The 72089-nt window shown below is 35.1% G+C and overlaps 5 protein-coding genes and 2 pseudogenes across 7 annotated transcripts; 3 read left to right on the top strand and 4 right to left on the bottom strand.

The window, feature by feature from the left end:
* Positions 1-10664: 10664 nt before the first annotated feature.
* Positions 10665-11251, top strand: LOC132634168 (uncharacterized). Its single transcript, XM_060350460.1, has one exon. It carries the CDS (start codon positions 10896-10898, stop codon positions 11103-11105), a length of 210 nt encoding a protein of 69 aa, XP_060206443.1. The 5' UTR covers positions 10665-10895; the 3' UTR covers positions 11106-11251.
* A 6708-nt stretch (positions 11252-17959) lies between these two features.
* Positions 17960-23151, top strand: LOC132631340 (MADS-box transcription factor 14-like; annotated as a pseudogene).
* A 220-nt stretch (positions 23152-23371) lies between these two features.
* Positions 23372-23821, bottom strand: LOC132631339 (uncharacterized). Its single transcript, XM_060346925.1, has one exon. It carries the CDS (start codon positions 23819-23821, stop codon positions 23372-23374), a length of 450 nt encoding a protein of 149 aa, XP_060202908.1.
* A 6796-nt stretch (positions 23822-30617) lies between these two features.
* On the top strand, positions 30618-39079 carry LOC132632461 (gamma carbonic anhydrase-like 2, mitochondrial). The gene is made up of 2 exons (XM_060348402.1): positions 30618-31118; positions 38433-39079. The coding sequence occupies exons 1-2, from the start codon at positions 30734-30736 to the stop codon at positions 38807-38809; spliced, it is 762 nt and encodes a 253-aa protein (XP_060204385.1). The 5' UTR covers positions 30618-30733; the 3' UTR covers positions 38810-39079.
* A 7796-nt stretch (positions 39080-46875) lies between these two features.
* On the bottom strand, positions 46876-56677 carry LOC132632460 (SUMO-activating enzyme subunit 1B-1-like). 3 transcript variants are annotated; one of them, XM_060348399.1, is made up of 12 exons: positions 56465-56677; positions 56239-56329; positions 51421-51516; positions 51276-51327; positions 50540-50738; positions 49473-49552; positions 49221-49337; positions 48960-49010; positions 48361-48427; positions 47459-47562; positions 47271-47375; positions 46876-47197 (listed from the first exon to the last, which is right to left on the bottom strand). In XM_060348399.1, exons 1-12 carry the CDS (start codon positions 56502-56504, stop codon positions 47087-47089), a joined length of 1113 nt encoding a protein of 370 aa, XP_060204382.1. In that variant the 5' UTR covers positions 56505-56677; the 3' UTR covers positions 46876-47086. The 3 variants fall into 3 exon arrangements, with proteins under 3 accessions (XP_060204382.1, XP_060204383.1, XP_060204384.1); XM_060348400.1 differs by lacking the exons at positions 56239-56329; positions 56465-56677 and adding an exon at positions 51598-51746; XM_060348401.1 differs by lacking the exons at positions 56239-56329; positions 56465-56677 and adding an exon at positions 51628-51730.
* A 6349-nt stretch (positions 56678-63026) lies between these two features.
* On the bottom strand, positions 63027-64686 carry LOC132634167 (probable UDP-arabinopyranose mutase 1). Its single transcript, XM_060350459.1, has 4 exons — positions 64271-64686; positions 63940-64190; positions 63678-63846; positions 63027-63588 (listed from the first exon to the last, which is right to left on the bottom strand). The coding sequence occupies exons 1-4, from the start codon at positions 64571-64573 to the stop codon at positions 63253-63255; spliced, it is 1059 nt and encodes a 352-aa protein (XP_060206442.1). The 5' UTR covers positions 64574-64686; the 3' UTR covers positions 63027-63252.
* Positions 64687-67401: 2715 nt separating this feature from the next.
* LOC132634166 (septin and tuftelin-interacting protein 1 homolog 1-like) lies at positions 67402-70911 on the bottom strand (annotated as a pseudogene).
* Positions 70912-72089: the final 1178 nt, after the last annotated feature.

Here is a 72089-nt window from a genome sequence, read left to right as displayed (position 1 = left end):
GCAAAGACAGAACATATGAAACCTACCACAGGGGCATTCTAGCAAGGCAATGCCAAAGCCTTGACGTCGTCTCAGCAGCACCGTTAAAGCTAAGCCTCCAAAGCCATGGACATAAGATCATGCCATGAGTCCTGGGACTATCATTAGGCTGGCTCGTAGTCCGCCTGGACTACGGGCGCCGCACGGGCCATTAGTGTACCACAAACACTATAAAGGAGGCGGCCCGTGACAGTTGGTATCAGAGCACAGAGCTCATATCATTAGCGCATTATTAAATGTCAGTGCAGAGTTCCAATCAGGGCAGGAAGAGATGTTCCTAATGCCAATCAAGTCAGCGAACCAGATGCCACTGACTAGAGGGGATTGGTTGTATTCAGTTTTCATGAAATTTTTTCTTGATCAACCATGAACCACATTTTTCAGAATCATGTCATGCCACAACCGTTGTCTCCGCCATCGGTTGCAGAAGGTGAATTCATGTCAAGGCATCCGATTTTCATCGACATACCGTCAAGGATGTCTTCCATAACAAGGAACAAGCCCCAGCTTGTGATCATCAGGGTTGCGCGCTATGAGAGGCGTGCTATCTCCAGTAACCCATCATCATACCTATCATTATAGGGGGAGAACAATCTCCAAGTTTGAGCTCTAGACAACGGGTGATACCGAGCTAGGGCGAGGCGCGCCATCGAGCCGCGACAACGTGAAGAAGGACCATGAGCAGGCTTCTTTGCGGGGAGTTATATGTCACAATCAGGAGGTGGAACCATCCACCACATTTGCAATGGAATGTCAAACCAGTTAAATGGGGAGACAGAGTTAGGGAGAAAGTCGAACTACCACGTAGGGAGGCAATGTCATAAAAGAGCCGAAACCACACCAAGATCAGGATGACCGCATGGCGGGAGACATTGCGGAAAGTCACCGATCCACGATGTGTGGGTTAGCCATTTCATCATGCTGAATCACCGAGGTGAGGAGGCAAGAATCAGGGAACAACATAAAAGTGGGGAATAGCTATGCTTCAAGTTGAGAATGTGATCTACCCAAAGGATAACCAAGGGATACCGAACAACCAGGACGGTTACACAGGTACCACACTGGAGAATCGAGCACCAAGCCTAGGAGGATCAATGTGAGAATGAAGGCCTATGGTCACGTATGCGTGAAGCTATTTCCCCGTGAGCAGAGAAAAATTAAGTACTCACCAGGAGTACGTCCCAAGAGTTCTTCTCAGTACCACATGGTACCAAACATATGAGTTGCCGAAGATGCCTTGGTGCAGCAGGGTCTTTCCAGGGTCTTTCCAGAGTTGAGCTTCAAGCAGCCACCAAGGTCAGGGAATAAGTAAGTCGTTATGTCAGTCACAATTTGTCCACCAGGACACTGGCTCAAATTGCAAGTCACTCCGAGTCATGCTATCAGTACGTGACCTTGCTTATACCCCCAACAAGGTGAGTTGCCCACAAGAGAAAAGGGGTCCCCAACAGCATGGTTAGCGAAAGCGTTACACCAAGGGATGCCCACAATAGCCATCAGGCTATCATCACGATATTGGTGCCATACCAAGGGATGCGCATATGAGTCATCATATCATCAGATCATCGCCAGACATATGGTCATCAAGTCATTCACAGACATAGGGCCAGCAGGCATGCGCCCTCAACATCGGCCACCAAGCCGCCATCATCGGCTATTGCCCGCCAAGGGCTTGCCCACCGCTCTCCTAGAGCGTCATCGCCCGCCAAGGGCTCAGACATCATCCGCCGAGAGCTGTATCGCCCGCCGAGGGATCAGCCATTGCCGCCAAGGACTCGGTCATCGCTCTCCTAGAGCGTCATCAGCCCGCCAAGGGCTCATTGCTAGCCTAGAGTGCCAGTGCTCACCAAAAGGCTCAGCCATCATCCGCCGAGAGCTGCTTCGCCCGCCGAGGGATCAGTCATTGCCGCTAAGGGCTCGACCATTGCTCTCCTAGAGCGTCATCGCCCGCCAAGGGCTCATCCAGCATACGCCGATGGCTGCATCGCTCGCCAAGGGCTCAGCTATCGCCCGCCAAGGGCTCGGACATTGCTCTCTCCAGCATACGCCGAGGGATGCATCGCTCGCCAAGAGCTCAGCTATCGCCCGCCAAGGGCTCGGACATTGCTCATCCGGCATACGCCGAGGGCTGCATCGCCCACCAAGGGCTCAGCTATCGCCCGCCAAGGGCTCGGACATTGCTCTCATGGAGCACCATTGCTCGCCAAGGGCTCCATCGCTAATGTTTCACCAAGAGATGAGGACATCTTGGAACATAGGCATTATCATTTCAGTACTGCCGCCATCCATGTGGGGGGAGTATTCGTCCATTACAACAACATTGGGTCAGTGCATTTCCAATTAGAGTAAAATCTTCCACAAGCAAAGCAAAGAGACCGCACCAAACATAATGGGGGTTGCGTGTGCCACATCAACATGTGCCAATCCTCAACTGGACTAAAGATACAAAGGGAGCAGTACATCAATTGGCTGTAAACTAAGTGCCTTAGTCGGGAAAGGTCTCAGATGTAAACTATAAGATGGAAGCAGACTTCCAAAACGGATTTGCCACTTTGTTACAATCATCATATGCCTAGCAAGAGTGCCGCCACTCAAAGTTAGGTCACCAGAGGATACATCAGTTGCCGTGAGGATCATGGCGTGGTTGACAGCAAGGTCACCACGAAGTTAGCCACCAGAGGGTGCAAGTGCGGAGGCGCTTTCCAAGTGAACACCGGGAGGTGAAGTGCAGAGGCACGCTTGGGAGAAACTTGGGGGAGCAGTGCATGGGCACGACTCCATTTTCAAGAAGAACACACAAGGGTTGCAAACCCACAGGATTTGGGGCCGCGATGTAAATCCCCGAGGGGTCAAACTCCGGGTTGTCGTTGGCGTTATGAGGCATCGAGGACGATGCCTAGCTCGAGTGGGGGAGAATGTTACGGGTTGCCTTCATTGTGCCTTGGCGCCCGTAACCCTGCATGCCCCGAGCGGGCCAAACGAGTGTCAGCCGCGCTGGCAGTGCCAACCGCACAGGCAGTGTCAGTCGCACAAGCAGTGTCAGCCCCGCAGGCAGTGTCAGCCGTGCGGGCGACGTGCACCAACATGGGTCCCGACGGACCATAGTCTACAATCATCATAGATATGCCCCATTGCATATCCTAAGAGGAGCGAGGAAGTTCAGCAAGGATCTGAGATAAGCCCATGGGTCGTCGACGCATGAGCGGCCCCGTGCGAGCCTGAGTGTCAGTCCCGAGCATTTCCGAGCCACGGATGGAATCTTGGGATTTCGGGTGAACACACCCTTCCTAGGATGTTATTGAATATGCTTACCAAGTTTGGCGTCATTTGAACATCATTTACCTAAGGGCTTGACTTAGCCAAGGAGCAGTGTCAGTGTCAAAGCTCCTAAGGCCATATCGCGTTCCACGAGCATGGGAATGAGATGAAACTTCATGGAGGAGTGAAGGAAGTCAAGAGAAAGAGTTAGGAACAGACGGCGCCTCATTTGGAGTTCGAATCATCGAGAAAGGCCAAGGGTGATTCTCGGGCAGAATCATGTCTAGTGCTAAACCTTGGGCTTTTATTTTTAAAGCATATATAAGGGGGACAGAGGTGTCTCAGCTCAGCCAGCCTCCCCCGTACGTGCCACCATCAAGCCGTACTAAGTGAGAATCCTTGGGGGACAACCTCAAGGTCCTGCCTAGGCATCCCCAATGGATCCTAGGTACCCATACGATTCATGCAACTCTATGGGCGGCGCTCGGCCACAGGCCAGCGTTGGGCGCCCAACGAGGGCCGGAGGCTTGACGTATGGACCGACTATGCCCTGCGGGCTATCCTTGACAATAAGAAATCCCTCCGTGCCGATTGAACACTCGATGCATCTATCCTAAGAGCCTCGTGTGTTGACTTGTGAGCTTGGCTCAGGTTCAGCCTAGCGAGCAAGGGTCCGTTGGCCAAGACGTGCAGTCGTAGGGCGACGCTGCACCGTGCAAGATGGAAGTATGTCGCGACGGATACATTTAGCAAAGCCGCATCATAGGCATACTACAAAGAACACCCATGACATAGGCCAAGGGTTCAAGAGTTGCCCTACTCAGGTGTCGCACCGCTCGGGCGTACAGGCACCCGACCAGTGTCAAGCCAGAGGATTGGACTGTGCGCGCACCCGCGACGCTCAGCTCCTGGCGAGGGACTGTCATGTCCATAGCCAACTCCAAGTGTGAGTGCAGGCAAAGACAGAACATATGAAACCTACCACAGGGGCATTCTAGCAAGGCAATGCCAAAGCCTTGACACCGTCTCAGTAGCACCGTTGAAGCTAAGCCTCCAAAGCCATGGACATAAGATCATGCCATGAGTCCTGGGACTATCATTAGGCTGGCTCGTAGTCCGCCTGGACTACGGGCGCCGCACGGGCCATTAGTGTACCACAGACACTATAAAGGAGGCGGCCCGTGACATATCACATGGAAAATCCAATTACACTTCTTTTTTCTTCTTATCCGAAGATACTTTTAACAAGAAACAAAATGCTCACCGTACATTAATTAACAATATAAGAAACGGACTAACGAACAATGTGGCGACCTTTGCATAATGCCCTTTTAAAATAAAATAGAGTTCGATTGCTTATACATACACACCACTATTTGTCTATTTCCCGATGACATATTGAAGCAGAAATATTATTCCTTGCCCTTACATATCTACAAGGGGACAGCATTTTCTTTCTTTTTGCAATCTTTAGATGAAGTGCCTTTTGTTCAATTCCTTTTTTAAATATTATGACACGTTTGATGTCTCCACCAGTGTTCATATTTCTTTTAGCAAGTATACTTTTTTTGAGCTTCACTACTTTTATTTTTGTGATTTTCCTATTGAGCCAGAGCCAGATACGTAAAGTCTAAACGTCCATCTTTCTTCACATAAAAGCCAATTATAAAAATTCCTTTCATTGTAAAGTCCAATGGCACTTGAAGACCGAATACTTCTTGAATAAACCATTTAAAGAGGAGTTGTTGAAAGAGAGAGGCGTGCTCCTTGCAATATTCCAAGTCGTAAGTTAGAGATGCTCAAAACCTTAAGAGAGAGACTTTTCCTTCTTTAATTATATGGATTATGGACTATGGTTCTTGTAGAAAACTAGAGGAGCCTCTAGGTCCTAGGATGTTCCAATTCACAGCGAATTTAAGTAGGTGTTTGGATATGAAATTGAGTGATATTTGGAAAAAAAAAATACATAGTTAAAGTTAAGTTGAACAAGAGTATTTGAAAGAAGAAGTTGTTGGACATACATGAGAAAATGTTGAAATTTTATGAGGGAGATTTTTGTTTTTAACTTGAAAAACTTTTTTTCAAGTTTGAAATGAAAAATTGACACAATGTATAACTAAACAAGTTTTTGAAGAAAAAAAAATTGATTAAAAGCAAAAAATACAATTTACAGCCCGTTGAGAAAGGGAAAAAAAGTAGAGAATAAATCTCATTTGCGTTTTAATATTCTAATCTTTTTATCTATTGGCCATTGAGGCAGAGACCGTTTAAACGCCTTTTTGGTATTATGTCTTTAGATTTCTAATTTTTTCCATTATCACTAATTCACTATTAGTTAGTTTCAATTTTTGAACACTAAACTTATCATCAATTATGTCCAAACATGCCCCAAGTAAGAGTAGCATCTAGCTATACCTTTTTTCTTAATTTCAATAATGCGGTAATAAGTATGAAAAAATATTGTTCCAAGGTTATTTATATAGTATAATTTAGGCAAATACTATAGAGGTAGGGGTGAGGGTGAGGGTGAGGTGTTGGAAGGCGGAGATAATACAATCACCATGGAATACCACTTGTATAAATAGTTTTCCCTGCTCCAATCAAGAAAATCATTACTTTGATATTTAGGAAACTCGATTTCATAAAATAAAATAAAATAAAAACTAAAATATTTCTAACCAACCAAACAGGAAAAAATTGGAAGTACTCGCCACCTCGGTGCCAACCACAACCTAAATCCTCATGTTTCTCGAGGTTCTTGGTAGAATTTTCTATTTCTGTTGCCACTTCAAATCCCTAAAACGAGAGTAACATAAACTAACTTGTTTGTAATATTGTATTACTATATGGTAAAAAATAAGAAAGATCCGAAAGGGAAGATGCTTTCCCCTCAATCCCAAGGCTCTGCCATGTTTATTTACGCAGTAACGCAATCCTTACCTTGAGGTAAAAGCATGGAATTTTGACACAGTGCAAAACAATTTAAGTAGCAGAGCGTAAATTGAACTTTTTCACAAGCCTGCAAGTTCAACAACATAATCCAAAGAAGTTGAAAAGCCATATAACTAAAGAAAGAAAAATGATTGATTGGGCACCAATTCTGATAGGTTATATTCTTTTCATCTTGCTCTCGCCTGGACTGCTGTTTCAGCTGCCGGGGAATCAGCGTTATGTGGAACTCGGAAGCTTCACTACTAATGGCAAAGCCGTTCTAATGCACACTCTGATTTTCTTCGTCTTTTTTACCATTCTTATCTTAGCTGTTCGTATTCGCATTTACTTTCACTAGCTTCTTGTTGGCTTCTTCTAGTAGTTTGGGTTTTTCGGGAAAAAAAAAATGAATAGTTGTTCTGATTATTTTATTTACTTATTCTTGATTTGTTTTCACTCTGCTCAAGCTTTGTAAAATGTAATGAAATTCTGTTGGTTTTGACCAGTTCGATGGAGTTCCTGATGACAGTGTAATAATCTAATTTGACTAATTATTGAAGAACAAATCAAACACAAGTTTGCAGGGTCATTAAATTGGTTTTACTCGTCAAATAGTGCAATCACACAATTACACTATATAAAATAATAGTCTATAATCATACATGCCACAGAAAATTGTTTCTAATGTTTCGTGGAGGATCCTTGACGAGAATTCTTTTCAGAAAAATTTCATTTTTGCATTTATGGAGAAAATTACCGAGGAGTTTCTTTCAGACTCTTTTTTTAACACGTTAAGCGATGCAGGTATTTATGAAAGTTCTAACTATTGTGTCAATTCTTCTATTACTCCCTCCGTCACATATTAGTTGTCCACATTATTAAAAATATTTTGTTTATTCACAAAATCAAGATAGAATTAATTACAATTTTCCTATTTTGACCTTAACATTAATTGCTTTTTAAAATAACCAATATTGATTAAATTACACTTAATTCGAGAGATAAGGGTAAAATAGTAAAAATACATTTTTATTTATGATTTTTTAAGGGGGCATGAAAAGGGAAAATTGACTAGTAATATGGGACGGAGGGAGTAATTTTGAAAGATTTTTTTTTAACTATCAAAGTATATAAATTAAATTCATGAAGAAACTGTGACAATAACGTTTGGGATGCAATTTTTGGACTGTAACCCCTCGCTCTTTTCAACCTTTTATCTTCATAATTTAAAAAGGATAAATTGTACTTCATCCGTCTCAAAAAAATTATCATAGTTTGACTTAGCACTGAGCTTAACGAATAAAGGAAGACTTTTGAAATGTGTGGTCCAAAACAAGCCTTAGAAATTCGTATAGTTGTAAATCATCTCATAAAGTTAAATTATTTCTAACTAATGAAATGCGTTAATTATTTTTTGACAAACTAATAAGAAAAGTAAGACAATATTTTAGGATGAAGGGAGTATAAACTTTGCTAAAATGTTGTAATTCGAAGATCATCAATGTACAGAATGCTAAAGTTAACAATTTCAACGTACTCGTACTTTGTGACAATTTTCTAAGGTACCATAGGACTGATCACTCATGTGTTATTATCGTATCAATTACTTATCTTATCATATTTTTTTATACCATTGGAATTCAGTAGATCCATCCGTAGATATTCCATATATAAAATTTGCACATAACCCTAAACCTATTCAAATGTATACTTTGTTCAGATTTCCTCTGTAATTCAAAATCACCCTTTGTTCCGCTCATGGAAACTATCCATTTGAAACGGTTATGAGAAGTGAGTAGAGGGCAGTGCGAACGCAAGCTAGCGTGGTCCATGGTATTGGACTTTTGGGCCTAATTGCTCCCTACCACAGATCCAATTGGTATTGGACTTTGGGCTGGGAATTGCCCCACTGTACCAAAATGAACAATTTACTGGGGGCTATTCGCAGGAATGGCCCTCATTCGGTGTGGTCTTTAATTTTGTTCCTCCCAAATTGCTGCTCTTTAATTTTTGTCCTTCACGTAGAAACCCTGAGGTTCTGGATTCGAATTCTGGCTTTGGTATAAAAATAAAAAATAATTTCGCAAGGCAAGACTTGGAAAAGTTATGCTGGATCCAGCATAAGCGCCTTAAGGCATAACTAAAGTTATGTCGGATCCGGCATAAATTTTATGCCTTAAGGCAACCTCTGCCGGAGAAAGCATAAGTACTCTTAAGGCATAACTAAAGTTATGCCGGATCCAGCATAGGTTGCCTTATAAGGCAAACTTTTCGTTATGCCTTAAGGCAACTTATGTCGCATAAGGTAGACTTTTTTCAAAGTTTGACCTTGCGAAATTATTTTTATTTTTATGTCTGAACGGGAATCAAACCCAAAACCTCAGTATTTTCGGTCACCTTTTCAAGCGAAGGGCAAAACTTAAAGACCAACAATTTGAGCGGCAAAATTTAAAAACCACCCCAAAAGAAGGGTAATCCGCGCAAAAAAATGATTTACTGAAAGTTCGCTAATCGATGAAGGAAGTAGCTACTCTCCACATCCCATTTTTTTGTTGTACTTGATTTAACATAAAATTTAACATTTTAATCTAAGGTATGTATTATATTAATGCAATAAAATGTTCAAATAAAATATATATAAAATAATATCACAAAACACAATAATAACATACCCTTGTAATCTCACACAAATGAGGTATGAGAAGGATAGGATGTACCCAGACCTTACCCCTACATTTGTGGGGTGAAGGTTGTTTTCGATAGATAAAATATAATATAGAATATATGATGTAACAAGTATATTTCAATCGAATAAATAATCATAAAAAATAAAATATATAAGTAGACACTTAAATTTGTGAGTGACAATAACAACATATCCAGTGAAATCCCACAAAGTGGGGTCAGAAGAAGGTAGAACCTACGCAAATCTTATCCCTACCTCCCGAGGTAGGGAGGCTGTTTCCGATAGACCCTCAGCACAAGGACAAACAATTTAAAGCGGTATAAAAAGTCATGACGAAATAATAAAGGCATGAAAAAGATGTCTGAAAAAGAAAAAAAATAGAGGAAAAAAAGCAATACAATAATCAAAGTCCAAAAAACAACAATTAGTATCAGAATTCGAATGACAAGAGACAACAAGAATAATACTACGACTACTAGTATGACACACTCAACTAACTATTAACCTTCTACCCTAATCTGTGTCCTCCATAACCTCCTAACTAAGGTCATGTTCTCGGTGAGTCGGACCTGCGCCATGTCTTGTCTAATTATCTCACCCCAATACTTCTTTGGCCTACCTCTACCCCTTCTAAAAGATTCCATAGCCAGTCTATCATACCTTCGAACTGGGGCATCCGTGCATCTCTTCTACACATGCCTAAACTATCTCAGTCTTGCTTCCAGCATCTTATCCTCCACAGAGGCCACTCCCACCTCGTTCCGAATGTCTTCATTTCTTATTATATCTCTCCTAGTATAGCCATACATCCATTGCAGCATCTGAACAGGGACGGCTTAATGATAGCTGTGGCCTAAAGCCAAACTCCCATGAGAGGCCTTGAAAATTATATATATATAGGTTTTCCTATTTTTTTTTTTTTTTTTGAGATGTAAAGTTATTAGTTTCTTCTATAATCAATTTCTTCTAATAATTTTTTTTTTCAATTAATAATATCACTAAGCAAGTCAATTAATCTTTCTAGAGACATTGTTAATGTTTAGGTAAGCTTTTATCAATTTTGATTTTGATAAAGCTTATTTCCACAAAAGATAGTTGTTACAAAAACTACTAACATTATTATCTAAGCAATATCGACCTTTTAGACAAAAACACTAAGCTGACATTGACATGGATTTGGTTGAAACTTGAAAAAAAAGTTTGAAAATTGTGTTGAAAAATGGTTTTTGAAAGTTAAAGTTGTGTTTGGACATGCATTTTACTTGAAAAAAGTTGAAATCGTAATTCACTCAAAAACTGACCCAAAATTTTTAAAACTTCAAATGTTTTCTTCAACATTACTATATAATCAATACAGGCCTTTAGAAAAAAAAAATACTATTTCCATTTAAAATACTCAAATTTTTAAGGAGAATTAATTTTTTATTAGTTAAAAAATGGGGCCTTCACAATTGTGGGGCCTCAAGCAAAGACTTTAACCGCCTTATGCTCTAGCCGGCCTTGCTTCGAATGTGAGAGTTCTTGAATGACCAACGCTTCATTCCACGCAAGAAAATTTGAGTGACCAGATCATTATTTTTATTGACACAGAAGCGTGTCTCTGTCTCAAATTTGAGTGTAAAAGACTTCGTCCATAAGACACGTTAATATGATTTAAAAGAAGTCTATTTTCATGGTTAGCTTTTAACTTTCTTATCTACTTATGTCACCAAAGTTAAAGGACGAAAAATGTGTTGGGAGGATGAGAAGCCACCGTCCAAAACCAAAGCCCAATACAGAAATGCGAGAATGACGAGGCACGTGAACCATATGCAAATGACGTTAACATCCATCAAATTCAAATCTGTCCCTTTCATTTCAGTTTTAGCCACATCTGCTTCACCACTAAGGCACTAACAATACTTCCGTGTGTGATTCTCAATTCCTTCCTCTCTCTCTCTCTCTCTCTCTTAATCAACCAAGTTCCTCCCATTTTAATCAAATGGCTGATTGGGGACCAGTGTTAATAGCGGTGGTTCTGTTCGTGCTCTTATCTCCAGGACTTCTGTTCCAGTTACCTGGCAGTGGAAAAGTGGTGGAGTTTGGTAGTATGCGCACCAGCGGCCTCGCCATTTTGGTGCATGCCGTCATTTACTTTGGACTCATCACCATCTTACTCATTGTAGTTGGCGTCCATGTTTATACCGGTTAAGTATATCAGGATCTGTACTTTCTACTTATTGCTCTTTGGTTATTGTTCTACTTTTTGTTTGGTTACGAATTGTTAAATTAACAGGGGCGGATCTTTGCTTTTCTGATATTCAAATATGCTGAACAGATTGTACTAGTTAAAGCTAATTTGGCTGTTGCTTTACTTCAATTAATTACTGGTATAGTATATAGCATCGGTTTAGCTTCTTCTTTTTTTAAAATTAAAAAAAAAAAAAATACTCTCTCAGTTCCAATTTAAATGTCTTATTTTTTTTTTTTTGATCTATCCCAAAAAAAAGTGTGTTTTTCTATATTTAGTAATTTTTCCATTCCCAAATGCAAGTTTAAGATCATAAGACTACCTATATTTTTTTATTAAATTTGGGACGGAGGGGAGTAACCATGTGTTTGGAACTTACTAATCGTTGACTAATAAGCCTCGTAGAGTGTACTAGGAGAACGCTCCCAATTAGGAATTTGTTTATTCTTAAGGCTCAAATTCAAAAATTTTGATATAGGATAGAGTGATTCTAAAAATTCAAACTGGACGGAGGCCCTGAGATGTTCTAAGAGGGCGGAGGCACTTCATAGTCCATTAACCTACAAAAAGAAAAAGCACATCTGGCTGCATGGCCTCAAATGAAGTAGCTTTCCCTGCCCCATTTCCTAGATCACTGGGGACGACAATGTAGGAAGCATTCAACCGAGTTTGAGGAGAAAAATTCCTACTCTCGCCGAAACCATACATCATACAACAGGTTATTCAAAAATTAATTTCATATCCTTTTATCCATCCCACTACATTTCATGATACATATAACTTTAGGTAACTGCTTTTTTAGCTAGCTACTTCATTATGCAATATTCACTATCTATAATCTTGGAATATTCCAACATCACTAGTATGGATTTTACATATTCTTCCCCCTTCCCCAAAGAAAAAAAGCGAAACAACGATTCTGAGACTTAGTTTTCAACAGACCGCACTGGAAAAGATTATTAGTTGAAGATTGAATATAAAGTAGAGAATAGAGATCGATGCATGTGTGGGAAGTGGTTTATTTGCTTGAAAATAAGATCTAATTCATAAGAGTACGGGCAAAAGGGAAAAAAAATTTAGCAAGACTGATCCAAACTTCTATTTTGGTGAAGAAAACTGTGTTGTCATTGAGAAAAACGTTTAAAACTTAGTTGTATTATCCCTTGATACGTTTAAGTGGAGGAAAATGTTTTATATTGAAAAAATTACTCTTTAGTGTTTGGTTGTGATTTAATATATGTGACATGTTTCAATCATACAAAGTGGATGATAAAGTAGGAAGATAGTGTTTTGGTGATATTCTTGCGTATATGCAAGGTTGACACATCTAAGTCTTTGGTCGAAACAAGTGAAAAGAGAGTTTGGATTTTTTTAAAAGAATAATAAAGGTATATGCACCATTTTGTGGAAAATACTTTAATTTCCACCATTTTGTGGAAAATACTTTTGTTGGACAAACAGTTTGGGGTTCATGATAACCAAGTATCTTAAAGCAAGTAGGAATATCAAAGGTTTGTGGTGGGACGGTAGTACCCTTCCATCTTTAATAGGAGTTTTAAATTTGAACTGGGAATAAAACCACCTTTGATGGAGAGCGTTTTATTTCATTTGGTGCGAATGTTAAACAGTTAGGCTTCAAAGTGAATACCGGACTTTGTAACAAACTAATATATATTCGAACAAAATGACGGTCTTTCTATGACACGAAAACAAGAGCTTTCAAGGTTTATAGATAATAATAGTACTTAGAAGGATGAATACAGAGGTAACACTTGAGTAACTAAAATATGGAAGATTTATCAAACACCTTTTCAGTTTTCACTGCGCAAAGAGGCTCTTGTATCGTTCTTTCTCAACCTCCTCGAAAATATACTTGTCGATTTACTCCTGGTTTTGGAGAGATATCCAACTCCAAGATTTCTAGGATCTTGATTATTGAACTTTTGCCACTTCACAAAATCCTTACGTGGACGAAATTTGTGAATGTTTAAATAGATATTTATCTTAGCCAAAGTAAGTCTGCAATTAATTGTATGGATGAGTTAAGAGTAAACATATCATACTACCGACGTACTAATCCCTCCTTCTCAAATTATCCGTCTATCCGTCAGCTTTTTTGTCTTACACGCTCCTTAAGAAATATTAATTAGGAGGGGTATTTGACTAACTTTACCTTTATTTATATCTAAATTTTTATCTCTCTCCATTAAATATTTACTCTATTTATATGTCATCTCCATTAATGACAAAATGCTACAAAGTGTAAAAAAAATAAAAAAATTATGCCTTGAACTTCTAAAACGTCAAATAATTTGAGACGGAAGGAGTAGCTTTCTTCAAGACTGTTTAAATCTTGGATGATATGATAATTGTTGGACCACTGATCTCTACGTTATAGATCAGTTTTCAACTTAAGAAAGATAAGGAAGAAGATATTTTTTTAAAAACGAAGATAAAATATACAGAACAAATACTTAGAGGTTGTTTGGTTTACCGTTTAATAAAAATAATTTAACATAAATTCTACACAAGTAATACAATATTTTATTGGTCGTCGTACAAGCAAAAATAGTCACTGCACAACTTAATATAATATTTGGTTGGCCTTATTAAATATCACATAGACACATACTACTATATACTATTGATACCTGCATACCTTATGTTGTAATTTACGAGTACTTCACTTGGGATAAAATATGGAATAAGAGCAAATACTGAATTGTTAAATAAGCAATCACTGTATTACAATCTCCACATTATTATTTCCAGCATAATAATTTTATCATTATCTATTCACCACATGCATAAACAATTTTCATAGCACAATCATTGCATAACTAGTCCATGAACTAAACGACCCATAATAATATAATAGTAATCGAAGTTTGAGATATTATAGCCTAACACCGATTATGAGCTTTGCAAAATACCTTCACTAAAGTGGGAAGTAAATCGAAATTCCACGTGATTAACAACCAGACTGAACGACTGTTTATCCAAAACAGCCAAGTACACCCAATGTTGGTACAAATTAAATATGGCCCGCTGTAAAACGATTGTGTTCCACAAAGGCATTCCTCATATATACCGATTGCTATTATCAAATCAAATATAAAAGTACTGAAAAGTATTCATCACACAGCATTGATGGACTTAAATGGGCATCAATATCATTTCACTATAGTAAAGTTCCACGAAACCTTGGATCATAACCTTTCTTTTCCTTGGACATTACGAAAATGGAATGTCAGTCCCAGTCTCTTTGGTGAATAATTGCTATTTTGTGCGTTTTTGGTCCATTGAACAGAAGTTCCTCCTCGTGATGATGGCTCCAAGTACGTTCATGTGTCAAACGTTTATTAATTTGGAGTTAGCTATTTTGTGCGTTTTTGGTCCATTGAACAGAAGTTCCTCTTCGTGATGATGGCTCCAAGTACGTTCATGTGTCAAACGTTTATTAATTTGGAGTTTCTCTTTGTCATAATATTTTTATGCCCTACAATGGTGTGTTCCTTAGTGGTGATACACTGATACGTACTAGGATCATATCACCTTTGACTGCTGAGTGTTTGTCTTAGTTAGCCTCCTAGGATAGTGGAGATTATTCAATCACGTATGTCCTGAGCTTGACCCCTCTTGCAAATCCTGGTAATAATTAAGTCCATTTTAGGCAATAACCCAGCTTACACAAAATCAAGATTCAAGATTATTCTTAGACGACTTATCATCTGACGGAAAGCTATAAGCTAAGGAGTTCGATGGGTTTCAGGACTGACTGATTATATAAGCTTGTGTTTCCATCATACCAGACTACTTAGTTTTACTAAATCACCACAATATTTCTTATCTCTTTCTTGTATTTCAGGTTGACGTATGATAACCTTTTCTGCACTTAGAGCCTGTTTGGATGGGCTTATGCCTATAAGCTGCAAACAGCTTATAAGCTAAAAAAAATAAGTTGGGGTAGTTTAACTTATTTTTTTGGCTTATAAGTTATTTTCAGCTTATAAGCTGCTTTAGATAAGCTAAGTCAAATGGACCCAATTATTTTTTTGAGCTTATTTTAAGCACAAAATGACTTTAAGCTGGTCAGCCAAACACTCAAAAAAGCTGAAAACAGCTTATAAGCAACTTATAAGCCAATCCAAACGGGCTCTTAATCATTATCTGTGGGATAACACTAAATTTCGTTTCAGTTCATAAATCATATGTATATATATATATATATAATATATTTGTTTATAGGCATATTGTGTTTGGTGTATAAATTCTCCGCAAATAATCAGGCCAAAAACCTCATGTTTTAATTCAGGATTCAAGGGGTCTGGGTGCTCACCTTAAAATCAACAAAAAATCCATTGTTTTGAATAAGATTCGAACTAGGCTACCTCCGTGGCTTAGCCTAAAGCTTACCACCTTTTAACCGGAGCACCAATATCTTTTGTTACTTTTTGGGTGCTATTTATTATTCGGAAAAGGCTCATAAATATCCCTAACCTATTGAAAAAGGCTCATAAATACCCTCCTTCCACCTTTTGGTCTAAAAATACCCTTCCATCCACCTTTTAGGTCTAAAAATACCCTTAAGGTTTGTTTTTGGCTCAAATATACCCCTCAAACTAACAAGTTAAAATTAACTCTTTTAAAAAGCCAAATGGCATTTTGTAATTGATCAATAATAAAATTCCGTAATTTTAAAAAAAATTCCAGATTTTAAAAAAATCCAGATTTAAAAAAAAAATTCAGATTTTTTTTAAAATTCCGTAATTTAAAAATTCCGTAATTGGTAAATAATAAAATTCTGTAATTGGTCAATAATAAAATTCCGTAATTAAAAAAAAATCCAGATTTTAAAAAAAAATCCAGATTTAAAAAATATTCCAGATTTTTTTAAAAATTCCATAATTGGTCAATAATAAAATTCCGTAATTTAAAAAAAAAATCCAGATTTTTTTAAAAATTCTGTAATTTAAAAATTCCGTAATTGGTCAATAATAAAATCTCGTAATTTAAAAAAAAATCCATATTTAAAAAAAAAATCCAGATTTAAAACAAAAATCCAGATTTTAAAAAAAAATCCAGATTTTTTTTAAAATTACGGAATTTTATTATGACCAATTACAAAATGCCATTTGGCTTTTTAAAAGAGTTAATTTTAACTTGTTAGTTTGAGGGGTATATTTGAGCAAAAAACAAACCTTAAGGGTATTTTTAGACCAAAAGGTGGAAGGAGGGTATTTATGAGCCCTTTTCAATAGGTTAGGGGTATTTATGAGCCTTTCCGTTTATTATTTGATACCAAAATCTCAATATACTATATATGTCTACATAGAGTATCCACCATGATTAATGAGTGCTTGAGCACCAAAAATTAATATATGGGTCCAACCCTGGTTTTATATGACAAATTCCAATTACATATAGTAGTGAAAGTTAAAAGTATTGTTCAAAATATATTGTTTCGCCGTTTCAATATAATTATCACAATCGAGACATTATAGAATATCATCTATTATGCATTACAAAAAATGTGTTTATGCATCATCTTTTCAATATAGAAAAGTACCCTTGTGAAACAGGTGAACAAAGAATTTTGCACGACATAAACCTTTCAATAATTGAAAAGGAAAAACAAAAGAAACAATTCATAGCTTTTGTCTTATTTGATGATTCAAAAATTTAAAAGGCTTAATGCATCTGCTGCCCCCTAAACTTGTCTTTTTTTTCCATTTTGACACCTCAACTAAGTGTTGTTTCTATTGAACTCCTGAACTTGACCTCAAGTGTGTCTATCAAACACAATTCGACTTACATAGCATATATGGTGAGTTTATTTTTTTTTGTCTTGCGCGTGAATGTCAATCGCATTCTACGTGGAAAATTCAATCTTAGATCTTAGCATAATATAATGAATCAATTAACTGAAAACTAAAACCTGAAAATCAAAAACTGAAAAATAAGAAACCAAAACTGGAAATCAAAACCGAAAACTAAAAAACCGAGTTAATTGGTTGAATTTTCCACGTAGGATGCGATTGACATTCAAGCGCAAGACTAAAAAAATGGAATTTACCATATATGTTATGTAGCTCGGATTGTGTTTGATAGATACTTGAGGCCAAATTCAGGGGTTCAATAGGAACAACACTTAGTTGAGGTGTCAAAATGAAAAAAAATTGGACAAGTTTAGGGGGTTGGATATGCATTAGCCAATTTAAAGAACTTGGTTCCATCATGAATCTTGTCAATAAGAGGAAATTAAGATGGCCGGACACCGTAGATAACTCTCTAACATTTTTTACATGTCAAATTAAAGTGCATGCACGAAAATATTTGAGATCACTAAATACGAAATTTAAACCATTTGGTGATTATCCAATATAATAGTGGCGGCATTGTAGCTAGTACCAATAAAACATTGTGAATAGAGATCATTACCCCTTAAATAATAATCTCTCCTAGAGTATTAGTTAAGCGATAGTATTGCTCAATGTCAAATGCCCGTATCATGGTGAACTCGAATTCTGAAAGTAGTCACCTAGCTAGTAATTTTACTGAAAATAATTTTAAAAATTTTAATTTAGAAAAACATAAAGATCGATATATGAGATAATGTCAAATTAAACTATGGTTTGTTTAATAAAAGTTGAGAACATGATTAAGGAATTTCGTCAAGATTAGGCAGGATGAGGTCACGAAATTGATTCCGAGGGTCATGCCTAGAATAATTACATACTTACATGCGTATATATTAAGGTGCAGTTTTCAATCTCTTCTTACTACAAGGTAAAAAAATTATCACCATTTCAAGAATGGGGAGAGGGAAAGTAGAATTGAAAAGAATAGAGAATCAAACAAACAGGCGAGTCACTTTCTCCAAGAGAAGAAGTGGCTTACTTAAAAAAGCCTTTGAACTCTCAATTCTCTGTGATGCTGAAGTTGCCCTTCTCCTTTTATCTCCCTCTGGAAAATATTACCAATTTGCTAGTCACGAGTAAGTAAGCTCCCGTTTGGCTATAAGTTTTTTTGCAAAAATATTTTGAAAATATTGTTTGGTTATAAAAAGCTTTTCCGATACTTGATGTTGATACGCTTCACTTGAGCCGAGGGTCTACGGGGAACACTACTAAAAGAACTAGCAAAAACCGACGGAAAACCAAGAGGAAGATTTTTCGATAATTTTTAAAAAAATTCTTTTTTAAGAAAACCCACGGACTGCGTCGGTTATTTTTTGAGCAAACATGAGAGAAAATATAATTATTTTTTTATATTATTTTCTAAAATAAACCAACAGACTCAGTCGGTTTTTTATTTTATTTTGTTATAAAAAACTGACGGAGTCCGTCAGTTTTTAAAGCGAAAAAACAGTATAAATCAAATCAATGTAAGTATTCGAACAAAGAACATGAGTGGTCTAGTGGTAGAGCCCTTTAATGCCAAGAAACATACCCGTGTTCGATTCCAAGTTGCTACATCAGTCTGTCGGTTTCGAAAAGCGATGTAACATAAAACAACAGATCGTTTGCGTCGATTTTCCGTCGGTTTTCACTGAAAAACCGACGCAGTCTGTCGGTTTTGGCCTTCCATTTTTGCCAGTTTTTTAGTAGTGGAACAACCTCTCTACTTTCACGAGGTAGGAGTAAGACTGCATAGTGCGTACACACCATTTTTTTCAGACCCACTTGTGAGATTACACTGGGTATGTTGTTGTTGGTTATAAATGGTGACCGGTTTTTGGACAATTTCTTAAGATGGATCTTTCAAGTTTCAAAAAGTGGTTTAGACTAGTTTTTCAAGTATTCGAAGTCTTCTACTCACAAGACTTCAACTTCTTTTCAGATTAAATACATGTCTAAACACAATTTCAACTTTCAAAAATCATTTTTCATCTCATCTTCAAGACTTTCTTTTTCCAAAATTTAACTAAATCTATGTCCAAACGCTAGCTTAGTTTTAATCACCCTTTTCTATCTAATAGAGAGGAATTCAGGCGGAGCTATACAAATTAATTCAATCGAACTTATTATTCATGGCTTGAATTCTATATACAAATAGTACAAAAAAATGTATATAAAGATCATACTCATTACTCCCCTAACTTTAGATCCTGAATTCACCTTTGTTGACGTAACGAGATTATTATTTCTTTTATTAATTAATGGATGCAGCATCGATAGGACTATTTTAAGGTACAAGAGCGAAGTGGGATTGTCCACAACTAACGATGACCAAGGCCTTAGAGAAATGGAGGTAATCAATTTTCTTCTAAACTTTTTGTAAGCGCCAATGAAAAAGACACTAGTAACCAAGCTAATTAAACAGTAATTAGAGTAACTTTTATTACTTGTCTAATTTTTTTTCTAACAACTCTGTGGCGTGTCACTATAATTCTGAGGAGTATTCTTCTCGTGGATTAGGTTTGGAGGACACAGATTGATGACATGACGAGAACAATAGATGAACTTGAAGCCAGAGAAAAGTGTGTAATTATCTCTACTTATTTTTTGTATTATACTTACTTTTTAAAATCTTGTGTGGTGGAGTTATGAGGCGGAACTAATTAGGGTATGTTATGTTGATTCAATTGAATACGTTACTTTCAATACGAATCATATATATTGCTCCTTTTCATACTGCTTATGTATATATTGTCATTCTTTTTAGAGGTAAGGGTAAAAAACACACCCCAAGTATCACCTTTTTTTGAGTTTCCTATCTGAACTATCGGGTGTGAGAATTTCCTATCAAAACTATCACTAATTAGTTTGCAAAACACACTTCAACTATCAGTTGCTTACTTTTCCTACCTGAACAGAACTGTGTTTTGCAAACTACTTGGCGATAGTTCAGGTAGGAAAAGTGAGCAACTGATAGTTGAGGTGTGTTTTACAAACTAATTGGTGATAGTTTAGGTAGAAAATTCTCACACCTGATAGTTCAGATAGGAAACTCAAAAAAAGGTGATACTTGGGGTGTGTTTTTGACCCTTACTCTTCTTTTTTACTTTGCAGTCCTTTATAGTAGTAGTTGTTTTCTTTTGTGGGTGCTCCCAAATAATATAGAAAAATTGATAGCTCAATATCTTTGGGTGATCCAGTTTACAAAATATGTACAACATGCATGTATAGGTTGCGTATAGTTATACTAAGATATACATATACTATATATGTAATATACATATACTATACCTGTAATATACACAGACCATGCGTATAATATACATACCAATTCACAACATACAAAATATTTCGGCCATGGTAAACTATTTAACTGACCTGTACATATTCGTAACTTTCCCAATAAAATACAGCTCATTATAATAATTAAATTCAATGTTAAGTATTATATGCATTCTATAGGATTACCATGTATAACTGTATATCTTAATCCAATTTTGTATATATTTTGGGCAGGCATTTGGCTGGAGAAGATTTATCAACTCTTGGCATGAAAGAATTGAAGCAGCTGGAGCGTCAGCTGAGAATTGGTGCTGAACGCATTCGCTCAAAGAAGGTTAATATATATAAAAGAGAATCAGAAACTTATACTCCCTCCGTCCCAACAAGATTGACACTTTCGCTTTTCGAGAGTCAAACGAGTTGTTGTTTGACCGTAATTTTTTCATATGTCTTTAAATATTTTAAATTATTAATTATGGTGACTTATAGTACTTTTTACATAGTTTTCAAATATGTAAATTTTATTTCGAGAAAATAAAAGATTTTATGTTAAATCACACAGTCAAAATTAAAAAATTTGACTCTCGAAAAGCGAAAAGTATCAATCTTTTTTGGACAGAGGGAGTAGTATATAAGTTGTAATTTAAATTGATTTCCACCAAGGGTGTGTTCGGTCGGAAAATGTTTTCCAACTTCTCATGTTTGTTTGGTCAAATTTTTTGGAATACATATCCTTTAGGAAAACAAGCTTCTTAGAAATGAAAAAAATGACTTTTCTAATCAAAGTAAGGAAAACAAGTCAACAAATGACATTCACCAACCAACCCACCCCCATCCACCAAACCCCAACAACTCCCACAACCCCACGCACCTCCCCTTGGTCTTCTACACCACCCATCCCCCTCCAAAATTTTTTTTTTTTTCTTTAAAAAAACTTTTAAAAACTTTTTGTTTTGTTTCTTACACCACCCACCACCACCCCCTCCAAAAAATTAATTTTCTTTTTAAAAAAAAAAAATTGAAAAGTTTTTTATTTTTGTTTTCTACGACACCTCACCCCACCCACCCCGTTCCGCCCCAACACCCCGTCTTTTTTTTTTTAAAAAAAAGTTTTGAAAAATTTTCATTTTTGATTTTCCACAGCCACCCACCTCCCACCTCCCACCTCCCCGCGCCCGCACCCCTTACCCCCTCCCTAATTTTCTACTTCATATTTAATTTTACCTGTATAAAAAATTTATAAAAATAAAAAAATTGTGTGGTTAAATTTAGTGTGGGGTGAATAAGAAAAACAAATTCATGCTCATAAAAGTAAAATAAAATATACTTCGTATGAAATAGAAAATTTGGGTTGGATAGAGCATTGGTGTGGGGTAGAGGTGGGTGAAGATGAAGTGCGTTGGAGGGTGGTGGTTGAGTGGGGGTGGGATTTGGTTGGGGGTTGGGTGGGTGGTGGGGGTGGGGGTGGGGTTGGTGTGGTATGGGGTGGTGGGGTTGGGGTTGGGATTGGTTGGCTTGGGTGTTTTTTCCGAAAAATGTTTTCTACCAACTAACTGAGCATGAGAAAATAAGTAAGAAATTCACTTATTTTCCACGACCCAACCGAACAGGAAAAAAGAAGTAGAAATTCACTTATTTTCCAACAACACATTTTCCCAGTAAAACATTTTCCTCCATACCGAACACACCCCAAATCTATACTTGATAATTAAGCTGTTGATGAGCTAAATCTAATTTTAGTTTATTTACTTTCATGTAACAGAGGCGTATCGTTTCCGAACATATCGAACTGGCTTAAGAGAAGGGTGAGACTCTATGAGCGATATATTATATATTTAGAAGAAGGAAAAAAACAGTTTTTTAATTGAAAATTACACCCCAAAAATTTATACTAAATTTTTATTGAAAGGATGGCTTTGTTTTTCTTGAATGTTTTGTATTCGATGATGCTTATTTATATAGCTGTTGACGTTTTCCATTCAAGAAAAATCGAAGCATATAGCTAATTAAATAAATAGATCAAGGCAAACATGTTAATGGTTTAGAAAAGAGAAAATATTCATGTAATCTAAAAGAAAATACTAACTATTTTTAGTAATGAACTTCGGTATTCATATCTTATGCAGCACAAAATCCTTCATGAGGAGAACATCCATCTCCAAAAGCAAGTGAGTGTGCTTACATTATTAATTTTCATAATTTCTTAATATTATTTCAATATTCGATAGGAAAATGTATATGTTTTTGGTCGTGTTTTAGTTTTAAAAAATCGGGTAAAATTTCAAAATAGCCACTTTTCAACTCCTGTATTCAAATAACCATCTTCATAGAGTTTCAACTCCAAAACAATGATTAATTTTCAAATAAACTAGGGCCAAAATGTAACCAGTGAATGGTATTTCTACCCAAAAAAATTCTTAGTTTTGCCCAGTAACATCTATCTGATCGATGTATATAAAAGCTGAAAACGAGAGTTGATAGCATCAATGTGAAGCTAGATCCAACAAAGTATGATCAATTGAACATTTTTTACTAAAATAACTATATTGTGCATACGTATATAGGTCAAGTGTTAATTACTTTTATATATATATATATATATATATATATATATATATTAAATCTTGAATACCTTTAGCGAAATCCCCAACTTTGATATTGAATAACATGGAGGCCCTAAGTACCATTTTAATAGAAGTAGTTGATCTATAACATTTAACCCGTGTACCTTCATAAGTACGTTGATTTTACTAAATTTGTATATCTCCACTAATTTAACCATTTATTCCACAATGCAGGTAAGGCTACATGAACTATGTACGTGAAGCTGAAGGTAGCTCAACGATTCTCGATTAAGATGCAAGCGACTAAGGTAAACTGTTTTAAATATACTACTATATAAGTTTGATTTTTTTTTTTTTTGGTCGAACAAACTATATATATTAATACCAATAGCAATCCGCTTTACATCCACCCATACCAGTAGAAAAAAAAAGTATCTACCACCTTTATTCTGTTATACTCTTCCTCTAATTCCCTTCCTTCCTATACATTTATTCTACTAAGTATATCCTCAATCCACCTTCTATCTTTACATGTACGTTTCCTATTAAGAACCTCCAGTATTCTGTGTTTGCTATCGATCATCACCTTCTTTAGAATGCTTCTAGGATGGGGTACTTTCATGTTCCAAAATGCATCAATCCTAGCCATCCAAATGTAGTATATAGCTGCTGCTAGTACTGCCCATACAAATGATCTGCTCACACTTCCTTTAGCCTGTCTAGCTAATCTTCTCCACGTGCCTTCTTTTTCCCAGTTTATCACCTTAATTTGCAGCCACTCCATTATATCTTTCAAGCAAGTTTGTGAGTAAGTGCATTGGAAAAAAAGATGTTCTCTGGTTTCTGGATAGCATCCACAGAGTAAGCAGCTATCTTCTTGGCACACGCCAATCTTTGCTAATCTGCTCCGAGTCTGTAATCTATTATGCATTGTTATCCATCATATAAAGCTGTGTTTTGGAACATTTACATTGCTCCAAACAGCCCTCCAATTAGGCCACTGTATACCTTCTCCTTTCCTCCATTTATATCCATCATGTGTAGTATATTTCCTTGTACCAGTGTTCATCCATTATCCACATAACCAGGTGCAAATACATCTTTCAATGCACAAATTTTCTTCCAATACCAGTAAGGCAGTAACTATCAACTGGAGCATTATATTGCCACAACTGAAGTTTCAATTTTTTTGTTAGATGCATTTAGTGTTATATCAATTTGATTACTCTTTAACATTTTTTTGTCTCTATTTTTTTTTATTTTTTTTTTTACTTTCCTTATGGCTGTGTAGGGATGAGGATTGAGGAGTGAACTTTAGAGCTTCAATTGCATGGGCGTGTTAAGAGCTACCTTGAGTTAACGTAGCATATTATTTATATCAACAATATTGTATCTATTTACCATTATAAAGCTAGGCTTAGGAGAGGTGATGTGGCATGCCTCTAAAGCCAGAAAATCTATTTATCTTTATTTTCAATTTTTTGCCTTTATCTCATATTTAAATTGTATAATAAATAAATAAATTAGGAAAAAAATGTAGTAATTTAATATATCATCACATAACAATTGCGTCCGCATTTACAAACGTTGCCTTTTAAAAGTGTCAATTTAAATTTTCTCTTTCCTTAGTTATTTAGTGTCAAAATTTTACTTTTCTCTCACTTTAGTTATCACTGAATTAATAATCCACACCTATTCGGTCATTCCTTTACCCACGGGTGTTCACTGTTTGGTTAAAAACCGATCCAAATTGAAAATCAAAACCAAGCCGATTCAATAAGTCGATATTTACTTAGGTTAGGTTAGGTTTGGTTTGGTTTTGAATTTTTAAAAACCGATAATATTTGGTTTGGTTTTGGTTTTACTAAAAGCAAACCGAAGAAAAAACCAAACCGAACCAATAAATTTTATACATATTTTTTATGATTATATCATGTATACAATATATTTATTTTTATAATTACTTTTAAATAATTTATATAATTTTTAAGCAAGAGTTTATTTTATCTCTAATAGGCTAATGAATTTTATATCTTAAGCCGATTTTAAAAAAGAAATACATGAATTCAAACTCATTTATTCAAAGAAACAACTATATGAGATTTACCTAGATTTATTTTTTGTATTTCTTATAGACTTTATTCACTTAATTTTAAATCATAAATCCTAAGACATTTTCTCCATAATGCAAGAAACTATAGCTACCACAATAAAAGGGTAATAATGGATTATAAGTTGGAAAATGATAGAAAATTCTCTGCTAATTGTAGGAAAAAAACATGAAAGAGAGAAATACCGTTAATTTTCTTAAAAACCGAAAACCAACCCAAACCGAACCAAACCGACTACAACCAAACCGATGGATATATATTATATTTGGTTTGGTTTGATTTAATAATTTTAAAACAGACTAGATTGATTTGATTTTGATTTTAACCCAAAACCGACCCATAAACACCCCTAGTGCCACGCTACTTCCCATTCACTATCGTCTTTTATACTGATTTGTTTCAACTGTCCATTATTTTCAACATATTAAAGAATTCCTTTGCCTCTATGGTTTTACGCTTCCTTTTTCTTTTGCATTACTGAGATAGCAACATAGACTTTCATCCTCTTTATTTATTCTAGTTATCATTGATTTACATTTTGATTTTTAACCGTAGTCTGGCTTCTGCTTATGGATATAATTCTGCATCTTTTTAAATTTTCTCTGGTGTGCATGTATGATATCAGTTAATTGTTTACTTTTTCTCTTCAATTTTTAGTTTTCTTTTCTAATAGGAATGATAAGAGAGCAACTAACCAACGAAAAGAAAGTGTTTTATGTTTCATGATTTTGCAGGAGAATGACAATTTTGTAAAAGAGATTCAAGGAGAAAATTGATAATTTGACTGGCGTGGAGAGGAAAGTAAGGTGGTAACGCTTCTATTTTTTTTTATCTGAAATTTTGCTACAGAGAAAAGGCATATTGAATTAAGAAAAAACAGAACTAACCGCTTCATTTGCTCAAAAATACGATTTAAACCATAAATCCTCAATCACTCTTTGGTTTCTGTTCATTAATACTCCCTCCTTCCCAATTTATGTCACACCTTTCACGTTAATTTGATCAAGCTTTGAAGCTAAATTGAATTACATTAACTTAACATTTTTAAATTAAAATTTACACATTAAAAAACTATACGAAGAGTACTATAAGTTGCAACTTTTCTCATGTCAATGTGATGAAAATATATATTATAAAATATCGATCAAAATTTACATACTTTGAATCTCGAGAAACTAGAAGTGTCACATAAATTGAGAAACAGGGAGTCTGTTTTTTCTTATTTTTGATGTATTTTTTTTTATCTAATATTTGTTCGTTAATTCTGTGTTGGTGAAATTTTTTATAGATAATAAAAAAGAGAAATAATGATGGTTTCTCTACGGAACAAGGCGATACTAAAAAAATGATGATGAAGTTGATTCAAGGTATTATTCTGTCTCTTTTTAGTAACTCTTTTTTGGTTTAAGGTCCATTTGAATCTTTTTGTTCATTGATCTTAAAATCTCATGAAACAATTGCTTTTTAAGACGTAATAAATAATTCGTCTTCTTTATCTTAAGCTTGATCCGAATCTCACTATTAAGTGATAATACAAGATTAAAATTTTGTATTTGTAGGACTGGGATAAAATTCATTTAACTTCCTTGTTATTTTATTATTTGCTAGACTTTTTTTGTGTATGAAAATTGACAAGGTAAATTGACGATAGTTATTGTTGCCTCAGTCTCAAGTTGCATCCTAAAAAAATCAAATTTGCAAGGTAGTGATTTCCACATTATTTAATTGATTTTAGTTTTTTTTTCTTGCATATTAGTCGTTGAAAAATAGGCGAATAAGCTGTGATGATGCTTATCCGTGTAGTCTGTCTAGTTCAATAATAAAAAAAAATATGTGCGATCATCTAATCATATAGCATATCTATTTTTTTTTCTTTTGCAGTTTTGATGTTTTTCCTTTCTTTATCTCTTGGTGGTATTTTTTGACTTGGTTTAAGTTCTTCAAGATGATCTTCAATTTGGTACTAATATGGTCAATAATGAAACTATTCCAAATTTGTTAATTCGATTCGAGATTCGAATTAACAAATTCAACTACATGTTTTTTTGCAGTATTATTGCTCTTACTTTTACATTTTCCTTCAAATTTGTATTAATAATTCGTTGCGTGTGGTACCTGATGTCTAAACTGATAATTGTTGCTGCGCATTTCATTTTAAGGCATGTAAGAACACTAAATAATACTCCGTTGGCTTCTCCGGCAATAAGCTTTATGTACTATTTACATTTTCTTTTATCTTAGAAAACATGCATGCCGTGTAGTTGAAGTTATATACACAAGAATATATCAAGTAAAATATTATATAACACATTAAAAAAATTGATGAATGAATAATACTTCTAAATCATTCATTAGAGTTACTTAATGAAATATTATCAACATTTAATTTATTTATTTTTTACAAGAATTTGTTTTTTTTAATTCTTAATATTAGAAAAAATTAAGTCGCAAAATTCAATGAGGTCATCTATCGCGCGGACAAATTTCCTAGTTATATGTATAAAGATGGAAAATTCTTTCTTCTGTTGTTTGAGTGTAATTTATTAACTCATTTCTAGTATTACCAGAAAAATGTATTTTGTTAATAGTGCTAATTATCGAGTATGATAGAGTTTGTTTGTGTGGTATATTGCAACCAAAAAAAAAAAAAAAGGATATTTGCTATTGTATTACATTGGGTGATCGGGAAGGGAAGGGGTAAAGGGTGTAATAAGAATCAAACTCGTCACACCTAATTTATAGGAGACTTGAGTGGTCACGTTTGCATTTCATTTTCAAGTACAATTCTTTTTTATATATAATTCATGTACAAACAATGTGCATACAGACGGTACAATAAATGTAAATAGTTCAATAATTTACAAAATTAGGAAAAGCATAAATGAGCTAAATTAACTTAGTAACAGTGAAGAAACATCATAGCCGACCAGTAGGTTTTGAATAACAGACAATGTTTTAAAAGCATTATAGGAAAAAATGTTGATACATGCATAATTATTGTTTGGGTATAATCAAATGTTTTTTTTTTAATTATATATCCAAAATTTGTTAGTGTTTTCAACAATTAACAATATACATAGAAGGAGTACCAGAATAATGAGATGTAGAGAGTATTAATATGTTTACATGACCAAACTTAGACCTAATTTATAACACAAAAAAAAACTTTATAAGTACTTAACTTACAAAGGAATAATAGAAGAAAAAACACTCAATCAGTAAAGAAAAAGAAGCGCAAAAAAAATTGTAGATGAAAAACTAGGAAAGGCAGAGGCCGGGTTAAAATTGTCTGAATCAATAAATGAATTATTATTCTATTTTGCTCAAAGTTTATGTGGGCTAAGATGATTTGTCCCCTTTTGTCATTTGTGCAAAACTGGCGCTTTTCTTTTGGACTAATATATCTTTTAGTAAAGCAAATATAAATGGTAAAGAGACAAAGGCAAGCAAAATTAAAATCGGTGACAGATCTCTATGACCTTATGTTATTCAATCTAATTAATTATCAACATTACAGATAAAGAAGTTTATGACATGCAAGTCATGACAAATAAGTATGACTCATGCTATATATATTCAACTTAGTAATATTGTTGGATTACCCACGTATCATATCAGATCATCATGATTTAAGGTTAAAAATAAAAAGGAAACAAAATACATTTCAGAATGGTGACATGCGAGTCATGACAAAACAGTAGGACTTCATGCTATATTCAACCTAGCTATCTTGTTGGATAACCCACAAATCATATCAAATTATCATGATTTTAACTTTTCACTCATGATATATCATTTAACTGTATTCCATATTATTTTTTATCTCTCGTTTATTTATTTCACTTCGCTTGTGATACCTCTCGCATTTATTATTTCATCTCACTTATGATACCTTTCTTTTATAATTTCAAAACTACAAAGAGAGGGGGGGGGGGGGGGGATACATTTTAGAACTATGTCATGCAAAGTCATGGCAAAACAATATGACTTTTACACTTTATTCAACCACAAGCTATCCTATTGGATAAATCACAAACAATACTAGATCGTCATGAACTGTGACAACATGTCATGACAAACCTGTATGACATATGCTATATTCAATCTAACTGTCTTGTTGGATAACTCACAGACCGTATCAGATGATCACGATTTCAAAGCTACAAACAAAAAGTATATGTGACATTAAACTCATGCAAAACAAGTATGACGTCATGTTAATATCAGTGTTTAAAAAGGCGGGGGCGTAAGGCGGGGCGTTTTACATATGCCTCGGTGAGGCGTAAGCCCCATGGGTATTTAATTTTTTGTATTTCATAAAATAATATAATTATAATAAATATTTTTAAATAGGTAAAATTACATAAAAAATATATAAAAAAAGTGTAAATAAATGAAATAAATATATATATATATATATATATATATATATATATATATATATATATATATATATATATATATATATATATGTGTGTGTGTGTGTGTGTGTGTGTGTGTGTGTGTGTGCGCGCGCGCGCGCGCGCTTGATCCTCACAAAAAGTTAATCAAAACAATCCATTATACGTCACTTACAACTTGTAATTATATTTAATATAACCTTAAAAGTATAAACAATACAATGAAATAAAAGCTATTATGAAATGCAAATCAATTCTAACATCTTAACTTTCAAACAATGAAAAAATCACAATTTGTTAAAACAATATTACTATTATACTATTCATTTTATCTCCCTATAAACAACTTTATTAGTATTATAATTGAAACATAACTCCTTCATGAATAAAAATAAAATTACTTTCAAATAGAGAAATAATAAAGTATGATAATTTTGATACATAGGACAAAAGACTAATGACAAGTGAAAATTCACAATTCGGTTATGTATTCTTAAAAGAAATATTAAGTGATATTCACCCTCACGATGTTCTCATATAGTAAATATGCAATACTACGACTTGTTATTTGAGTTATACCCAATCTTCTTATTTCGGTAAATGAAAAATTATTAAGTATCAACCATTTGTTAAAGAATTATGAGGGTCAACGGTTTTAATTAAGGAATTTAACATATAATTGTGTAAGAACTGTTAGGCGAGCCCTGAACGTTGGGCGTTAGACGTGTTTAGGGCGTACAATCGGGCGCTTAGGGCGTAAGCCTCACAGGAATTAAGCCCCACACGTGAGCCCTGAGGCATTTTGCTAGTGCCCCGCCCCGGGGCGAGCCCCGAGGCGAGTCCCAGAACTGCCTTTTAAAACACTGGTTAATATTCAACCTATCTGTTTGGCCAAATATCACAAAGACAAAAATTAGAAGCTACTATTAATAACTGAGTATCAAATATTCTATTATTCCTAAAATAGTTAACTGTGCGTGTACTGTACTCTGAAATGTTTAAGGAGCTCATCCAACTATAAAAAAACCTATTGGTTCCTAAATAAGAACTTTTCCTAAAATAAAAGTACGTATATTGTAACTATGAACTGTTTAAGGCGCTCGTACAGCTAGCAAAAACCTTTCGGTGCCTAAGTGGAATTATTCCTTCTTTCTGGACTCCAATTTCTATTTCACACTTTTCCTCAAACCCCCCTAAAAGAAAACAAAAAACACATCCAAGTCCACGACCCTATTGATTCATTTCATTTCACCTCCATTTGCTAAAATCTCCCCCTCTCTCACACACACACACACACACACACACAATAAGCCGCTCTATTTCTCTGCAACAATGGCGACACTAGGTAGATTATCTCGAAGAATCATATCAACATCTCTCTCCAGTCACCTCACGCGCCGTACTCACAGCAATCTCACGCGCCGATGTCTCTCGACGGAATCACACGCGCGGCCGATTAACGAATCGCCGGATCGGGTGAAGTGGGACTACAGAGGGCAGCGGCAAATCATTCCACTAGGTCAGTGGGCCCCGAAAGTGGCTGTGGATGCTTACGTGGCACCGAATGCTGTCCTTGCTGGCCAGGTGAGGGTGTATGATTGTGCTTCTGTGTGGAACGGTGCCGTTTTAAGAGGAGATCTTAATAAGATTACAATAGGGTTTTGCGCTAGTGTACAGGAGAAATGTGTAATTCATGCTGCTTGGTCTTCTCCTACAGGTACATTTAAGTATATTTATGTTGTTTGTTGATAATATTTGAGTATATTTTAATTTCATCGCAATGAGATTATTTTGCACTACTCCTTCCATTCCAATTTAAGCGTCTTAGTTTGACTTGAGAGTATAGGCAGAGTTTATTGAATCTAGTGGTCCTAATTTAAAGATGTGGTATAATGGACTAAAATGTTTTGAATATTGTGTTATAAACTTGTCATGTAAGATGTTTGAATTGTCTAACTTACGAAAGAGGTACTCTTTTTGGGACAGACCAAAAAGAAAATTAAAGACACTTAAATTGGGACGTGGGACGGAGGGAGTAGTATTTTAGCTGATTTAAGTGATGTTTTGATTCCAATTTATTTAAAATTTTGTTTGTTTAGGGAATTTCGGCGATTTATTGGTTAGGTGAATTAGTTGGATTTTGATAGCTGGATTGTATATATTGTGAGATAACGGGTAGTATGTAAAGGTGCTTATATTGACGTTTTGCTGAGATAAAATTGTGTTTAGAAGGATTATGGAAATAGTGAAGATTGTTGCCTTTGAGTCTAAATGATGTTTCATGTTCCAAAGTCAAATGACTTTGTGAACTCGAGGAATCTGGAAACCTTGTTGAGTGTTCATATATTTAGAGTTCTATAATTGACGCGATATATTTGTGTTAGAAGCTTTCAAACAAGTAGAAAGCTTGCAAGTCAAGTGAACCATTGAATCATAGTTTAGGTAATTGGCTCAATTAGGGTATAGTTCCTTTGAAGACATCTGATAAAGTTGGAACGAATTGGTTCAATTTGGGATAAGTGTTGAATTGTTATTATTACCTATATTGTTTTTGCACAAAAGAGGGGTTTTTACGTGAAGTAAAAATGACTAGACAACACAACACAGCACAAATGACATTTTTAACACTCAATAAAGCACAGTGTAGATACCCAAGGTATGCTAACTGCAGCAAGACAACATAAGCCCCTTTACTCTTTGTTTTAAAGCGGAACTGATAATTTTCAAGGTTTGGGGCTTTAAGCAAGAAGCAAGAAGCAAAATGCACAGGTATTGAAGTGAAGTTTCCAAAAAGGAGGATGAGGGGAAGAAGGTCATTGCAACAAAGATATACAGGAAATGTAATTTCAAAGCTCTAGAAAATGGAAAACGGGCTCTAGTGAACTGAAACTTATGCCGTAGCTTAGATATAAGAGCGGGAGGATAAGGTCATTGTAGTAGAATACAACTTTGCCTCACTTCGGCTCTCAGAATCAAGGGGGCCTTGACTTTTTATTTAAGCACAACTTTGTTAGTGATTTACAATGTTTGAATAGAAAACTCTTCAGGAAAATAAGGAAAGCTATAAATAAGCATTATTAATTTCTTGTTACTGTGTATTAGATCGGCATATTACTAGTGGGTAGTGAGTCACTGTGAATACTAATACAGAAGTACAGGAAGTGAGTACAGAAATAAATGAAGTGCTGTGTTTAAGCAGGAATACGATCTAAATTATGGAACTATACATGCTCTTGAAAGCTCGTGTGTCAAATATATTCTACAATGTTAGGTTATGTTGACAAAAAATATGGTTGGTAATTAGGATGATTTTAGTTTACACCAAGCATGTTTCTCTCAATGTATTGCCTATAACAGCAAGCATCACTGACATACTTTACCTTGGAAGAATTGGTTTTAATTAGCTTGTCAAGGGCTCCAATATAAGGGATTTGTAAAATTTGTTAAGGCCAGATGCAAACTTTAGAAAGATCTCTGAATAGATTCAGATCTAAGAGTTGTGGAAGTCAATGGTTAATTACATAAATGTCCACTCAGGTTTTAGCCTGCTACCTTTAGTCACATTTGGCCTGAATCATTGCACCAACTTCTCTCTTTTCAGGACTTTGTCTAACAACTATGTTTCAATCCCCAAGCATACATATTTGGCTTTGTAGAAAATACCACTTTTTTTTTTGTTTTGTGTAACAAAAATACAACTCGCATTTGCTTACGACTTTAATCATTCCATGACATTAATCTCTTTAAAGAATCCACTACAGTCACTTGATATATATATAAAAGAAGAAGAAGAAGAAGAAGAAGAAGAAGAAGAAGAAGAAGAAGAAGAAGAAGAAAAGGAATCCACTACACTCTGAAAAGAAAAACATTTAATTAATCAATCAATTGTGATCTCAAGTTCAATTGCTAGTGGAGACAAAAAAATACTTGGTGATTTCTTCCATCTACCTAAGTCTTAGTGGGCAAAGTTACCTGGTACATGTGCTGGTAGAAGTAGCAGGTACGTGATGGAATAGTCGAGGTGTGCGCAAGTTGGTCTGGACACTACCGTCATAAAAAAGATTTGAGAAAACTATCAATTGCATCCTAAGTTGCGCGGACCCTCCGTTTTTTGTGCTGATCCCGTCTCAACACGGGTCGGGAGCGGGATATGTCCGGTATATGGTCAACCAAGTTCGGATACTTTGATCGGAGTCATTGACAAATTTTGGGAAAAATTGAGATTTTGATCTCTCAAAATTAAAGATAATATAGATTTAAGATAAGGGAAATCACATACCTACAACATTATAGTACTTTTGTCTCATTTTTGATGCTTCGTGTTTCAGAGAAACCAAGAATTCAACATTTATAACTGTTACTTTTTATAATTTTGAATTTTCTTAGCCGAATCCCCGCACCTGTATCCATACCCGGATCCGCACCCCCGAATCTTGAAATTTAGATTTTGCCGAATCCGACACTAGGATCCGTACCCGTATCGGATACCTGCACCCAAGTCAGAGCAACTTGGAATTTGCATCTCAAGTCCAAATTTTGGGGTTGGCTGCAGCCTGTATGAATCTTCTACCTCCATTCTGTTCTAATCCGACTCGTTTCATTCCCATACTAGTAATCATTTTATCTTTGAGGTAATTTAGGGTTCTCCAAAAGTATGGGTTATGTAAATCTCACACTTGTCTTTATGCTGACATACACATGCATAACCAGACTAAAGGACTGATGACAAATACTGAACCTAATTGTTGATGTGATAACAACACTGATCTTTAATCTTGACTAGTCGGTCAAAATATAAAGACAAGTAAATCTCAAACATATAATTATGAAGGAAACAAGTAATAGGCAAGATGAGAAGAAAAAGAAGAAAAGGCTTTGAGCGATTCCTTGGGGAAGGAAATGGGAATATGGTGAGTTGCAGAGGGAAGAGTAAGAGGAACCAAGACTCTTTGGTAGAAAGATAAAGTATGAGGTAAAGAGGGTGTAAAGGCTCTTTGTTAGAAGGAAAAAGTATGAGGCAGCCACAGTTATAAGATAGTGGCCAAACTCTTAGCTGAAAGGTTGAAGAAAGTAATTGGTAAACTGGTCTCTAGTCATCAAAATGCATTCATCAAAGGAAGACAAATAACGGATGCATCCTTAATTGCTAATGAGGTTCTAGATTGGAGAATGAAATCAGGAGCCCCTGGAATCATGTGTAAGCTTGACTTAGTAAAGGCTTTTGACAAGTTAAATTGGTCTTACCTAATCCCTATCATGAAGAGAATGGGTTTTGGGGCCAAATGGCTTAAATGGATCAAGTATTGTTGCACCACAGTTAAATACTCTATCTTGATAAATAGAGCGCCAGTTGGGTTTTTCTCACCACAGAAAGGAATTAGACAAGGGGACCCTTTCTCCCCTTTTTTGTTCATCTTGACTATGGAAGGACTAAGCAAGATGCTGGAAAAGGCAAGACAGTTGCAATGGATTCAGGGATTTAGTGTGGGCTCAAACTCAGGAAACATTTTGACAATATCCCACTTACTCTATGCTGATGACACGTTAGTTTTTTGTGATGAAGACAAGTCCCAAGTTCTATACCTGAATCTTACTCTGAAGCTTTTTGAAGCTTTATCAGGATTACACATCAATATGTTGAAGAGTATTATCTATCCTGTCAATGATGCTAACAACACAGAGGAGCTGGCAGAAATCCTGGGATGGAACATTGGATCACTTCCTAGCACGTATTTGGGCCTCACCCTGGGTGCCAAGTTCAAGTGTTGTGATTTTTGGAATGAGGTGGTGGAGAAATTTGAGAAGAGACTGTCTACTTGGCAACTCCAGTACCTATCTTTGGGTGGAAGACTCACTTTGATCAGCAGTGTTTTAGACAGTATTCCAACATATTTTATGTCCCTTTTTCCCATCCCAAAGAAGGTGCTAGAAAGGATGGATAAGATCAGGAGAAACTTCTTATGGGAAGGAAACAACAACACTCATAAGGTCCATCTGATAAAATGGGACAAAGTTTTGCTCCCAAAATGCAATAGGGGTCTTGGGGTCAAAGATCTGACAATCCATAACAAATCTCTACTTATGAAATGGCTATGGAGATTTGGTTCTGAAAATGGTAGCCTCCGGAAAGATGTGGTCATAGCAAAGCATGGAAAGAAAGACAACTGGAGCTCTAATACTGTGAATCTACCCTATGGAGTTGGTCCTTGGAAATTTATCAGTAAGCTAGGCTCTGAATTTTCTCATGGAATACATTTCAAACCCGGGGCTGGTGAGTATATCAAGTTTTGGAAGGATAGATGGCTCAACAATTCTACTCTCATGGTGGATTATCCCAATATCTTTAACATAGCTATGGATAAGGACTCCACAATTGCTCAAAACAGGACTAACAATCACTGGGATGTGCATTTCAGAAGGTTTGTGCAAGACTGGGAACTTGGGAGTTTGATGGAAATGTTGGCAAAAGTGGAAGCTCACAATATTGATGAAAGTGAAGCCGACAGGCTCAGGTGGGGAAACAAAGGCATTTTCACAGTGAAAGAATGCTATAGACAACTCTGCTCACAAAGTCAAGTTCCTGATAGATGGCCATGGAAGCTAGTATGGAAGACCAATCTGCCTACGAGGATCAAATGCTTCAGTTGGATTTACACTAAACAATGCTTGTCTTACTCTAGACAATCTAAATAGGAGAGGATTAGAGTTGGACAACACCAGATGCTTCTTTTGCAACACAACTCCAGAGACAGTCAACCACCTTTTTCTTCAATGCCCAGTGGTCATGACCTCTGGAACATGTTCTTGTGTTTTTTCAGTTTAAGTTGGGTGATGCCGCAAAGTTTAAGGGAAGCTCAAATTTCTTGGAGTCTTCAGTTAGTTGATAAGACCATCAGAAAGATCTGGAATATGATTCCTGTTGTAATTTTTTGGTGTATTTGGATCGAGAGGAATAGAAGATGTTTTGATGGTTCCTCAACTACCACTCCCATTCATGCACTTCAAGCGAAATGTCTAGTAAACCTTTATTGCTGGACAATGTTGTCCTCAGTGACTAGTACAGATCAGTTTTTGGATTTTATTAGCACCCTAGTTTTAGAGGGAGCCAATGTATAGGGGCTTATAATTCTCTTTTGCTTTTGTCTATTTGTAATTAGCCCCTATAATTATGCATCTGCTTGATGCCTTTTCTCAATGAAACAACTTACTTCAACAAACAAAAAAAAAGTATGAGGCAGCCACAAGGGAGATGGTTGTGACTTCCTTATCAAAAGGGAGATGCAGGAAGGAGAATCTGTATAACAAATTATAACATCTAGGGACATCTGACTCATTTCATAGGTAAAGATTATTGTCTTCCTAATTTTGATCAGTGATTATTGTTTTTCTAATTAAAAAACATAAAAGGAGCATCTGATTTTTAGCATAAGCATTCATTTTACTGTGTGGTAGGTAGGTGGGGGCTGTGTGATGCCGTATCCTCTCAAGGGGTAACATAACTTAAACAGATGGGCCTCTCATATTCATGTTTTATGCTGCTGGTTTAGATGTCTAGGAATGAGTAACCACATAAATCTTGACCCTGCTGCATATTTCATCCTACTATAGAATAAGACTGAAGAAAATGACTGTTGCCTCACACTGTAACTTTGAAATGACAAAAGTACCCTGAAGAAATTATATTTTCTCTTAGCGGTCTATTGTCTGCCGGTTGTTCTTTTAGTTTGTTCAGTATTTGTATGTTAGTAGAAAATGTAGAGAATCTCTAGCGTTGGAGAGTCCTTAAGTTGTCTTAAAAGACAAAGTATTGAGTAGCGAATGAAACTGGTTTAAATGAAGCCGAATGGATATTGAGGATTCGTATAACTGATCCCAACTAGTTTGGAATTGAAGCATAGTAGTGTTAAAGCATTAGTATGCCCTTTGCACTTGGATGTTGAGACGAGATGTGTTTGAATCCTCATCCATTTGCCAATGCAATAACCTAATATTATGATTATTATGGTATTTTTCTTTACAAAAAAGTTATTATGACGGCCTGGGAACATGCCGTTTTCTTTTCCATTTCTATTGTAGAAATTTCGTTGGACATTTCCATTTGGGTTGGGTTACATCACAAGTTTCTTCTGCCATTTCCATTTGGGTTGGGTTACATCACAAGTTTCTTCTGCAAACAGTGAGGAAATATTATCATAGTACAATATAGTCAGTTTTTTTTTGTTCAGAACTTTTTTGTTTTTTTGCTAGATGTGGCTATCTAGCAAACTGTAATCCTGTTGATCAATTGGTGAAGTTGCATGTTCATGGAAATCTAAAATTCATATTAATTATTTTATATATTGAGTTTTGGGATTACAAAAGCCTCCCCAGACCCCACATTGTGGGATTTAACTGGGTATGTTGTTGTATCGTTTTAGGTGCAAAAACGAATTTTATTTTTGCACCTTTTGCTGCAGGTTATCCTTTCTTTGCTTCCTTCCAAGCTTTTTGTTAGTATGGTCCATCTATGGCTGTCTATAGTAATTCCCCAGGTTGCCCCAACAAAGGCTTTTCGAGAATTATGTCATCCAATGCTAGATGGGGGGTCTTAAGAGTTCTATACTGCATACGTGAATGTTAAAGAAAATAATTACAATCCTGCAGTTGTCTGTTCCTGCATTTTTTTCCCAAATGTCATAAAGATCGTCTTTTCTTTCTTTCCCTACAGATATCTTCATAGTAAAGAGCAGGACATGTTTCAACGTTGATGAATCTTTTACCAACTCCATCTGAAATCTTTTAATAGTTGATATTCATGGTTGTCTGTAGTTGCACATTCTTTATTTCACTTAGAAAAGGCATTTTCTTGGAGCAGTTTGAGGTGACAAAACCTCTATCATTATCCTCAAGTGGCCTGAGTTCTTTAGTAGTCCAACTAAGATTTCCAGCTAAGCAGAATGATATATTGTCTATCTTTATATGTTCCTAACCTTATCAACATGCAGTTTCTTTGGAATAAGTGATGCTTGAACTTTTGCTGTTCATTTGACAGGGCTGCCAGCAGAAACATTAGTAGACAGGTATGTTACGGTTGGTGCATACAGTCTGTTGCGATCCTGCCAAATTGAGCCAGAATGCATTATTGGCCAACATTCTATCCTTATGGAAGGTTCATTGGTGGAGACCAACTCTATCCTTGAGGCTGGGTCAGTGCTTCCACCTGGGAGGAGGATTCCAAGTGGTGAACTCTGGGCTGGGAATCCAGCAAGGTTTGTCAGGACCTTGACCGGTGAAGAGATAAAAGAGATACCTAAGCTTGCTACTGCAATAAATGATCTGGCCAATGGACACCACTCAGAATTTCTGCCTTACTCCACCGTATATTTGGAAGTTGAGAAGCTTAAGAAGTCGTTTGGTATTTCAATTTAGAACTTTTGTTTGGTTTTGCTTGTTGCGACCTTTTCTTTGGAGAAATAAGAAAATTGTAAGACTCTTAGTGAAACTTAGGGTCTCTTGTTTTTTCATTTGATTCTACATCCGGCAGAGTGAATGTTTGTTCTCTGTTCAAGGATTTTCTTCTGACACTCGGATGTCTTTGATCATAATTTGGACATCGATACATCATGTTATGCTTTCCAGAAGCTTGTATATGCTTCGATTTTTCCTGTACCAAATAAGATGAAGAGCTATTATTAACCACATCAGTGTGTAAAGCCCTCTGATATTAGCATCGGACCTTGAAAACCTCGTGAGCTGGTCGTGACTGGGTGGGTTTGGTTGGATTTGGTTTGGTTGAAAATAGTTCGAACAAAAACGGGTTGAACCGTCCATATTTCGTGTGTAATATTATGAGTTAGCCCATATTATTAGGGGTGGGCGTTCGGTATTCGGTTTGGTATTTTTAAAGTTCGAGTTCGGTAATTCGGTAATCGGTAATTGAAAGTAGATACCAAATACCGAACTTTCGAACTTCGGTTCGGTAATTCGGTAATCGGTAAATGAAATTTCGGTTCGGTACGGTATTCGGTAATACCATATTAAGTCGAGTTCACTCTTTTTTTTTTTTTTTTATATAGAAGAATTCTATGCATGTCATTTAGCTTTGGTTTGTAATTACTTCCTCATATTCTTGTTGCAAATTAACCTAAAAAAATTATATTGGCCACAAGAATAAAATCCTATTTCCAGAACTCCTAACTAATGTAGGAGTTTTACATGTGTTTCCATGCATACAGATACAAGCAATAACACTGTAAGAGCTCTAACAAAATTCGAAGGACCAGCAAAAAAAAAAAAAGCGCTCGTTCACCATGGAAACCTGCAGAACTGTGTTTTCATGAATTCTCAGTTTGCTTATTTCCACAAACAAGACATGTATAGAATTTAATGGCCCTCTATTTAATAAATATTTCGGTATTCGGGAAATACCGAATTACCGAACTTATAATTACCGAATACCGAATACCGAAACCGAATACCGAATTTTTTAAATTTTATTACCGAAAACCGAACCGAAAACCGAAATACCGAATACCGAAATACCGAAACCCTCGGTTCGGTTCGGTAATTCGGTTTTCGGTGTTTTATGCCCAGCCCTACATATTATACAAGTGTAGTATTATTTCAAATGTAATGTTTATAATTTTTTTTTCTTTTGTCAAGTTAAATTAATTTTTTCATATATTCATAATTGATATACTATGAAATAGAAATTTCAGGGTTGGGGGGGTGGGTGGGGTGGAGTGATAGGTAAGAATTCTTTTTCCATTTTTTTATAAAAGAGGGGGGGGGGGGGGGGGTTTCGTGGAGGGGGTGAGATGGTGGGTAAGAATTTTTTTTCATTTTTTATAAAAATTTTATAAAAGTAAAATATATGAAATTGAATTTTTTTTTTGGGGGAGAGGGGGGGGGGGGTTGTGGGGTGGTGGGTAAGATTTTTTTTTTCTATTTTTTATAAAAGTAAAATATATGAAATTGAAATTTGTTTGGGGGGGGGGGGGGGGAGGGTGGGGTGGTGGGTAAGAATTGTTTTTGCCATTTTTTTATAAAAGTAGAATATATGAAATTGATTTTTTTTTTTTTGGGGGGGGGGGGGGTGGTGTGGGGGATGGGGTGGGAGGTAAGAAAAAAGTTTCTCATTTTTTATAAAAGTAAAATAAAGTATATGACATAAAAAAAATTGTGGTGGGGCATGGCGGGATGGGTGGTGTGGGAGATAAGAAAGAAATTTCTCATTTTCGAAATGAGTTGTTATTGGGTCTAGTGTGTTCTTATATGAATACCCATTGCCCATATTTTTATGGGTTAAAAGATACTTGAAGTCCATATTTAGCCACCAAAAATATGAGTGACCTATCTCATTAAAATGTGAGTTAAATGGGCAAATTTTTTAAATATGGGCTCAAATTGGCACCTCTACTCGTGAGCATTCTGGTTTTGCTCGAAATCTATTTTTGATATCTTGGGTCGATCTACTTGTCATGAATGGTCATTTTTTCTCTACTTGTGACGCTTAATATTGGTCGCATGGTGGTACTTCACTTTTCACGAAGTGATAACAAAGGAAGCTTGTCCAGAAGTAAATTAGCCCTATAGATTGTAACCAAAAACATCATTGGATTTCAAGGTAGCACAATCTAATTCACATTTTTCACCCGTCTGAGCATGTCTAACATATTCTTTTACAGCCCAGCAACACTATAACTGATGTGTCAAGTTCAAGAGTTAATCTTGCAAGATTACGTTTCTTCAAATATTTAAGTGATCATCAGAAGGAAGCCGGCAAAGGCAACATCCCTTTTAAAATTAAATCAAGATAAAGACCATTTGAAAAACTCTTGTGAATGAACAAGGGTCAAATACCATCTTTTCCAAGTAATTTCTTTGGGCCAGATTTGTTGCAGTTGGATATTGAGCGCTGCACAGAAAGGGACAAAAGAATTGGGTGACCAATATTTCTTCCTCCTCTTGTTTAAAAGGTCAGGGAATCTTTAGTTTCTGTATGCCTTTATAGCAGATATAATCAACCAATCACAAAGAAAAGAAAATAAACCTTCAATAATTGTATATAGAACAGGCAGGCCATCCACTAGATATTCTGGCAGGTATAATAGACCGTACAAACTAATAATTGTGAAGCAATATTTAACAATTTGCTTCCAACCAAATAACCAAAGAACAATACCATATTCAATGCGATCTTTATTGGATTATCTTAAATTCTACATTTTCAATAGCATGGCACAAGCGATAGGAGACTATTTTACTCTTCATAGTTGGTGAGTAATTGAGTTCAATTTTATACAACAATGCGCCAAGTGAATAAGTCCATACTCCATAGATGAGGCTAAAGTAGAGAGAATATGCGATAGATTATTTGACCAATTAAAACAATTATTTGGGATCATCTAATTTATGATTTGTCACTTAGGACCAAAACTCATAAAAAAGCTTAGAAGCATATAAAATAAGCACATCGTGCGGATTTAAATAAAAATGTCAAAGGGATTTGTGGATAATCAAATAAGCTTATTCTTCAACCTAGACTAGATGGTGCCACAAATTATTTTTGGGTAAAATCTAAGTTAAAAGAGATAACTTATGTTCCTTTTCCATTCTTCGAAGATATAATTCCACCACTGTCTAAACGACATTTGGGAGCATGATAATTCAATATTTAGGCTAAAAACATAATTAAGCAAAATATACGTGCCATTATAGGGACATAACCATGACGGGGTATTGACAACTACGAAACAGTACGTTAATTTAAAAATGAACTTAGGTTAGGTTAACAATAAGTTGACAAATCATTGAAAAGCAATATTTAGAAATGCAAAGAGAAACATAATTGATGGGGGACCTCGTTTTGCGACATATTAGGTGTTTATCATTAACCACTACGTATATTGTGAAAGAACATTTGACTTGATATATAATTTTTTGTCTATATAAACTCCAATAATACTAATTATCTTTCTTATTAATTCGTTCTTCCCTTTTCTCCTCTCTAAATTAGGGTTCCATCATCATGTCTACCATAAACGTGCCGGCAATTAGAAATATTGGAACAACGAGCTCTTAGATATTGATGATCTCCAAATTTTGAAGTGGAAAGGTAATTGCTTGTCTGTTATTCTTTTCTTTGCTCTCTTTGTAGTTAGTAATAAATATATAAAATTAGTAGAATGATGTTGGAACGGCTCAACCAAATCAAATTCCCCAAAGTATTGGGTCATTTGATTTGATTGAGCCGTGCCAATATCATCTTACAACTTATACTCTTCTAACGTTTTTGATATATCTTTGTCTTTATATCATTCATCAAGTAAAAAGATAACATACATTTTGTTGATATATACTATATTGCATCTAATTGAGCAAATACGATTTGAAAGTTGTGAATGAATTTTGTACTTTGTTATCATCTTCCCTTCATATATTGGACAAACAGTTTTCAGTAGTTTGATGTTCATACGATACTCTCCATGGAATAGGGTACTTGCAAAATGTTCTGAGGTTCATGTGTGGGGCTTTGTTTTGAGCACGCCTAACAATAAACGCTTAGAGCTTGCTAAGGAATTCCTAATAAATCACTTGTGTCAAATTTCCTAGTTAGTGTTGACCCTCAAAATTCTTGAACAAGTGAATGATAAAGACTATTCATCCATAGAACTATGAAGATTGAGAGTAATTCAAATAAAGAATCATAATATTGCATATTTATTAACTGAGAACATTAGGTGGGAATGTATATGATCATTTGATTTTTTTTTTTTCGTAAAATAGATAGCTGATAACACTCAATTTTGTAGCTGAAAAGTATCATGAAACGTGGATGAAACTGTTCTTGTACCATTAATTTTTTCCTTTTCAAGTAACTACATATGATTCTAGCATAACATATCAACATGTAATTGAGGACGTGAAGAGTATTTATGTAATTGGATAACCTTTTTATGTTCAGAGTGTAGTGAAGTTAAATGTAATTAACATCTGTTTCTAGTCTGTGGCGAAGCTTTGTAGGGTGAAGGGTTCAATCAAATCTTCTTCACTAGAAAAATATATAATTATGCATATAGGTAAAAGAAAATTTTATGTATTTATGTAACTTGTTAAATCCCCATTGTAATTAAAAAAGAATTAGCATTATTTATTTTGAATAGAATTTCTGGTTATGTCACTATAGTTATAGTAGAGAAAATAACACAGTATGACAATTATGGCAAAATATTTACCCGATTTAGCTCATCTTTATTTTATTATCCGTTATAGCAACTTTTTCACTCTTGTTTTTTTCCTTCCTCTGCCATCTCTGGCGAGCTCCATTGAGCGCGACCAGCTCCTCCACCACGAGCCACCACTATACAGCCTGTAAACACCCCTTATACATTATGTATAAATCCCTCTCATGTATAAACACCTCTTGTATAAGTTTGTATACTAGTCTTATACATTATTATACACTTTTATACAAAGTTTATACATTATCTACAGTAAGTGTATAAAGTTGTATATTGTTGTATAATGTTGTATACATCTTAGTAGCCAAAGGAAAAGAAAGCAAAAGCGATTCTCATAGTAGCGGCGAGCGAAATGGAAGCATATTTATCGATATAGGATACTCATATTGATAAAATGATTTGAACCGCTTGCCCAAAAGGGAAGTACCTTTCCCTCTGGGGGTAGGAAAATCATGATCGGGAAGGCCTACTTCCACACCGGATATATCGTATAACCCCTTTAGAGTATTGATGGAACATGATAGAACATTCATATGGCCTTGTCCTCTGAAAAAATAGGTCAGTTTATGGGCTAACCAATAAAGGATTTTTATCTTCGAAACCCATTGGAAGGGGCAGTGCAAGAGAAATGATACAAAAATGATCGAATCTTCGGACGCCCCCAAAAAGATGTAAATATCTTGGTAGAAGATATGATTTCTTGGAATTGACGTTTATTAGTTTTTAAGTAAGTACGTAGCTCAACAAGAAATTTCCTCCGTCAAAAAGTGGCTATACGGGTGTAATTTAAGTATATGGCTATGCAAATGTAATTTTGTATGCTGGATTGTACATTATCGAAATTTCCCCATTATAGTATCCCTAACCTTTCTAAGTTAATTGGGGTACAGAAAATGTTTATGATAGCCTGAAACTCTTAACCTATTTAATTTGGAGTATAACATTTTAGTAACTTTTTTAATCAAATTTGTTTAGTGTTTGGTTGTGTAAAACTGTTTTTAATAGAACTATTGTACATCATATATATGTGTAGAACTTACATCCTTTTTACTCGTAACTACGAGCACAAAAAGCTTCAGCTAGTAACTCGCAACATTTCGTGCTTTTCAGAATGTTTAGATACTATAAATCATAATTCTTGGTGCTGTTTAAAAGGTTACTAACACGGGCATCTCAGTAACTTCATATTAGTTAGCGGCATGAATTTCACTTTGTTGGTGAGGTTCTATTTCCCCATCCCCTTCCCCTACCCCTATGTAATAATTGAAAAAAAAGGTTACTAACTGTTGATATGTTACAGACTTTGAGGTCATGTTGAATTTTAATTACGGCACTCTGAACAGTAAAATAGTAGAGTACGTAATTTGCGTTAATAATGACACATACTCCGCACTATATCAATTACAAATTATATTTTGTATAAAACATAATTAGAGATAATTTTGTCCGGGATAAGTGGGAGTGGCCTCGGTGGATGATAAGATGCGGGAAGCGAGGCTGAGATGGTTTGGACATGTGTAGATGAGATGCACGGATGCCCCAGTGCGGAGTATGAGAGATTGGCTATGGATGATTTTAGGAGAGGGAGAGGTAGGGTGAAGAAGTATTAGGGAGAGGTCATTAGACAGGACATGGCGCAGGTCCAACTTACCGAGGACATTACCGTAGATAGGAGGTTATGGAGGGCGCAGATTAGGGTAGAAGGAGAGTAGGTAGTTGTGTGTTGTCCTACTTATTTATTCATATTAGTAGTCGTAATATTACTCTTATAGTTTCTTGTCATTCGATTTCTACTGCTTTTTTTGTTTCTTGTACTTCGATTATCGTATTGATTTGTGGTAGTTACTGCTTCTTTTTTCTTCATACTGTTTTATAGTATTTTGCTATGACTTTTTATACTGTCTTGAGTTGTTTGTCCTTGTGTCGAGTATTTACCAAAAATAACCTCTCTACCTTCCAAAGGTAGAGGCAAAATCTACGTACACTCTATCCTCCGCAGACCCCACTTTGCGGGACTTCACTGGATATGCTGTTGTTGGGGTTCACATCAAATATGGCTTTTGGATTTAATACTCCATGATAACATGATTCGACGTGTTCAGGACTATAATTAGTACTCTATCCATTCCTATTTGCATGACACTTTTTTTAGTATGTTTTAAAAAGAATGACACTTTTAAATTTGGAAGCAATTACTTATACACTTTTTGTTTTATACCTTTTATGTGAAGCTTTTACAATACAAATGGTATGACATGTTTAAGGCTATACATTTCAAAAGTTATATAGCCAACACGTTTAACACTACTAGTTTTAAAAGTTAATATTTTTTCCTTAAACTTCTTACCAATTCAAACTATGTTACATAAATTGAAAGGAAAGAATATATCTACATAGTACTAAGAAGCCCAAAGGCACCCTACCAAGTCTCCACAATTGATTTCCTCCACTCCATTAGCCAATAGTTTCATTTTTGGATCTCACCTTGAACTTTTTAACATTCTCTTCGCTCGTACAAATTTCCACTCTTCATATGAACTTTTGTTTAACTCTAATAACATCGCTTTTAAAACTAGTCGTAGCATATTTTCGAATTTGATTAATAGAAAATCATCAAAGTTAGTTTTCCAACAGAGGTAGCTAGTCAACGACAACAACTACACTCGGTGGAAACTTTGAGTTGCTGAACAAGTCATTTATGAAGAACACAGATAATAGGTGCCGTTGAAATGATGTCAGTATAACATATCTTAATCTCAGACGCTAATATAAAATTAAAGTAAATCAAATTTGAATAGACCATTTTATTTTATTTTTCCTTTTGGGAAATTCTGGTTTGATTAACACTGGCGGAAGGAATCATGTCCAACCAAGAATAAGGAGGATTTGAGTCCAAAGGTGGATATAAAATTTGAAGTTTATAAAATCCTTTAGTAATTTTAAAGTTTATAAACTCCTTTAGTGACATCAAGTTAATATACAATAAAAATTGAGCTCAAAATAAATAACTATAGTTTAGTAAGTTTCTTAATACATAAACAAGGTCTAACGAAGGCGAATGGTTTACGTGAAAACATAGATATGCTTTAGATCCACCTCAGCTGGAGCGAACATTGATTTACAAAACATGCATTTCAGAATAACTCGTTGTGTATGGGAACATGAAGCAGCAAATCAGTTATTTACCCGTTCTTTTGATTACTAGCCATGGAAGGTGACTAGAGATCTGGAGAGAACAGAGACAACTGAAAATGAGACAATACTCAGCATGAGCACTTAAATATGAGCCCAACATGAGCACTTAAATATGGTCAAGTGTCAAATACATCATAAAATTTGCTGATCAGAACTCAAGCTGAATGAATTTCCACAAGTTTGGCAGTGATTAGTCCTAATGTTTACCTAAAAGACACCAAATAAGATCAAGATTTCTCAAGACAGGTTTTGCCATACAGGTCAATCCTCAGCTGTTGACATTAGATATGTCCTCTATTATCCCTTTACCATCCATGGCATCAAAGAAGAAAAAGTTCTTAAGGGGATCCCCTTTGCCAGATATTGCTTTTATTACCTCCTGCAGAGGAAGAGAAATTCAACACATCAGCAATGATGTCAAGTTTCCGCTAACATGACAGTGGCATAATTACCTGTCCAAGAATTCCTCCTATGATGGCACAGACCGGAGGAAATTCACCTCCACTCGCTATCAATCTTTTCAGAAGAGAATCTGGGATCTGAGCTTCGTTCAAGCACTACAATTAAGAAGCAAATATGTTAATGACCTAGAGGAAAAGAATGAAACTTATATACAAGAACATATTGCATCGAGATATACTTGTGCTTCGCAGAGTTCCTTCCTCAACTTCTGAACATTTGGAAGGTCATCAACAGAAGTTTCTCCAGGATTTCGTCCCTCAAGATCTTCATACCTTTCTACAACTATAAAAATGTTCATGGTCAAGGAGTTAGGTGGCAAGCAACTTAAAGTCAATTATTCCACTCAGCCTACATATCTAAGGAGCGTGCTATCACTTTTTTTGTCACCATTATTACTACTAATACACATAAGATCCCCATTTGAAATATTACAGGTTTAGGCTGCCAAACTTTGGGTTACGACCAAAACTGGCGTTAGTCTACTACATTCACTACGACAATTTAGCTAAGACATTTATCATTCCATAAAACACAAACAATATATGATGAGAAGAAAGTCAAGAATACAAAACTCATAACTTCTGAGAGTACCCTGTCAAGTTTCTCAAAAATATTCATGCTTGCCAACAATCATTAGCTAATTTGAGTGCCATGTCCAAAGCTATTCTTTTCTCATAATATCATATCCTGGATGAGAAAGCTTTTAGTTTTGTGTGTAGGGGGCTGGGTAAGAGGGAATCCATGACCAGGCTAACATTACTGCTTCCGAAGATAAAAGCTTTTTTATAGGAATTTCCTAGAGACGGGGGACGGAGATTAACATTTTCTATAGGTAATTAATTCTCAAAGGCATACAGTTGGTCCTCACTGTCTGTAATTCTGAATTATTAAAAGACAAGCAAAATCTTGAGAAATTAAGCAAATTATAATGGAGGTTCTGATTTAGATAAGCCTCTTTTTTCTTTTACTAAATGCAGAATATCAAGTAAATTCAGCAACTACCAAATAAGAATTCACTGTATTAGTCCACCACCACCATAACTGCACAAGAAATTATATGAAGCTGACTAATTTAGTTACCTCTCATTGCAAAGTATAGCTTTGACATTCTCTTGGGTAGAGATTTCCAGGGGACTGCAATGGCTTCCTGAAAATTTAATTTTAGGGCAACCAACTGCAAAAATACTCATGCAACATAGGAAACCCTATGGAACGAGTAATGATATATCAAGCTTTTTATTCAATATTCTTGTTAACCAGGGTTTTAATGGATTATTTAGTGTGTAATTTTTGTTAAGGGGAGTTTGAAAAGGATTCTTTAGTCTGTATAAAAATTTAGTACTGCAACTTGTGATGCATGGTAAAATACCATTTATTTGTTGGAACTACTACCGTTCTTTTATCAATCATGACATACATTATGCTAAGATATAGATGTTATAAACTAGTCACAAATATAAGAAGTTTGATCTCAATGAGAATCTTTTTTTTTTTTAGTTTTTAAATTCTATAGGACTAAACCTTTGCTGACAAAAGACATCAAATAATGTTTAACCATAAAAGACTATTATAAATAAAAAGGTTAAAATAACCTCAACAGTAGAACAAGTCAGTAAATCATTATTATGGCTAAACAAAAAGGAAATTATTTCTTAATTTATGCGTCAATGGAGTTATACCTCAAAACTTGGATACTGCAATTCACATTCAATCGTCTCTTCTTTTTTTTTCTGCAAAAGAAACAGAAGGATTTACTGAAGCCCGTCAAGTCTAGTTTCTTTTGACATGAAAAAGATAGAGACCAACTAGACAAAGAGGCAAGAAAGATCAGTAATTCTAGCTTTATAATCAATTAGGGGGGAAAGATTACATCTAAGGGAGAAAAGGATAAAATTCAACTGAACACAGAGGAACAAAAAAAGAAATGAATGGGTTATAACCTTACAGTAGTTGTAATTCTGCAAGTCAACAAATATCTCACCACAGGAGTCTCGGCATTCTACACTGTAAAATGCAACACGCTTTGGCAACTTGCGACATTTTGCATTTACTGATTTCTGCAAGGTGAAACATTATCAAAACAACAATACTAAGTATTTTACTAGTGACAGAGTTATAAAAGAATCTATCAATTTTATTAGATAAAAAGCTAAAACATATTATTTTGACAAACAATTGAAGTATGATTTTACCTTTGTCGAAAGGGAGCAACAACTAACAACAACGATATCAAACTCCTGAAAGAAATCAGCATCAAAATTGGCAAGATCACCTGAAAAACATAGCAGATAAGTCACATGAGAAATGAAATCCACCACATTAACATAAAAATTGATTATTGACATTAAATAGACAATGTTACTTAACATGTATCCAGCAAAATAATGAAATTCAGAAAGTATGTACATCAAGGAAGTCGAGATCAAAAAAAAAAAAAAAAAAGCACACACACACAATACAAAATGTAGTATAGGATTTGCAATTGGTGGATTGAGTTATCTGATACTGATATTTAAATTCATGGGTGTATGACAGACCTCATGCAGTGGTCAGCTTTGTCTTTCAGGAAAAGAAAATCACTTTGAAATATAAGCAATTCGATGCACAACCAGACCATTGAGGCAAAGACGGAGAATTTTCTTTGGTTGACATTGAGCTGATTCAAATTAAGGTGACTATGGCTGTTTGTCGAGAGATTCTAGAGCCTAAGTTCAAAGCACTGTGTGACTAAAATTTTCTGATGCGCCACGATAGCGACTTAAGAGACTCAAATGCTTAGTATGCAAAGTTTTTTTTATGATGACAAGGGAACCCGCAGCTGCTACCCTTCGGGTGCGACAGGGTAAACCCCACTCCTGTGCAATAGCCCACAAACCACACAGGAGATAACCCGCACCAGACAAGCCCCGCGCGACGAGCTCGACCCAGAAAAAAATTGTTTTTTTGAAACTCTCAGTTTTCCTTTCGGACTGAGGATACTTATCAAAATATCCTCTGCATTCTTTTGACAGATGATGCTTTTAAAACTTTATTGTTATGCTTAGTTATTTTCATCTTTCTTGTTTTCTCTTTTAAGCCCTTGTTGTATTATATTCCTCTCATCCTCATTCAACTTGAGACTACATTTAGCAAATCAAGAATGACAAAAGAAGCAATGTCCAGATCAAGGAGCAACAAGTGGAAATGCAAAATTTTGCACTATTTAAAGGAAAGAAGCAAAGGAATAGTTTATAATCAAAAGAACACAAAGAAATCTAACCTTTCTTTACAGAAACAGAAACCATAGGGTTGAAATCCTTCAACGAATCACAACAAAGCTCAGCAACAGACTTTCCCCGGAAAGTATCTTCATCGGGGGGGATTAGGAAATTCGCAAGTAATAGCTCTTCCCCCGTCACCAAGCGGTCATCATTTAGCGTTAAACTACCTACTCCAGCTAAAATAATATTCTTACAGAACTGAAAAAAGGTAGATCATTCAACAAAACACAAAGAAAAAACAGGTTAGAACAAATATAAGAAACAAACTCAAATTGATTTTAGCAACTGGACTCTAGGTGTTAGATAGGAACATATCCTACTCCATAAAACAGCCAATAACCATGACATATGATATTTATATAGCTTGTTAAATTATCACATACCAATACCAATTTAGAGCCTGGTTCAAAATAAGTGTTAACTTAGCCTTTTTTTATTTTGGTTCAAAGTAAGTGTCCACTGTAACAAGAAGGAATTAACTTTATTTTTCCAGATTTCCCCCTATTTACTCAAGGCAATGAATAGGCAAGAGTCTTATTAACTACGGTAGTTTAGTCAAAATACCTACTTTCCCTAGGAGTTAGTGTTTTCTTAAGGGGTGTAAAAAAAGCTAAATGGATACTTATTTTGAACCGGAGGGAGTAATATAATTAGTGGTTAATATCTTCAGTTGAGTGTTGATGAATAAAAAGAATTCATAACATGTATTAACCTAAAAAGAGTTGAAAAAGGCACCTCAACACTTGTTCCTTTCAGTCCACTGACAAATACATTGGATTTGCTGAGCCTGAAGCAAATAACACTTTAAAATCCAAATGAAAGATTCTTTTTTTTTTAAAAAAAAGTCTAGTTATATGTTTAAACAGATGTTTTTTCTTACCTTCTCTGAGCATCAACTCCCCAAACCCTAATTTGACGATCGTAAATGGCAGTTTCCTGCTCCGTTAATTGTTCACCTTCTGTTCCCATTTGCAACCTGAAAATTCAGCAAACGCATACTTTGTTGCTCAAATTAATAAAATAAATTGTCGGACAAAATAGCAATACGGGCATACACCTAAGTATTGAAAACAGAGCTTAGCCTAACAACTGAAGTCGTTTGCAACTGAGAAGCAATTTGTAGACGAAATAATGTATTCTCTCTCTTTTCTTCTTTTTATACACATCTCATTTCCTCCTTTTTTTAAACCCTTCTTTGCTTCTAAATTAAGTATTCGACTTACATTTTAACGTTGACTTTATTTTTTTTTACACGAGAAAGTAGTAATTATGATGGTTTTTTTATAAAAAAAAAAATTATATCTTTTTATTTAATTTTAAAAATACTTATAAACTTAAGTAATTAAGTACAAAAATGGATCAAATTAACCCTTGATAAACCCTAATGAATTTGTCTTTTCGATCTGTCGACAATGTTATTAAGAGTTTTATCAATGTTGGAGGATTCATCGGGAGAATCTAAACTTGATATATTGCGATGTGATGGATAGGATCTTTCATCCTAAACTAAAGGTCTTGAATTCAAATCCTGAATATGAAAAAAGATTTGCTAGGATGCGCTTCCTTTTGAACGTGTCTATCAAACACCAATTAAAAATAAACATGATGTGTTCTTCCTCTTTGTAGGGGTTATTGGTACCTCCTGAAGCTGCAGTATAAATATGTGGAGTCTAACTAGGAAGTAAGCATAAAAGTGTCAACGACTTGAGAAAAAGGGAGCAATTGTAAGTTCACCATCTTTAATATTTGGAAGTGCTTGTGACTAAAATAATAAAAACAATTTAAGTGTTTCTTTGACATGCTATTTTACAGTGAATTTCCGTTCACAAGTTAAATTAAACATTATAAAGAAAAATTAGACAATTAAAGCGTAAAACAACTCTCGAGTAACACATGACATTTGCGAAAAATAAATCCTCCTCGGTCTTTGGAGGAACAGGACATATTAGTAAGCAAAAAAATAAAATAGTCATTAATTTTCATAATTTCTGATTAAAGAAGTAGAAAGTAAATCGTTGATATTAACTAAACAACCCTAGTATAAAGAAAGGAACAATCCTAGGTGTCAAAATTTACCTGATGCTAATAAGAAGTTATGTGCATTTATTTACTTGTAACTAGATACATATATGATTAGATTGTAATGGCTATCCTGCAAGTAATAGGAGTGTCATATAGTATATGGGATTAACATGTCAAGATAAGATATTATTGATTATTGATACAGGTAAAAGAATCCAAGAATTGCAAGTAGAGTGATGGCAGTTGACGCCCGGGCCCAGGCCTGAGCGTTCATTCAAGCCTTGGGCTCTCGGATTCAATCTGCTGGATAGCCAATCATTACTGAAGTTGTTGCTACGAGAAAGGCAATTAATGCAGAATATCCACCTCAAGGGATAGAACAATGTTCATATATTATCATATGCTAAGGTGTGGTAGAAAAATAGGAAAATATAACCGAAGAAGAAATGACTTTGAGGCGTGAATAAACTTGACTTTCTTCTTTTTTTAGTAATATCTCTTTAAGATATAGAAAAATATAATCCAAGAATGTTATGTGTCGTCGAAGTCCTACCGTCACTGCCATTATTTTGAATTTTAAGATAGAATTCACGCTGAAGCAGCATTGTAAAATTGTTGACACTCACCGATTCCAAGTGCTCGTATTAGCAATTCGATTCTGCAACACACGTATAGGTTTGCAAATCTACATATGGTGGATTTAATTAAGGGCAAAGGGTCAAATATACCCCTCTACTTACTTTATTGGTTAAATATACCTTCCGTTAGCCAAAGTACCCAAATATATCCCTCTGTTAGCCAAAGTTGTTAAATATACCCTACATGGATTTATTGGTTAAATATACCTTTCGTTAGCCAAAGTATCCAAATATACCCCTCTGTTAGCCAAAGTTGTTAAATATACCCTACATGAATTTATTGGTTAAATATACCTTTCGTTAGCCAAAATATCCAAATATACCCCTCTGTTAGCCAAAGTTGTTAAATATATCCCTACATGGATGAAAATGTCCAAATCAGATGAAATTAACCATTTAACTTAAAAAAAATCATGCCTCATAATTTTAACCTGACCCGACCCACAAATTCAAGAACGGTGTTTCAATCAAAAATTCAATCAAAATTACCCTGACCAATGCTCTTAGGGAACCATTCGATGCGGATCAAGTTTACCTTCACCGTAAATCCATTCTCCAAAACCTCAACTCCCGCAGGTACCCAAAATCCCATCTTTAAATTATCCTTCTTTTTGTGCAAAGAAAATTAAAATTACCCATCTTTTTTCTTCTTGATTAATCAAATTTCCCATGTGTTCAGTTGTTAAAAAGTATATATGTTTTTATTGTTTTCAGTGCTACTGCAACTTCACTTGATGAATCAGAACTTGCTCGAAAGATTGTACATAAATGGGATGAAGGTACTATTTATTTCAAGAATCTCCTTCTTGTTTTTCTTTTTCGTTTGAATATACTTCAAGAATGTATGATTTACATTAATATATGTCTGAATTCTTTAACATATTACGAACTTATATCTCATTCTCCTTCTATTTCTAGGAAAATTTTGGCAGAGTTTCCTCTGTATTTCTTACTATCCCAAAAACCTGCACGCAGGAAATACCAACAATGCCTCACAAGGCCAACATATATACATATATATCATATCATATCATAGCCACACATGGCTCCCAATTTCAACAACGGTATAAAAATGATGAACTTACCTCATATGTCCAACTCAACTGTACCTGTTACAATTTCCTGTTGGATTCTTGAGGGCTCAAAAGTAGTAAAATTTGTGGGTCGGGTTAAAATTATGGGCATGGTTATTTTTTTTTAAGTTAAATGGTTAATTTCATCTAATTTGGACATTTTCATCCATGTAGGGGTATATTTAACAACTTTGGCTAGCAGAGGGGTACATTTAGGTAATTTGGCTAAAGGATGATATATTTAACCAGTAAAGTAGAGGGGTTTAATTAAGGGCATTTTATAAATGACAAACATTTAGGGTTTAATCAAGTTGTATAGCTAATGTTTCAATATTTACGTTATGTAGCAAATCAGCCCAGCTCCCACATGTATATTCAATTTTTTTTTTAGTTGTATTCATGAATATAACAATTTTTTTCCAACTGTATTCATAAAATAATTATCTGTATTCATAAATTGGCTTGTCGTATTCATGAATACAACGATTAAAAAACTGAATACATATACACCAATAATATAAAATACACCAAAAAATTAACAAAAATGCCATATTTTTCTGTATGTATACAACAAATACAAGCGAAAAAACTGTATACAACATAGATACACCAAAAAAATTAATAAGTACGTCATATTTTTCGGTATGTATACAACAAATACAAGCGAAAAATATTGTATACACGGTAAATATATAACAAAAACAGTGAAAATCTAGATTTTTTCTAGATCTGACCGGAAAAAATTCCGGTGACCGGAAAAAATTCCGGCTAATACAACAACAACATTTTTTTTCGTTTTTGCTTCCAACAATGCTCAGATCCGTTATAGATCTGAGTTTTTTTTCATTTTTTATTCCAACAATGCTTAGATCCGTCGCTATTTGGTGCTTTTCCGGTGTAGATCTGAGTTTTTTTTTTCCTTGTTAGCGCCGGAGAAGAAAGGAAAAAAGGGTATGGCCGGATAAGAACGGGAAGAGGGGAAGGGGCTGGCAGTGACGGTGGTGAAAAGGTCACGGCATTTCGCCGGAGCTCCGGCAGCCGGCGGCGGCCGGCGGCGATGTAGTGGGGAGAAGAGGGGGGAGAAAGATAGGAGAGATGGGTTGGAAGTGAATAGTGGATGAGTATTCTATTTTTTGTGTGTATATATATATATAGTTACTAAATGGTATTAACACACAAATATTTGCTATGAGAAGTAATTAAATTAAACTATAGCTACTAAATGTCAATACCCACTATTGTTTGTTATATCATGTAGTAATAATTTTTGGAGAATCATTTGGTGATATCTTGGCAGAAAAAGATCAAGAGACCCGTTATTTTGGAACAGTCACATTCTTTCAAATGTATTGGACTGTAAAAGTAACGGTCTCTTCCTTTTTGGATTTAAATTCCTAATTCAAGAGAATGCATATGGGTGACAGGCTACTTGTTTGATGATCCGGAAAAAAATGCATCGTGCATTGTGGAAGAATTGTTTTTGGTGGTCAGACAAAAGTACTCCGGATCTTAAATTGCAAAATCAGTGTGATAAGAAAATCAATTTATTCACGCCTTAAAGTCAATTTATTCACGCCTCAAAGTCAATATTTCTTCTTCGATTATATTTTTCTAACAAGGTGTTGGTTCAAATGTTAAATGGTCAGTTAAGGCTAACATGGGAGATGCAAAATGCGCTAAAGATTTGATATCTAAAGAATTACTTGGATGTTATAGATTTCTTTTAGTAGGAGGAATATCAATCGGTGTAGTCACGATCTAGCTAGAACTTTGGGTTAATGAAGGTTTTTGGGATCATAATTTTCCCAATTAGCTTGTAATTGATCGGGATTCCTTTAGTTTGTTGACTTTATGAGTAGAATGAAGAGTTCCAGTATAAAAAATATATGCAACAAAAAAGAATATTAAGGAAGGAGTAGAACTTTCTAACTCTGGAGTTTCTATTCGAAAATGGCATTATAGTACCTGACAAACATGGGAATGAGCATTCGACATCTTGTTACAGCATTTTGTGCTATTTCTTCTTCTTCTGCGTGACATAATAACATCTTCAAACCTGAAGCCGAACATAAACAAATGAATAAAATAATTTTAATTTATATCCGTTTGGGTTCCTATAACTCCAGTCAGCTTAATTAGCATGCTAATCATGATGATATTTAATTTAAGTATTAAACTAAATAGAACTCACCAAGGTTTTGGCCATACTCTTGCTTTGGATTAGCAGGCATGGGAAGAAGTGAGAGAGTATGTTAGTGCGCAGATTGACTTGTTGCTTGCTTTCTTTGAGGAATTGATGCTACATATCAGACTTTGATCAATCATGCATGATAGGAGAGAAATCTTCTTGATTAAGAAAGAAGGATGTACGTAAGTCCTCAAACTTTCCTGTTCCAAAAAGATGACCTGCACAGGCTTTTTATCCTGCTTTTGGCATCTCTTCTCGTTACAGAAAACGAAAAAAAAAAAAATCCCTAAAAGGGAGGTGGATTCATTTCCATTCATAAATTAAAAAAATGATGGGATATTGGGAATGTTCAAGGAACTGAAGTGGAAAAGTCACACAATCATTTTAAAGGGCCAAAGGTATATGATCGGACATTCTTTCAAATACGTCCTAAAAGAACTAAGTGATCATTTGTAAATCTATATCTATTTATATATAATATAAAGTTAGGCATAGACAAGGTGATGTGACACCTCTCTATGGCCTCCATTTCTATTTATCTTTTTTTTTTTTTCCTTTTTTTGCCTTTTTTATCCATTTTTATACATAATAATATAATATATACTGTCAAAGCCCACGTAGCAGCCTAAATGGCTTAACAAAAGCCTCAACATAAATGCTGAGTTAAAACCCTCGTAGCATTATCTTTAAGACAAACCTTAAAATTCTTGAAATTCTCTATTAAATAAAAAATTAAGAACAATCCATTTGAATTCTATTAGAAAGCTAAAATGTCATCAGCCAACTTACTCATGGTTGTTCTGAAAATTAGTTCTCTTCCAATTCAATGAATAGTAATGGACGTGGATGATTATGGTTTCCATTCAATATGGTATTCATTAGATTGAATTCAATTTTGTAATAAATGTGATATTTACTTAGATGCAAATGACTCACAATTTTATTGCATAAGAAAATGAAAAGCCATCAACTATAATATATATCCTTTTAGTGTAAGTGAAGATTGACTTACTCTGGAAAATCCTATTTGCCCCAAATATTTATTTAGATCCTGATGACTGTCACGAATCACAATGGTGATGTTGGCGGCAACTTTCAGTGTCAAATATTGTTTTGGCTTTGAAGTTGGTCTCATATGCATCTTACCTCAATTCAATCAAATCGTCGGCTTTTTGATATGACCCATCAAGAGAAACCATTATTAAAGATCTGCATTGCCATCACCAATCGGCCATGTCGCCAAAGGAACAATAATCATTTTTCAGTAAGTAAAATCTTATCATTATATACAGTAACAAATAGATCATTAGAAAGAGATTTACATACAACTATCCTCTTATGTATAAAGCGTATGGTGTTGTGACAAAGAAGGAACGGAGGGAAAAAAGAAAACAGAGAAATGAATAGAGGGCACTGCTCAAAATATATATATATTAGAACCGGGCGATGTATAACTTTCATTGTTGTAAGCCATATGTTATAGAAAATGTAACTAAGTTGTATTTTAATTAGTAGTATTGATCTCTAGATCCCTCATCCCTCCATATATGTTTAAATGAATATGGTAGATAGCACATTACCAATGGAGTGTTTAACAGCATGTATTTAGTTAGTGAGTACGAGTTATTGCAAAAAAGCACATTATTGGGGAAAAGGGGGAGGAGGAAAGACATAAAAATAGAAGAAAAAAAAACGATGAAAAAGTAAAAAGCGGAAGGAGTATAACGGGAGGAAGAAAGTGTGATGCAAATTCTTGCAATTCAAATCCTTTACTTATGGAATTAAGGATTCTGTTTAATATTTTAACTTACTCATTTTTATATTATTAAATTTTATTCTTTTTAAATGATAATAAAATATTACTTCTTTGATTTTTTTTTAAAAGTAGATACTTATATACTTACAGAAAATTAGATGACAATATATTTATTTTTAATTATGACTTTTATTTTAAATAAATCAAACGCATAAAATTTAGACTGATCTATTTTACTTTTAAGAATATACATATTTTAGTCGAATATGGTAAATCTAATCATTATTCTCATTTCAAATTAAGAACACTCAATAACATCATAACAATCCGGTAAATATATATATATATATATATAGCTGATGGCTAATCCATCTACATATATATATATATCAAAGTTCTACATATAAATATAGTGTTGCTTTGCTTGAAGACGAGTCCAAGAAGTTTGGGTCGATCAAGAAAAGAGGCATTCAAGTCTGAAGAGTAATAGACCACAAGGATTTTATTTTGATACACGTGAAAAATATTTCTTGTGATTGGAGAAGTTATTTTCTTAATATTGCCTGCTATTTCTTTTTTAAGCTTTTTTAATTTTATATTGTATCGTGTGGCATAATAACTTAGGAGTATATGATTTGTCTTATGGCGCTTCACAATTGGAAATGACTGTTTATTATATTGCTTTGAGATTGAGTGTTTTCGCGAAATCTATTAGAATTTACTTTGTAAATGGTATTTTTTTAATAAATAAATAAAGAAAAGAGCGGCACAGTAATAGAAAGTGTATGTGTGTATCATGGTATTAGGAAAGGCATTTATCTTTTTCTCATCTTTTATTTTATTCCCCTATTTTTTTTAATCTTATTTTAAAGAGCCTAAAAGTTATCTAAAGGAATTATCGGTTAAATAAGAGGTGTAGTACTAACAAAACTATTAGTATAAACTCCCTAAAATTAGTTGTGTTGAATTCTTTTACATAGAGATTCTCTGAGAGGTAAAAAGAGAAATAATTCAAATTTTAAGAGGTGAAGGATACATATAAACAAGTTACGTGTGAGTTTAGAAAGTTCTAAGCAACTATTCGTCAAGTTCTTTATTTTATTTTTGTTTCTTTCTCCTCTTCTTTTTGTAGGATCAATTAATATTTTATATATAACATGAGATCTTTTATCTCTTTTATGTTGAAGTGTTTTATTGAAAAACTATTTAAACAATTGATATGTTTTATAACCGCGCGAAGCGCGGACAAGTACACTAGTAAATATAATACCTAATGGAATCTAGCTCGACCTCATAGAGAAACAATATCTACAAATACTTAGGTATAGCTAAGAGATTATCACCTCTTGCGCAATGCAAAACAGTCTCAGTTTTCTTGGCGAAGTTGGATTTTGTCGCCCACACGCCCAAAGAACACTCGACGTGCGCTATATTGAAGTGTACCCCGCAACCTTTCGTGCATGTGTCGTCAATATAATGCATCAATACCTGCTCGTCAAGTACCATAAGCTTGGTAATATGCCTCTTGCCCTGCTCAATACCAAGGCTGATACTGCGGCGAAACTCATCGGTGATGCTTGCTGCTCTGCTTATATGCAAAGTTACGAAAAACCCATCTCGATTTTCAGAAGTACGCGACGCGCTTCAACTCTGAAGCTATCTACTCCAAAGATGTCGAGCTCCCTCTTCCTTTTGCCGATTGCATCAACAATCCTGGTATATTGGATATCCAGGTTGGGGTCTCGCTGACAACAGTTTCTTTGACTTTTTAAACCCTCTTAGAAATAATCCTGCCTCTGCCATGAGCAGAAGTGATGGATTTTCTATCTACAAGCGGCAATCCTACGGACCAATCATGCGCTTTCTTGTCATCCCAATGAAGTCAATTGATCCAGGCATGAAATCTGGATCTGCCTGGTGGACCTATCGCGTCATCAAAGTTATAAATCATTTCGACTTCCAGTGTATCTTTCCCTCCCTTCTTTACTCAACAACCTCTGCTTACCAGCCAGTGATGTTCATGCTTCAACAAGATAATTCTACTAATCTGATGGATTTGATCAAGCTTGATGAAGATGAAGATGAGTATCCGGTACGTCTGCGAGATGTACCAGTTGGAAAGAGTTTACGCGTCTTTTCAGTCCTCTGTGGCGCTGATAAAGAAGAGTTTAAACAATTATTATCCGTTGCATCTGTTGAATTACTCTCAGTGAATGAATGTAGTGAATGTTTATTTACGAATATAGTGTAGCTTTCGCTGTCCTCTAAACATGATATTTTTGGATGTAAACTAACACCTGAGCAAAATATAAACTTAATTAATATCTATCTGCACACGGAGGCGGATGTAGAGGATGAGTTACTGGTTCATCCCAACTCAATAATTTTAGTTTTAACCTTGTTTATGTATCAAAAACTCACTGAATGTGTGTACATATATACTTTGTCCCAATTTATATGGTACAGTTCGGATTTCGAGATTCAAACTTCGCGCGACCTTAGAGAACTTTTGCAACCCCTTGGGCCTTAACCGCTGCGGTGAACCTTCAGCTTGTGTCAAGAGGTGTCAACACTGGTACATATACTTATAAACCCAAAATTTGACTTTTCTATACAATGTAATTTTCCAACATAGGGGTGTCGCTTGACCCCTTGTGGCAAGGGTAAATCCGCTTCGGATAAAAAGTACTATAAGTTACAATAATTAATAATTTAAAATATTTAAAGGACATACGAATAAATCGTGGTACAAAAAATTTCTTGTGTTGACTCTCGAAATTCGAACTATATCACATAAATTGGGACAAAAAGAATAATTGATTTCGAACCTAGTAATCAAGTGTATTATTTTCAAGCACAAATTCATAAATTTTAAACCTTGAACAACTTCTGCTACACGATTAGAAAACAAGAGTAGCTGAGAAAGGCAGAAGATGAAAAATTATTCGAGCAACGGTTGCTTGCATCAACTTGCCAACAAACAAGTGTGACCCAAGAAACACAATCAAAAGTTATCTTGCTCTAACTTTTCAAATATATCGAGGCATTCATGTTAGACTCTCAGAATTGTACTACATTATTTGTAGGGTTAAAACACTTAATTTTGACCATGAATTAGGATACAGATTCTTCAAATATTTTAAGATTTACATAATTTAAAACTACAAAAAAGTACTACAAGTAAACATAACTAATGATTCAAAATGTTTTTAAAAAATTTGAAAAAATTATGGTCTGAAAACTTGTTTGATTCCTCAAATACTAACACCTTCACATAAATTGGGTAAATTGGAACGGAGGGAGTACTACTTTTGAAGGATCCGACACCGTTGAGGAGGATGCAAATCTGAATTTTATGGTTCCCTACTGCGACCTCAAGTTAACCAACAATAATAAATGGGTTCCTATTAAATATTTTATAAATTTTTGAATACATATACAGGGATTAGACAAAAATTACTGGATTTACAATTAAATATTTATTGTATTTAGTAGATTTTTAATACATATACTGGACAAAATTACTGGGTTCATATAAACTAAATGACATTCCAGACCGCCCCTGTCTAACATGGTCCCGATATTTTTAGAGTCCGAACAACTTAGATCAAAAGTACACTTAAATAGAACCTGTTCGTTGCTTCGTATGGGTTAACAAAAGGCTAATAGTTCGAAATAGACCGCTAAACCCGTTAACATATTTTTAAAGTTTTAACCACTCTTATCACTAAATCAAATTTCAAATCCAGAAGACAAGATGATTAGTTTAAAAATCCCGATTTAACCTCATACAGTTTATAGCAGACAATCCTTCTTTTCTTGAAAAAAAGAAACTAACTTTTTCAAAGTTGAAACTAAAGAAGAAACCCCACAACCCAAAAAGCAAAGAATTGTCATAGCGAAATGAACAAACCGTCATGATGAAAAGATCAAAAGAAAGTGAAAACAAAGCACTGTACCAACAGTTCTTGAGTCTTGAAAAAGATTGGGACAGTTTTAAAAGATCCAATAAGCTACTAAAAAGTCCTCAGATTTCTGCAAATTCAGACTCTTCCAGTACTACTACACTGGACTTTTTTAAACGTCTTGAAAACTCTCCAAGAAGTTTAATGTCTTCATTGCAAAACAGCAAATCACCACTAGAAAAAGATGAAGGGGTTAATTGGAAAGTGAAAAAGAATGACTTGGCTGTTGAAGAAATAATATGGGACAGAAGGATTGCATTAGCCAGTGGTAAACTTAAAGGAAGACGCCTTTTCGGAGAAATTAATGATGTGAAAAGTTCTATTACTACTACTACTACTACTTCACAAGAAGTAATCAGTGAAGATGATGATATATGCAGTGATTGTCTTGTTTTAAATAAAGAAAATATGGATGGCAAAAATAATACTTGCTCATCAACTTCTTCTTTTTCAACTGAAAAAGCATCGAAAGATCGCGAAATTAGGATGGTTGAAGGCAATCACAAGGCATCAGTAAATCTGCTGGAACGGAAGAGTTGGCATTATAGAACTTGTTTATGGGTGCTTGTTATGGCACTTTTAGCAATCACTGTATCGGCGTTCACACAGGGCATTTTCTTGATAGCAGGAAAGCAAGTAGAAGAAGTCATTCCACTCCCAACATGAGCTTTTATTATAATTGTGGTTCGTTTTCAATTTTTCGACTTGTTAAAAATATAATGAATGATGAGCCCGCCTTGTTAAACTTGCACATTTTGTTGTTGGGATCTTTTATGTTTCTCCTTACTTGAGTAAATATTTTGTGACATATCAATTTGTTTAGACAGTACACACAAGACACTGTGAAATAATGCTATATATCAATGCCAAGACATAAAAATGAAATTCATTGTTTATTTCTTAAGCAAACAGAAGAAGTAAACATTTATGGCTACAGCCAACCTGCAGCTGAAACTCATTTCCTAGTACACTGACTAAGAAAAGGTTTTAAAAGCCAGAATAAAACTGAATTAAAGCGATAATAAAAAGGTATTGAGATGCAATATCAAGAAACAAAATAAACTTGTCGTCTAAGTAGATTGAGAAGAGTCGCCGTTGGACTTTGCTGGTGTGTTGAATTCTTCCCAAGCCTCAATCCAGGTGACCATAGCATCAGCAAGATTGTGGAAATAGGGATCAATTGGACCAAGCTTTTCCTTGGCCTGCTTAGCGAGTTCAAGATAACATTGTTGAGCATTGGTGCATTCCTTTGGTAAGGTAACAGATTGGAAGAATGGAATCATGTCTTCTTGCCAAAACAATCCCTTGAATTCCTTCTTCAGGTTCACAAATGGATTGCTAGCCTTGCTGTGCCATAAGTATGGCAGCCCTGTCTTCACTCCATAACCTAAATGATCACACACCACCTGCATTTTAAATTACGTTAAACATAATGGACAATTGAACAACATAACATGGTCCTAAATTAAAACAATCAAGAAACAGATTATCATACTTTGGAACACCAACCAGCCCACATATCATCATATCTACCAATAGGTTGGCCATCACCCATAATCCCAAAATACATAGCAGGGCCAACAAGTTCTCTGTTAAACGCAAGGTTCATAGCACACATGGGATAGAGTGTCCCTTTTGGGATTGTCATCACAGCATCCACATACCTGTTTATGCCAACACTAGAAAGTTATAACAATTGAGTAAAAAGTATGCATCCATTGTTTTTCTACATAAAGTGGAAGCTATAATGAACTAACGTTTTATTACGCTCCAGAGGCTTGACGAGCTGAGTGGGGGCATCGTAATCAGGGATGTTAAGCCAGAGGCCATGAGAGACAGCCGTCGGCACACCTGCCCTCAAGCTAAATGGATAACCTCTAACGAAATCAGCACCTTCTCTGTAAGGATCATACAGAGTGTTGAAGAAGTAGGGTGTGGATGGTTTTGTCAGATTTTCAAGATGCTGCGCTAACGCATCTATGTCTTTCCCAGTTGGATCCTTTGCCACCTTTATCACAAGAAAAACCAATCTCATTTCACAAATAAAGCGACTTGTATGCAGCAATAAAAGAAAGTGGTGGTACTTACAAAGCAATCATCATCAATTGTGTAGATGAACTTCTTCTTGGAAACCAAGAATCCGAAGCAACGACAGGCACCATCCTTGAAGGAGATGCAATTGGCCTTAGGACCAAGAATCCGGTTAATGTCATTGCGATTATAGAGCTCATAGTTGAAGCCCTCAGGGACCTTTATCACCTTGGTGGGATCTCCATCTTGGATGATGATCAAATGGTATGGCTCAAAGAATGGCCTCCAATTCTCCAAGAAGTTCAAACTTCTTATGGTTGGTATCACTATGTCTACATCACCCTTCAATATTGGAGCCATTTTTTTCTCTCTCTTTTCAAATGGTGTTCTTTTCCCTTACTTGCAAGTATAATACTTATAGGGGGGAGTATATTCTTCATAAGGAAAAATCTTAAAGTTGTTACCTTAAACAATTATGGTATATGTCAAATGTATTTCCATAATCTAGTACTATTTGTTTTATGGTATGCTTTTGATTTGCTTTCCATTTAAGAAATGGTCAGCTCTTTTACCACTTACTTTGTATTACTTTGTACTATATAATTGACTTACCAATTTGCTTGAGTCAACTGCAGAAACAAATCAAATCAAGATGTTCAACTTTACTAAGTCTTAAATTATAGAGATGCATCTTTTGGTAGAATAATAATTACAGTAGTCTGTGATGGGAAGAAACACTTATAGCATTTTTAGCTTACAAAAATATGTAAAACATTCAGAATCCTCTCTGGTTTCACATCCATTTTTCTTCTATAGGATCTAAAGTAATAGAGATAGTATTCAGAATCCTCTCTGGTTTCAGAAGTCAATCAGAAGCCAGAAAAGAAAAGGAGAGATAGAATAGTAAAATTAGACTAAACAAAAGTATATTTTGACTTAGTTGTGGCTAAAATAATAAGAACCAAATTGAAGTAAAAATATAAAATTCATCTATATTGAAAATTTTGAAATTAAACAAAATAAACATTTTTGAATTGTTTGCTTCTGATTGAAAAAAGAGAAAGGATTTTTGAATTTTGGATCTTCCGGAACTCCTAAAGAGAAATACGCACAGGAAATTTTTGATACATATCAATTACTAACTATAATATTTTGCATTGTCTACATATAGCTAGTTTTAATATCTGGTTAAAACTTCATAGTATTTTATTTAACATACTCCTACTTTTTTTTTTTTGAGAATGGTAACAGTTGATTCTCAGTTTAAATCTGAATTTGTTTTTCTTAATTGTTACTCTTCTAATTGTTTGGCGTTCACTTAGTTACATATACTAACTATATTTCAAGATTGAAAAAAAAAAAAACTCAACCCCTTATTTTGTGTAGGAATTCCATTATATAATTGGATAAGCGTTTGATTCTGAAATATAGAAGTAAGCTTCACATTTATGTAGAATTTTCATTATATTGTTGGGGGGGGGGGGGGGGGGGGGGGGTTTCTATGTGTCTGATTTCAAAACTTATGGTGTATATTCACAACTGATTCAAATTTAAGGCTGTTTAAAGTAATTTATTCCAAACAAAAAAAGAAGTAGTTAATTCCCAGTTGGAATGTGAAAATTCATAAAGCTTTTGCTGCAAATTAGGAGGATTAAAAGATAAAATAAAGAACCTGCAAACATATAGAGAGAAGGTATAGCTGTTTAGGATAAAAGAATGAAGATCAGGGAAGGCATAAACAAATTGAAAATGATTTCATCCCTTCAAACATATTGGAAAATCTCATCAAATTTATAATTTTCAATCTTGCAGCAAGCCATATGTCCCTGCACTTGTCAATATGGTGAAATTTTACTTTTATAAAATAGAAAAAGAAAACAGAAACTATGGCATACACTCTTAACACTAGCACATGAGTTGATGAACATATAATAGGCACCAAACAACTGAAGTATGATGAGTAAACTAACAACGGCTTCTGAAGGAGTATCGTTATCTCATATACCATATTCAAGTTCCACACTTTTAAGTCGGAAAATCATTTTGAGAATGTAAAGGAAAAAAGAAGACTACCATTTAGACCTGAAGAGTATCACCAAGAGGAGAATGTTGTCCTGCTACAAAAGAGAAGGAAGGTTCTCATGAACCGGCGAATCTCCATGGAGATAATGTACTAAGAGAGAAGAGCTGACAGTTCTTGTCAATCGGCATAAAATCATCCCTATCAGATAATCTATTTTCTTAAACTTTGTCCACTCTCACTGTTCTTCCACCAAAACAATTTCTCCCCAAGTGGCCCAAAAGTCATGACAGTTATCAGTGAAACTAAAAGGAAACTGAAGAAGGAAATAGAATTTGGTGTATAATCATCTTTATAATGCACACATCGAGCCACTCCATTGAAGTGGACCAAGCAACATCAGACAGACCCCCAAAACACGAAAAACAGAAAAATTCGATACAGAACCATCATCCATAAGATAAAGGTCATAAGAATTCTGTAAGGTACAATAAAATCAAGTTTTTTCCCTTCTACAAGCTCAAGAGGGAACACACGTCCAATTGAAATGTCAATTAACAGCTTTCTATGCATCCCAAAGTTTTGGTAATGCCAAAGACCATTTGATGAATATTTTCTAATAATCAAAATGTTTCATTAATAGTACAAAGACTGTCTCATAATTCTTTACGAGAAGAGTAAATGGAGTGATTTCACTCCTCTGTCCGAGCTACCTATACCAATTTAATTAACAACTAACATTTTGCAAAGCATTTGATAAAAACTTAGATGTCACATGTGCTGAAACGATCACTTTTCCATCTTAAACCTAAGTTATAGCTCAAGATTACCTAAGAAGCTATAGTAGAGAGAATTTTAACAACGCAAAGAGAAACGAACAAAGTTAAGAGGTAATCTGAATGCTTAGGAAAGCACACAAGTAAGAGATTATGACCTTGTGGTCACTCTCTTCTGTTTTCTCAACATCTACTACTCTCTTTACAGAATAAAAGATAATCGTAATATCATATATATGCATATGAAACTGAACAGCTGCAATTTAACCAGAATAGCCGTGTAGGATAATTAAGATCTACAAATTTAAAATTGAAATTATAGGAGCAGGTGAAAGGCAACGAAATAAGTATTTCATTTTCATCAGAACTTTCTGTGACACTAGAACCAGCACTCATAAATCCATGATCCCTAGAAGTTAGTTTTTAAACAGCTACTAGTTGCTGTCATGAAAGTGAAACTAAAGGATTAAAGACAGCTATCTCAAATTTAATCAGATCAATTCTGCAGGTTCACCAGCTGATCAAGTGACACCAAAGACCACCGATCCTCAATATGTGCAAATACTTTCTGGTTGAGAGAGTCTATGATAATGCCAATGTCACCAAAACCATATACCTGATGACCATTTTGCATTCTGACAGGCTTAGGTTTGAACAGCAAATCATTCTGCTGCGCATGCATCTTAACAATGTCTTTCAGCCTCTCAAGGGCCCCACCTGTACTGGCCATGACAGATGGACGAACTTGAGCTTGTGCTGCTGCTTTTTCCTGATTCTCAACCTGCCTTTGTTCAAGAATCCCAAGATGACTCATATTCTCACTCACACCAGGTTGGACCACCTCCAAGCCTTCAACAGCCTGGTTCATCATGAACAGACCAAGACTAAGTCTATACTGAACATGTTCATTTTCCAGAAGTTCATGTGGTAGGAGTTCTTTCCAGCCTAAGTACCATTTGGTCACTACCTCGAAATTCGGGCTTAAACCCAACCAATGGTACAAAAATTCTTGCCACTTATTGAAAAAGATATCCATCACCCGAATCATGTGATGAATGGGAACAACAGTAGCCCAAGTGTGGACCCAAAAGAACTGATCAACGTGCTGAATTGCTGGATTTAATTGGAAGTCCTTCATGACTGTTTGCAACTTTGGAACGATAAAATTAACCATCAGTTTTTGCCAGGTAATGGGATCAAACACAGTCTTCCAAGGAGACCACGTGCAGTATGCAGACATATCGCTTGGATGCCAAGCATGTAACACACTTTCCAATCTACTACGTATAGTGAAGTAGAAGCCCTCCAACTTCTGGCCCAACAAGGGTAGCCAAGGATGAACCCAGGAATGGACGAGAATAGTTTCTCGACATGGATCCCAGGAGTTCACAGCAGCAGATAACTTGGGCAAGACAATGTTTTCCAGTATGGTATGAAGAACTGCAGGAGGCAACAACTTCTCCCACAATTCCAGAAAACGAAGCATTCGTTCAGGTTCCCTTGCCTGCCAAGTATTAGTGCAAGATATTCTCACAGCAGGGAACACAACTTCCATGAATAGCTGAGAATAAAGGGATGCAGCATCAAATCTGGTAAGAATGTCATCTACTTGCAAAAGGTTCTTCCACAGGGATACCACTTCTAAGCCATAACTTGGAGTTTGAAGTGGATCCCATCCTTGAAAAAATAGAACAAATAAAGGCAGCGCATATTTACATGCTATGCATGACAAGTTACAGAGTTTATATTCCTCAGTGTACTGTTGCTTCAAGTCTACAAATGCTTCGGCAAGGGAGTCTAGTGAAAGTGTACCGAATGTGCTCTCATTTCCGATCCGATCCAACGCACTTACAATCTCTTCCATATTACTAAGTTGTTCCTTCTGGAAAGCTGCATGAGCTTTGAGCTTCTCTTTCTCCATCTGGAAAAGCACAACAATCTCCCTCTCATAGCTCAAATCAGTATCAATCTTTTGTATGTCAAGTTCTACCAAATCAATTATCAATCTAATATTGTGCTGAAGTTCAGGCATTGGAACATAATTGTCCTTTGCTTTTTCTTCAGCATTTAAGTTCTCCAAATTTGTCAAGATTCGAACTTGTGGACCCCTCATATCAAAAACCATCTGAACAACTTCAAATCCCTGCTCCTCCTTCTTGGCCAGCAACTCTTCAGCTGTTATGTGAACCTTTTTTATCCTCTTAGCTTGCTTGGACCATAGCTTCTTTCTTTTGCGTCCTTCCACGGGCTGATCAGAACAACTAGAAGATGTTTTTCCTCTGATTGATCATGCAGTGCTGGTAAACTAATCTCCTTAAACTCATTGAAACCCACACCCATATTCTTCGTTGGCCTCAGCTTTGCCTCTAGAGGAACCACAATTCCTTGCGCATTTTTGCCAAGCCCACCTCCCTTATAACCCATTTTCTTAAGCAACTTCGTAGGAATCCCCTTAGTATACTTCTCAAAGGCACCAAAATCATTCATCTCAGGTCCCTCCCCTCCTGATCCAGAAGATTTCTTCGCTAACATAAACGTCGTCTCCTTTTCTTTCTGTCGTCTTTGTTCTGCACCTTCTTTTATCTTCCTCCCAAAAGCAGTTGGCAGAAATATTTCCTCCTCAATTTCATCCTCATCGGCAATATTGTTGGAACTAGTACCAAATCCAAGGCCAGCTGATATCCCAAATACTAAATCATTGTTCTTCTCTTTGGTATTGCAATCAATTTCTTGGTTCAGCACATTGAAAGTTCCAGCTGAGACAAAGTTAACAGGCTTGTTGAAGAGTGATTTCATTGTAACAACTCTTTTTTTTTTTTGGCTTCTTGGAGGATCCTAAATTCACAATACCCAGAGGAAAACAACACTATCTGAAGTTGTTAATTCCACGTACTACTAAAAAATGGGAGAGAGATACTCTTAATTAGGTTTTTACAAAGAGAGGACGCATAACATAATTAGAGACATCAAAGAAGAACAATATTCGTAAGTACTTAGGATCACTCTGATTTAAATGTCCTGTTGTCGAATATTGAAGCGACAAAGGATAGTGTCAGGTTGAGAAAACAAAAAGAGACAAAGAAAGGGCTTGGGGCGATATTACGACTGTAAACTGAAGGTTTCAGCACAGGCCAATGATGAGTAGAAAACGGAGCAAAATTTGGGGCTAGGCGGTGGATTTCTCCCTTTTGTACGTTAGCATGGCACTCCTATTTCCTTACGTAAACCTGCATTATCCCTTTAGAGGGTGTTTGGAATGGCTTATTTCAAAGTGTTTTTTTTGGGGTGGGGGCTTTAAGCTCTTTTTTCATTTTTTTTTTGTTAGTATTTGAGAAAGATAAAAAGTATTATTAAGCATTTATTTTTAGGAAAAAAAAATACAAAAATAAGCTAAAAGCAAAAGTTGAATATTATCAACTTATGGCTTTTAGCTTTTACTTCTTCTGTCAATTTTTACTTATCTTTTATAAAAACTAGTGTATTTGACCGCGCTTTGCGCGATTGAGGAAAAAAATATTTTACACATATAAGAGTCATAAATTGAATGAAAGAAAAATAAAGGTACAAAAATTTTGGTGTAAAAATATAGATAATCTCCACATCTAGTTTAAAATATTTCTTTCTTCCAAGAAAATAAAATTTACAAATAAATGCACAAAAAGTAAAACATGCTAATAAGAATTACAATTGTAGATTTATTGAAAAGTGAGAGAAATATATGAAGAAAAAAAGACGAAAAAGGTAACATGTTTGTCAGCCTTAAATCTCTCTGAGAACATTCACTTGATACAAATAAAAAAAAATCAAAAAGATAACAAACCAAAAAATACGAAGTAAAGCAATTTAAGAAAATTAATGATATTCTCATGCCTATCAATAAAATAGTAAGGACTAATCTTAAAGCCAACCATTTTTTTCCGTGAGATACACACGAAATACATGCAGGATCATCATTAGGACCATCATACTTGCCGACCATCGATTTTGTCCGGATCCCACCCTTCTTCCGAAAAAAGGGAAGGAGAAGGATAAGGATCTTCTTCAGTGGATCCCTCTTGTTCCTGTTTATTCTTTAAATACACAAAGATATTGAATACATTGTTATAAAAAATAAAAAAAATGAATGCACCTGCTTGTTAGTCGTGAGCCTCTCTCTGAGTGCATCGACTTGAAATTTAAAAAATAAGTAAAGTCACAAAAAATTTATAAGATCGGATACCTCAATACCTCAATGATGATTTCAAATTTAAAAAAGCAAACTCGCATATAGTGGTGCAAGGGGAAGAGATCGATAGGAATAGAAATGACATCAGAGTTTTTAAGAGCTGTGGTAGCTTTTGTTTCGTCATTCTTTTTTTTTTTTTAATCCCTTTTCGAATCTTGTATGACATTTATAATTTGTTGATTTGGTGGAGCCTGTAACAACAGAGACACGTACACCAACCTATAACTCTGTCAAATAGAAATTCAATTTGACCCTAAACACATGTTGTCACACCCCTTTTTAACCAGGAGTTAAAGTTAGAAGTATGACGTATTGGAGATTCCTGTTTTTGTTTGTTTATGTTAAGAAGTCGCCACCTAATTATTTATGGTGAATTAGGACACCTAAAGTTACTTAAAGTTATGTTTAAAGTTAACTCTGTTTAAGGTCTGCGAAACTTAAGATTCTAGGCAAGGGTTCAATTAGTCTAAAGGGAAGGTATTAGACACCCTTTAAGACCCATTTAACAATGGTTAACCGACCGGACTTATAATTAATTAGGCTAAGTGTAAATATAGTGTTATAGGAAAAGAAAATAGCTTTGTAAATATGACTAAAGTAGTAAATAGCCATGTAAGAATGCTCTTTAAAATAGGACTTGTAGAAAAATAATAATTTGTATAAAGAAAAAAGGTATTTCCAATGTTGTTTTGAAAACACGACTTATCAATGTCGTTAAGGTTTTTAAACGGAAGTATAATAGCGTTGTTTAAAATAATACTTGTAGAAAATAGCAATTGCATAAAAGAGTTTAGTTAAAAAATAAACTAAAAGAAAGCGGGACATGTAATGTTTATATGTATTTGGAGAAAAATG

The sequence above is a fragment of the Lycium barbarum genome, chromosome 3 (assembly GCF_019175385.1).
Source record: "Lycium barbarum isolate Lr01 chromosome 3, ASM1917538v2, whole genome shotgun sequence".
Taxonomy (NCBI): Eukaryota; Viridiplantae; Streptophyta; class Magnoliopsida; order Solanales; family Solanaceae; genus Lycium; species Lycium barbarum.
Note: the sequence above shows the minus strand (reverse complement) of the source record. Positions and strands in the feature narration are given on the sequence as shown.

Excerpts from the sequence above, each read along its gene's own strand:
- LOC132632460 (XM_060348399.1), bottom strand. The coding sequence starts at position 56,504 with ATGCCTGCTAATCCAAAGCAAGAGTATGGCCAAAACCTTG. Across the intron at positions 49,011-49,220 it reads AGAATTACAACTACTGTAAG|AAAAAAAAAGAAGAGACGAT; the intron begins GTTATAACCCAT and ends TTTCTTTTGCAG. Across the intron at positions 48,428-48,959 it reads TGCAGTATCCAAGTTTTGAG|GAAGCCATTGCAGTCCCCTG; the intron begins GTATAACTCCAT and ends TTAAATTTTCAG.
- LOC132631339 (XM_060346925.1), bottom strand. The coding sequence starts at position 23,821 with ATGCATAATAGATTACAGACTCGGAGCAGATTAGCAAAGATTGGCGTG.
- LOC132634168 (XM_060350460.1), top strand. The coding sequence starts at position 10,896 with ATGGCTGATTGGGGACCAGTGTTAATAGCGGTGGTTCTGTTCGTGCTC.
- LOC132634167 (XM_060350459.1), bottom strand. The coding sequence starts at position 64,573 with ATGGCTCCAATATTGAAGGGTGATGTAGACATAGTGATACCAACCATA. Across the intron at positions 64,191-64,270 it reads CAATTGATGATGATTGCTTT|GTGGCAAAGGATCCAACTGG; the intron begins GTAAGTACCACC and ends CTTGTGATAAAG. Across the intron at positions 63,847-63,939 it reads CCTCTGGAGCGTAATAAAAC|GTATGTGGATGCTGTGATGA; the intron begins GTTAGTTCATTA and ends TGGCATAAACAG.
- LOC132632461 (XM_060348402.1), top strand. The coding sequence starts at position 30,734 with ATGGCGACACTAGGTAGATTATCTCGAAGAATCATATCAACATCTCTC. Across the intron at positions 31,119-38,432 it reads TGCTTGGTCTTCTCCTACAG|GGCTGCCAGCAGAAACATTA; the intron begins GTACATTTAAGT and ends TTCATTTGACAG.